This window comes from Cantharellus anzutake (assembly GCF_015039405.1).
Source record: "Cantharellus anzutake strain C23 chromosome Unknown EI90scaffold_9, whole genome shotgun sequence".
Taxonomy (NCBI): Eukaryota; Fungi; Basidiomycota; class Agaricomycetes; order Cantharellales; family Hydnaceae; genus Cantharellus; species Cantharellus anzutake.
In genome coordinates, this window is record NW_024066959.1 from 37353 (window position 1) to 109441 (window position 72089).

General features: G+C 50.9%; 4 protein-coding genes across 4 annotated transcripts in view; 3 read left to right on the forward strand and 1 right to left on the reverse strand.

Moving 5' to 3' along the window:
- Positions 1 to 34555: 34555 nt before the first annotated feature.
- EI90DRAFT_3118740 (uncharacterized protein) lies at positions 34556 to 35138 on the forward strand (the record flags this gene model as incomplete). Its single annotated transcript, XM_039063135.1, has 2 exons — positions 34556 to 35060; positions 35116 to 35138. The coding sequence occupies 2 exons, from the start codon at positions 34556 to 34558 to the stop codon at positions 35136 to 35138; spliced, it is 528 nt and encodes a 175-aa protein (XP_038919787.1).
- A 1292-nt stretch (positions 35139 to 36430) lies between these two features.
- Positions 36431 to 37090, forward strand: EI90DRAFT_3013570 (uncharacterized protein; the record flags this gene model as incomplete). The annotated part of the gene is made up of 1 exon (XM_039056678.1): positions 36431 to 37090. The coding sequence occupies one exon, from the start codon at positions 36431 to 36433 to the stop codon at positions 37088 to 37090; it is 660 nt and encodes a 219-aa protein (XP_038919788.1).
- A 24769-nt stretch (positions 37091 to 61859) lies between these two features.
- Positions 61860 to 62438, reverse strand: EI90DRAFT_3013571 (uncharacterized protein; the record flags this gene model as incomplete). The annotated part of the gene is made up of 3 exons (XM_039056679.1): positions 61860 to 62128; positions 62185 to 62244; positions 62417 to 62438. The coding sequence occupies 3 exons, from the start codon at positions 62436 to 62438 to the stop codon at positions 61860 to 61862; spliced, it is 351 nt and encodes a 116-aa protein (XP_038919789.1).
- Positions 62439 to 71787: 9349 nt separating this feature from the next.
- Positions 71788 to 72089, forward strand: part of EI90DRAFT_3118747 (uncharacterized protein) — a gene marked incomplete at both ends in the record, with an annotated part of 458 nt that continues 156 nt past the window's right edge. The window contains one exon of the mRNA XM_039063136.1: positions 71788 to 72078. Within this exon, the coding sequence (XP_038919790.1) occupies positions 71788 to 72078 (291 nt within the window). The remainder of the gene's footprint in view (positions 72079 to 72089) is intronic.

Genomic DNA, 72089 nt, shown 5'->3' on the forward strand with positions numbered 1-72089 from the left:
ATATAAGCAAGAGGCAAGTATGTACAACTTGCCTGCTGTGGGTCAGAGATGAGAAGGAAGTTAACTTCTCATCTTCCCACAGTGGCCACAATAGATCGAAAACTTCCAGAGATATCCAGAAGTCACATGAGACCTGAGACCCGAGGTCTGGGCCATCTGGCCACATGGAGTGTCCGGCACAGGGTGTGTGCAGGAAGTGCAACAGCTGGGTGCAGGTGTGGGTGCAGGTGCGAGTGCAGGTGTGGATGCAGGTGTGGGCTAGGTCAGGGTGTATGCCCTGACAGTAACCTCCATAAGCTCCACAGCCTCCGAGCTCCACAGATCATACTCGGTACTTTCGCCGATTGTAATGTATCTTTCGCACTTTCCCCTCATCCTTATTTGGACTGCTGCTTCTCTCCATTCTAGCCAGTTAGTCATCATCCCCACTTCACCTCATCTTCCTGCCCCTCTGGGCTTTGCCCTCCCTATCTCCTTCCGGATGTACCACAGGTTCTAACCTATGACCTTTCGGTGCCGCTCTGCTTCTGTCATCTCTTTGTTCCCATTTGGATGCCTTTGTTCTGTTTCAGACCTGTCAGGGCAATAGCCCCGAACCCTGAGCCATATGTAATTAAAGATACATATAGTCATGTGGGTAAGTGGTAACCTCTGGTTAACTGCTTACACACCACCATAAAATACACACCATTGTATCACTTACAGCTCTGTGTGCTGAGCTACCCACTGAGACCTCACACTTTTTTAAGTGTATGAGGTGTGTTTTACAACACAACCCACTAAAACTTATCAATCTTAACATCTTGACTCGGTAGCGCCAATGGTGTCTAAACACGCCCACAAGGGCAAGGTCACATCTGCAGTGATGATAAAAAGAAACAAGTGGTTCATCAAGAAACCGCAATCTCCCATCATGGGAGATTCAAATCAACAGCCATCGTCAGACAATGATGAGGATCAACACGATCCGAAAACAGCAACCACCTCAGGGCTGGCCCCTGAAGGTTTTAGAAACTTACATGGAGTAAGTGCAGGGCCCAATACCCCTAGAACTCCACATCATACTGATCTAAGCCAAGCTGGGGAAGATCCCTCACCTCCTCAGGAGGTGATTGACTTGCATGACAAATGCGTAAGCACTGAACAATCAGCCTGAAAAGCTGATTGGATAGAGTCGCAGGAAACTCCAGGGCCCCACTATCCCCTGGAGTCCTCCCCCATGTCCCCAAGTCAAGCCCCAAAGGCAGACAAAGGGAAACAGAGGGAAGAACCTCTGCATCGGCTATCCGAAAAACTACTGGACTTGTTCCTGGTTCCATCCAAATGGAGGATGGAAAACAAAGACCAGCTTCTTCTCAGGCTGGAAGCCCAAGAAGGCACAAAAAAAACACCCTGAGAGCAGGATCTCCCAGAGTGCAGAAGCTCCAAAAGAACTTCCGCTGTTTACACTACCCCATGCCATGCCAGACAAGGCAAGGTCACCAACCTCGGAGGAGGTCTCTGAGATAATGAAGAGGAGGTGAACTGAAATGAGGGAGTTTGCTGAGGAAGCCTTACGGAAAAGTAAGGAAAAACCAGCAAACAGACCCCTCTATGAAAGGGAAGCACCCTCCACAATGGCCTCGCCTAAACAAAGCGAGCGTGGAGTTTTCACTCCAAGAACCCCTTCTGGAACCCCCAGAAGCAGCAATGTCAACTGGGGAGAGTCACTGCTCGCCCAACCAAACTTCCTCCTGGAAAACCAGGAATCGTGCATAATAAATGCAATAAACTCAATCCAAAAAAAGATCAAGGAAACGAGCCACAATAGAATGGCTCATCTAGAGATAACTCTAGAAAGAATGGCCAATGCAATCAACGTGTTGACCAACAAAATCAGCAAGCAGATGGACTTGCTGAAAGAGATAAACTTCTCACAAAATAGTGAGGAAACAAAAAAATACCCCTGGGCCACAGGCCAGGACAAAACCAGAACTCGTGAAAAATTCACGAAAAGAACCACCAGTGAAAGTACACTGGAGTATCATCAGCAACTTGACAGAGATGCTAAGGAGATCCTTCTCTCAAGGATAGGAGAAGACAATGCTGAAAGAAAGCACCATTCAGAAATTAGGAGGAGAATTGGCACATACCAAAGGTTCGGCCAAACATCCACCTTCAACAAACCTCTCAAACAGAGAGGTAACACAACCACACTCTCTCAAAACAATGAGAGAATCCAAATACAACTTCAGGCAAATTCACCCAAAACCAAAGAAATGCTGTGAGGAAAATTCCCCCCAGCGAAAACCCCCCCAAAGGAGAGATCTCCATTGGATAGTGACCCTGCAAAGGCAGGGGAGCAAGAGGAGTACCTGGAGAAATGGTACGAAAAGGCCATAAGAATGGCCAAAGTGAGAATACTCACTCCCTACCCAGAGGGAGTGAAGCCTGAAGCTCTAAAAAATGGGCTGGCTTTCCCTGACAAGAAATGGTCAGGGGAGAATGACATGGAATCGTTCTGGCAGTGGTTCACAGAACTACTGGGATTCCTCACCTCGCAAGGATGCAAAGGTCCCCAGTTCAACAAAGTCCATCTGAACTGCTTGATTTGCGGATTAGGGGGACCCGTGTTTGACCTCGGAATAAGACTCCAAGACAAAACTCTCCTCAGAGGAGATGAGGGTATGTTCCTTGAAGTTCTCAACATATTGATGAGAACCTTCATTAAAGCCTCTGCTGTGTTGAACGCGACAAAGAAGTACTGCAATTGTTAGAGATGGGCGGAAACGGACGACTCCGGAGTGGAATTGGAGACTTAGCGTGGAGGGACCTTGGCCTCAGCGACTCAAGCGGAGCGCTGTGCCATTGCTGTTTGTCCATTTGGTCCTTAATTTCACAGTAGGTGAGCAGGAAGTCTCTTGGGGCATTTCAGGTCGATTTCGGACTGAAACAGACAAGTATGTACAAGCGCCGATATATAAGGAAGGGGCAAAAGCACAAGGAGAAACAAAGGGTGACCGAATCGGAACGAAGACGTCCGAATGGGAACAAAGGGTTAGAGGGAGCGGAGCGGTACCGAAGGTCATAGGGCAAGACCTGTGATACATCCGAAAGGAGGTAGAGTGGGCGAGGCCCAGAGGGGCAGGAGGATGAGGGGAAGTGGGGGTGATGACTAACTGGCTAGAATAGAAAGAAGCAGTAGTCCAAATAGGGATGAGGGGGAATTGCGAGAAATACATTACAAACGGCGAGAGTGCCGGAGGCGGTCCGCGAAGCTCGGGGGTTGCGGAGCTTACGGAGGTTACGGAGGCGGGGTTGGAAGTCCGAGGAATATTGGCAATGGTGTTCACGTAGTATGAGGTCACCAATGCAATGGACTAAGACCGAGGTGGAGTCAAAGTCCGAGGTATGGACTATGACGGAGGCTCGGAGTAAGGTACGAACGGTGTCCGAGTGTGAAGTACGGAACAGCGGTGGATGGTCGTAACTTGGCGGAAGGGTGGCGGAGGAATGAGAGAGGGGAAGGTAAGGAAGAGTAGTCAGGTCCGAAGGTGGATATCGGAACGGACGGAGATAGCGTAGGGGATGACGGGAGGGTGGAGGTGTGGTGAGGGGGGAGTGGAGTTGTAGGAAGGGTGGCGAGTAGGGAGATGTTCGGTCCGAGATGAGTATCGGAACGGACGGAGAAGGGGTCGGAGAGGTAAGAGGAGGGGTGTGTTGCCGAGACCGAAGGTGAGTATCGGAAAGGCAGCGGTAGGTTATGACTCCGGAGGTGAAGAGGGTGGAGGTCCGGAAGTCGGGTCGGGGTCGGGTATGCACGGATATGACATTTACAAGGTATATAAATAGGCAAGAGGGAATATAGAAAGGCCGGTCAGTCCGGCACGGAGATAAGCGGGGATTGTCAAACTAAATAAGGACAAGAGCCTGGGAACTGGAAACGAGGAACAGATCAATAAACAATAAGTGGCAAGGGTTATTGATGAATAACTGAATGAGATCAATAACCTAGTGCCAATAAAGAGGGGATCAAATGCCGATATTGGCAGGGAAGCAAACAATAAATGGCACTCAGCAAGGAATGAATGATAAGCTGCCAAGTGACAAATGGCCAGAGGAAAAGCGGAGGTCAGCGCGCGGCACTGATACAAGTCCGCAAATCAGGATGCGGGGTCGGTGTGATGCTGACACAAGTCCGCAAAGGGATGCGGGAATCAGCATGGTGCTGATGAGTCCGCAACGAGGGTGGTCTGTCAGTGCTGTCACAAAAGGACAGCATGATGGCCAGCAAGATACGGAGGGGAGTGTTGACCTGACCAGAGGTGTCAAGGACAACCAGGAGTGGCAGAGGTCCAGAGGGTGTGGAGGTGGGCAGAGGTACAGATGCGGGCAGAAGTCCAGATGCGGGTGGAGGTCTGGATGCAGTGCATGGTTGATAGGGCAGGGGGCCAGACATCGGATTGGGGGCTGGTTAGATTGGGTTTCGGGTCGGTGGATTCGCCTATCGGCATTGATTCGCCGCTGACGGAGCCCCAGGATTTGTCGGTCGTGACACTTGTAATGTATTTCTCGCATTTCTCCCTCATCCCTATTTGGACTGCTGCTTCTTCCCATTTTAGCCAGTAGTCATCATCCCCACTTCCCCTCATCCTCCTGCCCCTCTGGGCCTTGCCCTCCTTACCTCCTTTCGGACGTATCACAGGTTCTGCCTTATGACCTTTGGTACCGCTCCGCTTCTGACATCCCTTTGTTCCCGTTTGGACGCCTTCATTCCGATTCGGTTCCCCTTCGCTTCCTTGTGCTTTTGCCCCTCATTATATATATCGGCGCTTGTACATACTCGTATCGGGCTCAGTCCGAAATCGACCTGAAATGCCCCCTAGAGACTTCCTGCTCACCTACTGTGAAATTAAGGACCAAATGGACAAACAGCAATGGCACAGCGCTCCGCTTGAGTTGCTGAGGCCAAGGTCCCTCCACGCTAAGTCTCCGATTCCACTCCGGAGTCGTCTGAATTCGCCCAGTTCTAACAGCTGGCACCTGCCTCCATGCCTGCACCTACACCTGCCCCTGCACCTGCACCCATGCCCAGACCCAAGGGGCCTAAGGTTGCCCCCCCCACCACCTTCTCGGGAGCCAGCGAGGACCTTGACCGTTTCAAGGCCGAATGCGGCATCTATTTCCACGTCTGCATGGCCAAGTTCCCCACCCCCCTCTCTCAGATCCTCTTCGCGTTGTCCTACATGAAGGGGGGGACTGCAGGAGCATGGGTGACCCAGCGCACCATCGCGCTGCTGACAGCAAACTCTCCCACCCTCACCATGGACAAGTTCAACACGGAACTCGATGCCATGTTCCAGGACCCCAACTGGGAAGCCACCACCTGGCAGAAGTTGGCAGGCATCTGACAGGGGAGTGACTCCATGGACAAAGTCATCCAGGAGTTCGAGATACTGGGACCCGCCTCATGGCTAGGCAATGTTGGGCTTGTCGACCGTTTCGAGCAAGCAATCAACACCCAGCTCTGCAAGAGTATATACTGCCTCCGCCCCATGCCTACCACCTGGGCCAAGTGGAAATGTGAAGCCACTCTCCTGGACAACCAGTGGTGACGCTTCCAGGTGTTAGAACAGGCAGATTTGGATGACTCTGGAGTGGAATCGGAGACTTAGTGTGGAAGGACCTCGGCCTCAGCGACTCAGGCGGAGCACTGTGCCATTGCTGGTTGTCCTGGGGGTCCCTAATTTCAGATCTAGCAGAGGGAAAGTCTCTTGGGGGCATTTCAGGTCGATTTCGGACTGAGGTTACAAGTTACTATGTACATTGTATATAAGGAGGGGTCCGGAATCAAAAGGAGCAAGGGTACTCCGAAAGCAGACAAAGGGAGCTGGAAGGAGGAACAACACCAAGGGTCAAGTGTTTGACTCAATGGTGTTTCCCAAAGGAGGAGTGAAGGGCCAAGGCCCAAGGAGGATGGAAGGAGGATGGGAGTGGGGAATGGCCAGCTGACTGAATAGAAAGGAAGCAGCAGCCCAAATAGGAATGAGGGAGAATAGCGGAATTGAATAGAGCAATGCAATAGTTGCAAGGTCCGACATAAGTCTGGAAAGTCCGAACTCGGAAGTTAAACTCCGGAATATTGGCAAACTGGAATGAGCTAACCAATACAATGGGTATAAGCGGAGGTGGGGTCAAAGTCCGAGGTCGGAGCTAAGACCGGAGGTTCCGGAGATGGAGATGCAAATGGGATTCCGGAGCGGAGGTCCGGAGTCGGGAGCATAGGTGTTGTGTGCTTGTCTGGAAGGTGTCGAGGATGAGGTCAGACCCGGAATGTTCTGGAGTCAGACCGAAGGTGGTGTTGGAGCCGAAGGTGGGATAACCTCTTGGAGGTCGGCAAGGAGGAGGTGGCAGAAGGGAAGTAGGACTCTGGAAGTCAGGTTCGGAGTTCCAGGAGCCCGGAGTGGAGGTCGGGATTGTACGGATATGACACCAGGCAACACAACCTCGCGCACCCCCGCCCAGGCCTCCATTTACCCTAACGTGACCTCCACCAACTGGAAACCCCCCTCACGCACGTCCCACACCCGCAGCCCCACGACCTGGACCTGCAGCCCCGCCCCCAACTCCTCCAGCCCGCCCCCCCTACAGGGACGGGCCCACAACCCATGGACCTCGACCACTCGAGGACTGACCAGAGGAGGAATGGACTGTGTTACAACTGTAACGCCCCAGGGCATATCACACGAGACTGCCCACAACCTAAGGTCCACCGGGTCTGACGCCTCCACCCGGAAGACCTTCAAGCACTGATGGAGGGGTTGAAGAGGCAGCTGACTGAGGAACCAGAAGGAGAGGGGGAAAGGCCAGAGGCAGAGCCTCAGGAGGATTTTCAGGACAGTGGCTGGTGAGGGATGTGTCCTGGGCACCCATAGAGGATAACTCGTGTAAATACCGCAGTGCGTGTAAGCCAGCAATGCCAAAGCTTCATCGAGTTATCGCAAAAAAGAGGAGAAAAAGCGCATATCCAGCATGAGAGAGTGAAAGAACCCCAGGGGTAACACCTGAAGTAGCGGTGTCCCCACTGTCAGGGACGCGTCCGGGGTGGAGGGGGCCCGGCTGTAGCGCCCGGCAGAGGGACCCTCTCGGGGGACGAAGCGGGCGCGCGTACTGACGGGCCCGATCTGGGACTATAGTCCCTGGCCACTTAGGCTGAAGTGGAAAACGTGAGTTGTTATTAAAAGGAAGAACTACACTACTTACCTGAAGTGGAAAACGTGAGAAGAAGGTTACTTCTTTAGTTCCCACTTCAGGTACATTTATGTACATGCGGCTTGGGTCACGTGACGGGTGCCACATCATCTGCGGAGAGGGCCGCAGCCATCCGGGTATCCCCGCGGGGGATCCTGAGGGCGTCTGCGCGTGCTGGGCGTAGCGGGAGGTTGCCCGGGGTGTCCGAGCCGGACGGGTCAACAGTACAATGATACAAGGGAAGGTGGTCCGTGTAAATAGAAAGAATAAACAGAAAGGGAGAGTGAAATAAAGGAGGAAGATGTTAGAACTTGCGGATTCGGACGACTCCGGAGTGGAATCGGAGACTTATCATGGAAGGACCTTGGCCTCAGCGACTCAGGCGGAGCGCTGTGCCATTGCTGGTTGTCCTAGGGGTCCCTAATTTCGGATCTAGCAGAGGGAAAGTCTCTTGGGGGGGGAATTCCAGTCGATTTCGGACTGAGGTTACAAGTTACTAGGTACATTGTATATAAGGAGGGGTCCGGAATCAAAAGGAACAAGGGTAAGACGAAAGGAGACAAAGGGAGATGGAAAGAGGAACAACACCGAGGGTCAAGTGTTTGACTCAATGGTGTTTCCCAAAGGAGGAATGAAGGGCCAAGGCCCAAGGAGGAAGGAAGGAGGATGGGAGTCGGGAATGGCTAGCTGACTGAATAGAAAGGAAGCAGCAGCCCAAATAGGAATGAGGGAGAATAGCGGAATTGAAATGGACAATGCAATAGTTGCAAGGTCCGGAGTAAGTCCGGAAAGTCCGAACTCGGAGGTTAAACTCCGGAATATTGGCAAAGGTAATTAAATGGAATGAGCTAACCAATACAATGGGTATAAGCGGAGGTGGGGTCAAAGTCCGAGGTCGGAGCTAAGACCGGAGGTTCCGGAGACGAGACGTGAACGGGATACCGGAGCGGAGGTCCGGAGTCGGGAGCATAGGTTTTGTGTACTCGTCTGGAAGGTGTCGAGGTTGGGGTCGGACCCGGAATGTTCCGGAGTCGGACCGAAGGTGGTGTCCGAGCCGGAGGTGGGATAACCTCTTGGGAGTCGGCAAGGAGAAAGTGATGGAAGGGAAGTAGGGCTCCGGAAGTCGGAGTTCGGAGTTCCAGGAGCCCGGAGCGGAGGTCGGGATTGTATGGATATGACAGAAGAGAAAAGAGGGAAGAGGGAGGAAAGGGGAAGAGGGAGGAAGGATGGGTAGCGGGGAGCGGGTGAGCGGGTGAGCGGGTGAGCGGGTGAGGTGGGCCCAGGTGGGCCCGGGTGGAACCGGGTCAGGCGGGTGTGCCCTGACACCCACCCGCTATCTACATCCTCTCTAAACAGTCCCCCAGGTCGCTCAGCCTCACTGTGAAGCTGACCACCCTGACCTCCCTCACCTCTGTGTCCGTGTCAGCGCTCCTAGACTCAGGAGCCACCAGGAACTTCGTAAGCCCTGAGTTCATCCGGAAGCACAACCTTGAGACCACCCAGCTCCCTCAGCCCATCCCGGTCCACAACGTCGATGGGACCCCCAACAAGAATGGAGCCATAACTGAGGAACTGGAGGCTCTCCTGAGGTTCGGATGACACACAGAGCAGGCCCGGTTCGCGGTTGCAAACCTCGGGCGACAGTCCCTCATCATAGGGCATTCGTGGCTGTTGCACCACAACCCAGAGGTGGATTGGGCACGACAGAAAGTCACCATGTCCCGCTGCCCATCCTCCTGCAAGCTGCTACAGGAACGAGGCGACCCGGACCTCACCCTGGAACCTGGGGATGGGATCTATGCCGCGATCATCCCCCTGGGGTGGGGGCATGACCTGAGAGCGACTACAACACCCTCCCAGTGGATGGCCCAGGAAGCCCATGACCCGGAAGCAGAACCCATCCCGTTTGAAGCGTTGGTGCCAGAGCATTACCAAGACTTCTGGGACGTGTTCTCGAAGGAAGCCTTCGACCAGCTACCCCCCTGGAAGCCCTGGGACCACGCTATAGACTTAGTCCCGGATGCCAAACTACCCAGAGGGAAGACTTTCCCCCTCTCAGGGCCGGAGCAGAAAGAGTTGGATGAGTTCCTGCGTGAGAACTTGCAGAACGGGTGCATACGACCCTCCAAATCCCCGATGGGGGCTCCAGTCTTCTTCATCAAGAAGAAGGACAGGTCGCTACGTCTAGTCCAGGACTACCGGAAACTGAACGAGATCACAGTAAAGAACTCGTACCCACTTCCACTCATCTCAGACGTTCTTGCCTGCCTCTGCAATGCCAAGTACTTCTCAGCTCTGGACTTACGATGGGGGTTTAACAACGTCCGGATTAAGGATGGTGATGAGTGGAAAGCGGCATTCGCGACCAATTGAGGGCTGTTGGAGCCCATGGTAATGTTCTTCGGCCTATGTAACTCGCCTGTGACCTTCCAGACCATGATGAACGACATCCTCCAGGATGTCATTGATCAGGAGGTCGTCATTTGTTACATGGACGACATTCTCATCTTCACAGCCACCCTAGAGGAGCACCGGAGGGTAGTCCGAGAAGTCCAAGAGACGCTACAGAAGAGAAGGCTCTTCCTGAAGCTGGAGAAGTGTAAATTTGAATGGACACAGATTGACTACCTGGGCCTGGTCATCTCAGAGGGCAGCGTCGCGATGGACCCCATGAAGATCTGTGGAGTCCTTGACTGGCCGACCCCAACCAAGGTGAAAGAAGTGCAGTCCTTCTTAGGGTTCGTGAACTTTTACCGTTGCTTCATCAAAGACTTCTCCAAGAAAGCATGCCCCCTCCATGCGCTAACCCGGAAGACCCAAACTGGGGCCCAGATGAGGACTATGCCTTCTGTGCCCTCAAAGAAGCTGTCACCACCGCCCCCGTCCTCTCCTTCCCTACAGACACTGGCCGCTTCAGGCTCGAGTGTGATGCCTCAAACTTTGCGACCAGTGCAGTCCTCTCCCAGCTCCAAGCGGATGGGGAGTTCCACCCAGTAGCATTCATGTCCAAGAGTTTCATGGACATGGAGCGTAACTACGAAATATATGACAAGGAGGTGCTTGCAATCGTCCGAGCCCTGGAAGAGTGGTGACACTTCTTAGAAGGTGCCAGGGAGAAGGTCGAAATCTACACCAACCACTGTAACCTGAGTTACTTCCGGACGGCCCAGAGGCTAAACAGGTGCCAGGCCTGGTGGACCCTCTTCCTTTCCCGCTTCTACTTCACCCTTGTCCACCGCCCGGGGAAACTCATGGGGAAGCCAGACGCACTCTCCCGTCAAGCTGACCACCCAAATGTCAGGGACTCGTCCGGGGTCGAGGGGGTCCGGGTATAGCGTCCGGGACCGAGAGCCTGGTGGGGGGCGGATCGGGCGTGCGTACTGACAGGCCCGATGTGGGACAGCGGTCCCTGGCCACTTAGACTGAAGTGGAAAGTTGTTATTATTATTAAAGGAGAAATATTGTACTACTTACCTGAAGTGGAAAGTTGAGAAGAAGGCTACTTCTTCGGTTCCCACTTCAGGTTCGTTTATATACATGCGGCTTGGATCACATGACGGGTGCCACGTCACCCTCGCACACAGCCGTAACCACCCGGGTGTCTCCGTGGGAGATCCCGAGGGTATCCGGTGCAGGCGCGCGTGCTGGGCACAGCGGGAAGTCGCCCGAGGTGCCCGGGCCGGGTACATGGTGGGCGCGCTGCAGATGGGTCAGTTGTACATTGATACAGAGAAAGTCGTCCGTGTAGAATAAAGAGAGAATAAAGGAGAAGTAAGATAAGGAGAAACTGAGGAGGGGAGGATGAGGGGGAAGAAGGGAAAGGGGGAGGAGGTAAGGAGGGGTGGACCGGCGGGGTACCGGGTCAGGTTGGGCCAGGTGGAGCCGGGTCAGGCGGGTGTGCCCTGACACCGAAAGGGAAGGACGACAACAAAGGGCTGACCCTCCTCCAACCAGCCGGGTTTGAAGCCCGTGTGACGGAGGTGGTCTCAGTAGAAGGGGAGGAAGCAGGCATCCTGGAAAGAATACACAGGGCAAAAGACCACGATGAGAGGGTGGTAAAGGCTATACGAGAGTTGAGGGAAGGGACGCTAAGATCGGATGAGTGGGAAGAGCAGGGAGACCTAGTCCTATACCGGGGGAGAGTGTATGTTCCAAAAGACCCCCAACTCCGTCATGATCTGGTACGGCTACACCACGATGCATGGGCAACAGGGCATCCAGGGCGATGGAAAACCCTGGAAATCGCCTCCCATGACTACTGGTGGCCCTGGATGGCAGAGTATGTCAGGCGATATGTATGCGGGTGTGATACCTGCAACCGTGTTAAGTTGTTTCCTGTCAGGGCACACCCGCCTGACCCGGGTCCACCCGGACCCACCCGGCCACACCACACCCGCTCCCCGCTGTCTATCCCCCTCCTCCCTCCTTCCTCCCTCTTCTTCCCCCTTTCCTTATTTCATTCTTCTCATCTTCCTCTTCCTGTTTATTTCTTTCTATCTACACAGACCACCTTCCTTTGTATCGATGTACTATTGACCCGTCCGGCCCACACACCCCGGACGGCTTCCCGCTGTGCCCAGCACGCGCGCATGCAGCGGACGCTCTCGGGATCCCCCACGGGGACACCCGGATGCCTGCGGCTGCCTCCGAGGATGACGTGGCACCCATCATGTGACTCAAGCCGCATGTACATAAATGTACCTGAAGTGGGAACCGAAGAAGTAACCTTCTTCTCACATTCTCCACTTCAGTCTGAGTGGCCAGGGACCACTGTCCCGGATCGGGCCCGCCAGTACACACGCCCGCTCCACACCCCGCGACGGCCTCAGTGCCGGACATTACCCCTGGGCCCTCTCGACCCCGGACGCGTCCCTGACATTTCCCTCATGAAAGGTTGGGAAGCTCACCCCAAACAAAGTCCCCACCCATCATTGGCAGGTGATCTCAGTGGATATGGTAGGGGAGCTCCCAGAGTCAAAGGGATATAATGCCATCCTTGTAGTGGTGGACCACCTATCCAAACGCATCCATGTGGTCCCCACTGTGACGACCGTGGACTCGGAGGGTATCGCATGGCTCTTCCTAGAGCACGTCTGGAGTGTCAGGGTCGTGTCTGGGGTCGAGAGGGCCCGGGGGTAATGCCCGGCACTGAGGCCGTCGCAGGGTGTGGAGCGGGCGTGCGTACTGGCGGGCCCAATCCGGGACAATGGTCCCTGGCCACTCAGACTGAAGTGGGAACTGTGAGTTGTTATTAAAAGGGGGGGCTATGCTACTTACCTGAAGTGGGAACTGTGAGAAGAAGGTTACTTCTTCGGTTCCCACCCCAGGTACCTTTATGTACATGCGGCTTGGGTCACATGAGGTTTGCCACATCACCCCACATACAGCCACAGTCATCCGGGTGTCCCCATGGGGGATCCCAAGGGCATGTGCAGCACGCGTGCATGCTGGGTTGCACTGCGAGGCCGTCCGGGTCATCCGGGGCTGGGTGTGTCATGCGCGCGTTGCGGGCAGGTCAATAATACATAGGTATGGGGAAAGGTCATCTGTGTAGATAAAGATAGGAGAAAGAACAAAGGAATAAAAGAACAAAAGGATAGAAAGAAGAACAGGAGCTGAGGAACCATGATGAAGGGTGGGGAGTAGAGGTGAGCAGGATACTGGGTCAGGGCGGGTGGAGCCGGGTCAGGTGGGTGTGCCCTGACATGGAGGCACCACAGGCTCCCTGAGGAGATCCTCAGTGACAGATGGAGTGCCTTCGTCTCCTGCTTCTCAAAGGAGCTCGTGGACCTCCTAGATGTCAAGCTCACCCCTCAGCGCCCTACCACCCCCAGACGGATGGACAGATGGAGTGGGTCAATCAAGAGATCGAGGCCTACCTCCGGGTGTTCGTCAACCATTGCCAGGACGACTGGGCAGACTGGCTCCCCTTAGCGGAATTCTCTTATAATAACCGCATCCACTCCTCCACCCACCGAACCCCTTTTGAACTCAACACTGGCCAACACCCCAGGATGGGGACAGAACCCACATGCACGTCCGAGGTGGAAGCCGCTGATGCGTTCTCGTCGAGGATGATGAAAATGCAGGAGGAGGTGAAAGCAGCACTGGAACATGCAGTGGACAAAATGGCCCACTACTACGACCGAGACCACGAGACAGCCCCAAAGTATCAAGAAGGTGACCAAGTCTGGCTTGATGCATGGGACTACACAACCGACCGCCCGACCAAAAAGTTGGACCACATGTGGCTTGGCCCCTTCAAGATCGTCGAAGTCGTCTCCCCAGCTGCTGTCAAACTTCAACTTACCGCATGACAGAAAGGAGTCCACCCGGTCGTATCCGTGACAAACATCAGACCATACCACCCGGATGACATCACAGAACGACCCACTGACCCGTGCCCGGGCCCAGAGCTCGTAGATGGAGATGAAGAATATGAAGTCAAGAAAGTACTAGACTCTAAGTGGCTACACCGGAAACTCTGGTATCTGGTGAAGTTTGCTGGCTGGCCAAACTTGGAGAACCAATGGCTCCAGCAGGACCACTTAGTCCATGCCCCTGACCGGATTGAGGAATTCCACAGGACGCACCCCCAGGCCCCGGGAAGAGAGAGGGAGAACCACCTGGCCGCTTCAAGATGAAGTGGCTTAAGGAGGGGGTGATGTCAGGGCACACCCGCCTGACCCGGCCCCACCCAGCCCCACTTCACCCAGTACCCCGCCACCCAGTCCTCTCCTACCTCCTCCCCCCTTCCTCTTCCTTCCTTTCCCCATTTCACTTCCTCTTCATTTATTTCACTTTCTCTTTATTTTCTCTTTATTCTACACAGACGACCTTTCTCTGTATCAATGTACCATTGACCCACCCACAGTGTGCTCATGACACGCCCAGCCTGGGCACTTCAGGTGAACCCCTGCTATGTCCAGCTCACATGTTCACAGCGGACACCCTCGGGATCTCCCACAGGGACACCTGGGTGACTACGGCTGTATGCGAGGATGACGTGGCACCCGTCATGTGACCCAAGCCTATATAAACATACCTGAAGTGGGAACCGAAGAAGTAGCCTTCTTCTCACCCTTTTCCACTTCAGGTAAGTAGCATAGCATTCCCTTTTAATAATAATAACACCCTTTTCCACTTCAGTCTAAGTGGCCAGGGACTGCCTCCTGAGCCAGGCCCGCCAGTATGCATGCCTGCTCCACACCCCACAAGACTTCTAGTGTCAGGCGTCTCACCCGGGCCTCCTCTACCCTGGATGTGTCCCTGACACCTATGGGCATCGCAGGATGTCAGAATGGTGATTTAAGGGGGAATAAAGGTGCAAAAGTTGGGTACAACTGTCATATCCATCTATGGCCATTGCCCTCCACTACCTCTGATCCTTCCGGACTACCTCCACTCCTTCTTCACTAACCTTGGAGCCCCCATATTCCACAATCACCTCTGACTCCCTCAATGGTCACCACCCCCCTTTTCAATATATTACCTATGCCTCCCTAAGTACGGAACCCTGAAGGCCTCTGGACAGCTCCGACATCTGCTAGCGCACTCCCGCCCCTGCTGGGCAATACACTTGCTTGCCCTGCAAGTCTACCTTCAGGCCTATCCCTCCTTTCCATTTCTGGGTTATAGCCTGCCACTCTGCTAACCTTGTAACCCGACTTGTCGGTAATATTCAATTGGCTAATGTTTAACTCCGTTAGCTCTGCTCTGCTTGGTCCTGCCATTCACGGGCCTGCCCTCGCTGTAACTATATATACTTAACTTGTACATAGGTTACACCCTAGTGATAAAATCGACTAGAGTTGATCCCCCTTTTAGTTCTCACTGCCAGTAAGTAAATTAGGGCATGGACATGTAACTAGGCACAGTGCTCCTGGTCTGAGTTGCTGAGGCTGAAGCCCTCCGTCATGGAGACATCTCCTTCATCTTGCTTCTGGTCTCTAACAGTATTTTATCACTCCCTGACAGTACACATCTTGTATGGCACTGTCAGGGCCCGGCCTCGGACTCGGAGGCTCCCTGACCTCAACCCCCATCTGACCTGTCCTCACACTATGCAGGGCATGAGATGTATAGTAAAAGGGAAGAGAATATATACACTTGCCTATGCGGGGCATGAGATGAGAAGAAGGGTAAAGGTCTCATCTCCCTGCATGGTTGCTATATAAAGGAATGGGTCACATGCCCACAACTATACAGCTCCTAGAGTTGTGTAGTGTGACCTGGAGGGAACATCCAGGTGGCAGTGCCCAGTAAGCGTGGGAACATTCTGGGTGAGCTGCTCGCTCAGAAAGTTCCCACGCTATCCTGTGCATGCGGATACACAACACAGAAAGGCAACAACAAGGCAACAATGAAGGAATGGAAGGAAGGGAGTGGTTGGGGAGTCTGGGGCACCCTAGGGCAGGGTGCTGAACCCTGACAGGCACCCAAAGCCCCTTGCACTTGTTCACAACTACGCACATTGGTTCCTGTCATATCCATACAACTCCGGACCTCCGCTCCTGGTTCTGGACCTCCATCTCCTCCTCCAGAACTCCACATCCTCTACCTCCTCCTCCCCCTGTTGGTTGTTGAGAGCCCACTCTACCTCTGGTCCAACTCCAGTTTACTCCGGGTCCGATCCCAGAGTTTGCAATGCTCCATACCTCCAGCTCCAGACTCCTGTACTGGAACCCCATCACACCTCCACCTCTGGAACTCCGGTCACATCTCCACCTCCGGACTTTGACCTCCTCCTCTGCCTTATCTCCTTGTATTCCTTATTACATTTCATTTATTATGTCTTGCCAATATTCTGGACTTTGACTTCCGACTCCGGACCCTGCAGTCTCTACTGTATGGTGCCATTTAATCCTCTTGTTGCCTCTTCCTTATTTAGACAGCTGCTTCCTTTCCATATTAGTCAGCTGTCATTCCCCACAACCCCCTCCACTCCTTCCCGTCTTGGCCTTGCCCTTTTGGGAAGCACCATAGAGTTCCAACCCTTGACCCTTGGGGTTGTTCCCTCATCCAGTCCCCCTTTGTCCTCCTTCCAGTTCCCCTTGTTCTCTGACTCGACTCCTGCATCATTATATATATACTCTGTACTTAGTTTCCTGTACCCCCAGTCTGAAATCGACAACCATGATGACTGGATTGTCCCCCAAAGAGACTCCCCCTGCTAACCTGAAGTTAAGGACCACCTTAGACAACAAGCAGTGGCACAGCACTCCACTTGAGTCGCTGAGGCCAAGGTCCCTCCACTCCTGAGTCCCTTCTCCGCTTCTGGACAACTCTGCACGTTCATCTAACAGTTCCTAACTCTGCCTCACTGTCCCCCGAACCCTCACAGCCTGGTCCTAGTCGTCTGGTGAGAAACCCAGTTGAGTTTCGCAGCTTCTCTAATTTAGAAACCCCTCTCCCATTGACTCTGATCATGCGTCCCATCAGAAATCAATCACCAGTTGCAGATTCTGACTTCAGAGATGCCACCAAACAGCCCATAGATCCAGTTCACTTCTTTGGACTCGGTTCTGAGGTCCCCAACTTCGTCAACCCTCCTCCTGCTGATCCTCCCATCCCTACTGTCCCAACCGCCAATGATGCCGAACCCATCCCCAACGTAGCTATCACACAGCTAGCCCAGGCCATCGCCAGTTTGGCTTGTCACACCAGACGTCCACCTCCTCCACCATCTTCCACTCTCTGGACCAAGGTCTGTGAGCCTGAACAGTTTGATGGAAAAGATCCCTGTGAACTCCGAGTATTCCTGGTCCAGTGCGAACTGGACTTCCAGGACTGCCCCCTTGCTTTTGCTAGCGACCGCACCAAGGTCATCTTTGTGCAGTCCTACCTCAAAGGGATGGCCCTTGATTGGTTTGAGCTGGACCTGCTGTTCAATCAAAATTCTTTACTTCATCCTCATTGGATGAATAACTACCAGGAGTTCGTCAATGAACTTCAGACCAACTTCGGTCCTCACGATCCTGTGGGCAACACTGAAGTCCAACTTATGACCCTGGATATGAAGGACGGGCACCACATCAACAAGTACATCATCGAGTTCAATCGACATGCTTCTCAACTCCATGATTATGGAGAAGCTGCGCTCCGTCATTTTTTCTATAACAGATTGCCGGAACGTATCAAGGATGACATTGCCAGGGTAGGGAACCTTCTACCCTTTCAGAACTTCACACCTTATCACAGACTTTCGATGTGCACTATTGGGAGCATAAATCTGAAGTAACTTGTCATGCGAAACCCTCCTCCTCCAATGTCTTTGACAAGACCACTACCACTTCTCACTCCGACCCCATCCCTTCCTCCTCCTCATTCAACTCCGCTTCCGGTAGCAAGCCTCCAAAAGACAACAAGAAGTCCAAGGCTGGCTCCGCTAAGCCAGATCTTTCATCAAAACTGTCAGAGACCAGGTTCGAGATGAAGGAAAGTCTCCGTGGCGGAGGGCTTCAGCCTCAGCGACTTATGCCAAGAGCGCTGTGCCTAGTAACACGTCCGTGCCCTAACTTACTAACTGACAACCAGAACTGAAGGGGGGTAACTCTAGTCGATTTTATTACTGAAGTGTAACCTATGTACAAGTTGGATATATATATGGTTACAGTGAAGATGGGTCCGCAAATAGCGGAGCCAAATGGAGCGGAGCTAACGGGGTTAAACATTAGCTGACTGAATATTACCGACGAGTCGGGTCGCAGGGTTAACGGAAAGGTGGGCGATAACCCAGAAACGGAAAGGAGGGATAGGCCCGAAGGTGGGCTCTGCAGGGCAGGCAAGTGTATTGCCCAGTGGAGGCAGGAGTGCGCTAGCGGACGTCGGAGCTGTCCGGAAGTCTTCGGGGCTCTGTACTTAGGGAGGCATAGGTAATAAATTGAAACGAGGGGGTGGTGACCATTGAGGGGTACAGAGGATTGCGGAATACGGGAGCTCCGAGGTTAGTAAAGAAGGAGCGGAGGTAGACTGGAGGGATCGGAGGGGCCAGAAGTTGATGGCCAGGAATGGATATGACAAAAACTCGGAGACAACAGCAAGCTCACACCACAAGAGTGTTAGAACGGGCAGATTCAGACGACTCCGGAGTGGAATCGGAGACTTGGCGTGGAGGGACCTTGGCCTCAGCAACTCAAGCGGAGCGCTGTGCCATTGCTGTTTGTCCATTTGGTCCTTAATTTCACAGTAGGCAAGCAGGAAGTCTCTAGGGGGCATTTCAGGTCGATTTCGGACTGAGGCCAAAACAAGTATGTACAAGTGCCGATATATATAATGGAGGGGGCAAAAGCACAAGGAAACAAAGGGGATCCGAATCGGAATGAAGACGTCCAAACAGGAACAAAGGGTAGACAGAAGCGGAGTGGTACCGAAGGTCATAAGACAGAACCTGTGATATGTCTGAAAGGAGGTAGGGAGGGCGAGGCCCAGAGGGGCAGGAGGATGGTGAGAAGTGGGGATGATGACTAACTGGCTAGAATGGGAAGAAGCAGCAGTCCAAATAGTGAGGGGAAAATGCGAGAGATACATTACAAGCGGTGAAAGTGCCAAAGGTGATCCGCGAAGCTTGGAGGTTGCGGAGCTTACGGAGCTTACAGAGGCAGGGTTGAAAGTCCGAGGAATATTGGCAATGGTGTTTACATAGTATGAGGTCACCAATGCAATGGACTAAGACCGAGGTGGAGTCAAAGTCCGAGGTAGGGACTATGACGGAGGCTCGGAGCAAAGGTATGATCGGTGCCCGAGTACGAAGTACGGGACAGCGGTGGAAGGTTGTAACTTGGTGGGAGGTCGGCGGGAGAGTACCAGAGGGGAGAGAGAGGAGAAAGGGAAGAGGGAAGGAGTGGCAGAAAGGGGAGATTGTCACGGCCGTGTATTCCGGCCCGTTAGCCGCCCGTCCCGATGCCGCCCGAGCCCGTTACCGCTATGTGAGCGTGAGCGCGAGCCCCGACCTCAGCCCTATCCTCCCTGAGGACCCCCTGCTCACTTCCCCGCTTGCCCCTAGGCTCCCCTGCACCTGGCCGACTCCCCCACAGCCACACCAACCTCCCTGCCCGAGTCCGCCTCTGGTACCGACCTAGCGTGACTCCGCGACATCGCCTACTCCGCTATGATACCATCGCTGCTATCGTGGCCCTACACCCCTTCGTTTATTTATCTGTTATTGTTTGTTTTGACCCTCGGTCATTGCCGGCCGCGGTGCGGCCAACCCCGCTCTTTGTTCCTATTTGCTTCCGGACCCTTCGGCCTTCGGCCCGGGTCCGCTTCTATTCATTCTATCTTCATATATATATCCTGTATACTACATTATAGTACCTCAGCTCTAATATCGACTTGACCACGACCCCAAGCCCTGACCCCAACAAGGCAGCCCCAGTAAGTTCGAAATGAGGGCCAAGAGACAACTAGGGGCACAGCACTCCCTTTAGAGTTGCTGAGGCCAAATGCCCTACCCCCGGGCCTTGTTCGCGGCATCACGGCCATCGCGGCCTATAGCGGCCCGCATCGGCGACCTTCGGTGCCCGACCCCGGATCAGTATCTAACAGAGATGTCAGGTCCGAAGGTGAGTATCAGAGTGGATGGGAGGAGCGTAGGAGGATGATGGAAGGGTGGAGGTTTTGTGGGGGCGGAGCGGAGGAGTAGGAGGAGGGTGGCGAGAGGGGCGGTGTTCAGTCCGAGGTGAGTATTGGAGCAGACGGAGATAGGGGAGGAGAGGGAAGGAGGAGTGGGGGTGGCATCGGAGGTAAGAGGAGGTGTGTTGCCAGGACCGAAGGTGAGTATCGGAACGGGCGGCGGTAGGGTAGGACTCTGGAGGTGGAGAAGGAGGAGGTCCGGAAGTCGGGTTGGGGTCGGGTATGCACGGATATGACAAAGAGTGTAAGTGTCATCTCGATGAGAAACTTTGCATGTTCTGCAGTCAGTCTGGCCATATGGTCAAGGACTGCCCTAAGTCTTCTTCTTGCGCACCTAAGGCCTGCATGGCTGACACTGAGGAGCAAGGATCTGCTTCCACAGAGGCAAAAAATTAGTCTGCACCCCTGTGGACTCTGCATGGACCGGGGGTTGCGATTCTTCCCTCCATGCGCTCAAAGAAGTGTGCCTAAATGCATTTTCCATTTCCGACTTGTCCTCCCTCCACATGCCCGTTTCTTTTTCTCTTTCTGATGGTCTATTTTCTCCTCTTAACGTTGACCCTTCGGTTGAGGTTCTACCTGTTGTGGGTAGTGTTGCTGATGTATCACTTTCTCCTCCTCCACCTCCAACTACTTCCATAGATCGTTCCACCTCTCTTCTCTTCTCTTCTCTTTTCTTCTCTCTCTTCTCCTGTCCCTATTTCCCTGTCTGATGATAGGACAAAAAATAAACTCTTCCACACCTATGAGAACATTCCTGCACTCATAGACTCTGGATCTTCAGACTGCTTCATCGATGATACATTCATGAAGAAGCTGGCCCTGAAAACATATCAGATAAAACCTCTACAACTACGCCTTTTTGATGGTAGTACCAACTCAATCATAACCCGTGCCATTGATATACCCCTCCACTTTGCTTCCAGAAACATCACCCCCACGACTTTCTTTGTCACATCGCTGGATGGATCTTGTTCTCTAGTCCTAGGACACAACTGGCTTACCCGCTACAATCCGTTGATTGACTGGGTCTCAAGCAGTATTACATTCTGAACTTCCAAACCAACCAAGACAGTTACTCCAAGCTCTCCCCCATCGTCTCTGGCACCACCACTGTTGTCCGACATCCAACCATCTTAGCGCCTCAGTCCCAGGCTCCCATTCCTCCATTACCATCTATGGAGTTTGTCAGCCATTCTGCATTCGTGAAGGCTTGTCGACTTGAAGGATCAGTATCCTTCAGCCTAACCATCCCTTCCAAGGACAGCCACTTGAAGGCTGCCTCCTCCCACACCAATTCCATTGACCTTTCAGCCGTTCTGAAGGAGTACCACAAGTTTGCAGATGTGTTCAGCAAGAGCAAAGCCTCGACGCTAGCACTGCACCATGAGCATGACCTGAAAATCGACCTTGAGGAAGGCACTTCACCACCCTTGGGAACTATGTATTCCCTCTCTACTTCGGAACTCGAGGCTCTCCGGGTGTTCTTAGATGAACACCTAGCCTCTGGGTTCATTTGTCCTGCTACTTTCACTCACATGGCACCGGTCCTCTTCATCCACAAAAAAGATGGATCCCTCCATCTTTGCATTGACTTCCGAGGGCTGAATAAGATCACCAAGAAAGATCGCTACCCACTTCCCCACATCTCAGACTTCCTTGATGCCCCTAGCCATGCCACTGTCTATACCAGACTCGACCTCCAGCATGCTTACCACTTGGTTCACATTGCAGCAGGCGATGAGTGGAAGACTTCCTTCCGCATGCGCTATGGTTCCTACAAGTGGCTCGTCATGCCATTCGGTCTTACAAATGCACCTGTGGCCTTCCAGCGATTCGTCAACATGATCTTTGCCAACCTCTTGGACGTTTCTGTGGTAGTCTACCTAGACAACATCCTTACCTACTCGGAAGACATGGCTTCACACCAGGAGCATGTCCAAGAAGTTCTTAGGAGACTCTGCAAACATGGCCTATACACCAATCTGAAGAAATGCGAATTTCATATGGACACTACGGAATATCTCGGATACTGCCTTTCTCCCTCTGGACTCACCATGTCCATCGAGAAGGTCAAAGCCATCCAAGATTGGCCTGAGCCCTGTAAAGTCAAGGATGTCCAGTCCTTCCTTGGCTTCGCTAACTTCTATCAGCATTGCATCCACCAATACTCTGACATTGTGGTCCCCTAGACGCATCTCACATGTAAAGGAGCCCCCTGGTTATTCTCTGACGACTGTCGTTCTGCTTTCAACACCCTGAAAGAAGCCTTCACATCCACTCCCATCCTGATGCATTGGGTACCCAATGCCCCTCTCATTGTAGAAACCGATGCCTCCGATTACGTGATCTCCAGAATCCTGTCCATCCGTTGCGATGATGGAGAGATTCGCCCTGTCGCTTTCTGCTCTAGGACACTCTCGGTGCCGGAGCTCAATTACAACACCCATGATAAGGAACTGCTTGCCATTCATGATGCATTCCGATCGTGGTGTCACTACCTTGAAGGTTCAGGAACCCCAATTGACATCGTCACCGACCACAAGAACCTCGAGTATTTCTCTACCACCAAACTCTTGACCTGGTGGCAAGCCCGCTGGTCAGAGTTCCTCTCCCAGTTCCACATGACTGTCCGATTCTGTCCCGGAAGACTCGGAGTAAAACCAGATGCATTGACTAGATGCTGGGATGTCTATCCCAAAGAAGGGGATATGGACTACACTCGCATCAATCTGCAGAACTTCCGACTGGTAGCAGCTCAGTGCGTCCTTACAAGCCACGTTCCTAGCTGCCACAGTAATCCGGGCAGCCGTACTCATCAACACAGAGGCTCTCCATCAAGACATTCTATCCTCCCTCTCCTCTAATACCACAATCTCTTCTCATCTCGGCCTCCCCCATTCCCGCTGGTCTGTTGATGCTGAAGGCCTGTTAAGGCTGGACAACTGCATTTATGTTCCGGACTCCAATGATCTTCGTCTCTGCGTTTTGCGAGACAAACATGACCACCAGCTCTCCAGACACTTTGGTCAAAACCAGACTCTGGACCTAGTCTGTCATGATTATACCTGGCTGGGCATCTGTACCTTCATCAAGAACTATGTGTCCTCCTGTACTTCTTGTGCCCATGCCAAAGTCCCTTGCCACAAGCCTTATGGCTTGCTCAAACAACTCCCCATCCCCGAACGTCCTTGGAACTCCATCTCCATGGATTTCATCGAACAACTTCCCTCCTCTTTGTCAGGGCACACCCGCCTGACCCGGCCCCACCTAACCCGGTGCCCCACCATCCGCTCCTCCCGACCTCCCCCTCTTTTCCCTTCCCTTTCTTCTTCCCCTTCTTTTCTATTCTCTCTCCTCTTTATTCCTTTCTTATCACACGGACGACTTCCTTTGTATCAATGTACCATTGACCCGGCTGCAGTGTAACGTGCCCAAACCCGGACACACCGGACAACCCCCCGCATACCGGATGCTCCTAGGACCTCTTACGGAGGTACCCGGACAGAGGTGGCTGTGTGCTTGGATGACGTGGCGCTTCCCACATGGCCTTCAACCACATGTATATAAACACAGCCTAAGTGGGAACTGAGAAGCAACCTTCTTCTCACATTTCCCACTTTAAGCAAGTAGCTTACACTTCCCCTGATAATAACAATAACACATTTCCCACTTTAGTCTCAGTGGCCAGGGACCCTTGTCTGCTTCGGGCCCGTTGTTACGCAGGCCCGCGTCATACCTACCGGACCCTCAGCCTCGGGCGATACACCCGGGCGCTCTCGACCCCGGGTCGGTCCCTGACACTCTTCCGGATTCACCTCCATCTTGGTCGTCATGGACCACCTGTCCAAGCAGTGCATCTTCATCCCTACCCACAACACCATCACCTCTCCAGAACTGGCAAAGTTATTCCTTCTCCACATGTTTTCCAAACACGGAGTTCCTTCCCATGTCACCTCCAACAGGGGTCCGGAGTTCATTTCTCACTTTTTCCGTTCTCTTGGTAAAGCCCTCGACATCCACCTCCACTTCACCTCCGGTTATCATCTGGAAGGAGATGGACAGACCGAATGGATGAACCAGACGCTCGAGCAGTACCTGCGCATCTATAGTAACTACCAGCAGGATAATCAGTCCGAACTCCTACCTCTCATGGAGTTCGCATACAACAACACTCCGAATGCCACCACAGGCGTCTCTCCGTTCTTGGCCAATAAGGGCTACCATCCGAACATCACCGTTCACCCGGAGTGAGACCTAACATCAGTATGTGCCCAAGAGTACTCAGTAGATCTCGACTCCCTCCATCACTTCCTTTGCGAGGAAATGCACCTTGCTCAGATCTGTTACCAGGGCCTGGCAGATTCCTGTCGGAGTCCTGCCCCAGCTTTTGAGGTAGGAACCTTGGTCTATGTAAAGGCCAAGTATTTCCGTTCCACCTGACCTTCCAAGAAGCTCTCCAAGAAAAACCTCGGCCCTTTCGAGATCATTGCCTGCATTGGAACCCACTCCCTCACTCTCTGCCTGCCGGAAAACATGTGAGCCATTCACCTGGTATTCCATGTCTCGCAGATCGAACCCTCTGTCCTGAACGTCATTCCGAATCGCCACCAGCCACCTCTGCCTCCAATAGAAGTCGAAGGCGAAATGGAGTTCAGATCCTCGACTCCAAGATTGACTGATGTAGATGCGATGAGTTGCTCTACCTGGTCAAGTGGCTTGGCTATGAAGGGACTGACAAGGAGACACAATGGCTCCTTGCTGGCGAACTCGATCACACCTCCAACCTCGTCAAAGCTTTCCACTCTCGGTACCCAGACAAGCCTGGTCCCAAAGCTCCTTAGGAACCTCGACTCCTCTCCCATCTCTCCTTCTCATTCCCATTTCCATTTTTTTTCTGTAAGTACAGTTCCCCTCACCTTACTAATTCTGGGCCTTCAAGGGTTCAGGCCTAAGAAGGGGATACTGTCATATCCATCTACGGCCATCGTCCTCCCCTACCTCTGATCCTTCCGGACTACCTCTGCTCCTTCTTCACTAACCTCGGAGCCCCCATATTCTGCAATCACCTCCAACTCCCTCAATGGTCACCACCCCCTCTTTTCAATATATTACCCTATGGAACCCCAAAGGCCTCTGGACAGCTCCAACATCATCTGCTAGCGCACTCCTGCCCCCGCTGGGCAATACACTTGCTTGCCCTGCAAGTCTACCTTCGGGCCTATCCCTCCTTTCCATTTCTGGGTTATAGCCCACCACTCCGCTAACCCCATAACCCAACTCATCAGTAATATTCAATCGGCTAATGTTTAACTCCGTTAGCTCCGCTCTGCTTGGTCCTGCCATTCATGGGCCCACCCTCGCTGTAACTATATATACTTAACTTGTACATATGTAGGTTACACCCTAGTGATAAAATCGACTAGAGTTGATCCCCCTTTTAGTTCTTGCTGCCAGTAAGTAAATTAGGGCATGGACATGTAACTAGGCACAGCACTCCTGGTCTGAGTCGCTGAGGCCAAAGCCCTCCATCACAGAGACATCTCCTTCATCTCGCTTCTGGTCTCTCACAACAATGCACTGCAAATCACCAAACTGACTGAAACTTGCCCATCTGTCCATCACAAATCATCCCAATCGACATCCAGGGCTTGCACGAAGCAGCCCATCACCTCAGAGAACTTTCCCCATCGATTGAATCACTCAAACTCCAGTAAATCGTCCATTATCTCGGATGTTGGTCCTAAAATGGAATTGGGTGAAAATAGTCCAGAGGACCATTCGGATTCACCACAAGAGGCTTGCATGATGTGGCCTATGACCACTGGTTTTATCCCGAGTTGTCCTAATCGCCACAACCCAAGAAAATTGTCCAGTGGGTCAGACACAGACACCAGAGTGGATGCAAGCCCAAAGTATGCAAGATGTCATATCCGTACATACCCGATCCCGATCCGACTCCTGGACCCCCATCTTCACCACCTCTGGAGTCCTACCCTACCACCGTCCGTTCCGATATTCGCCTTTGGACCTGACACCACTCCTCCTCTTACCCCTCACGTCACCTCCACCCTTCCATCCTTCTCCTACCTTATCTCTGTCCACTCCGATACTCACCTTGGACTGAACACCACTCCTCTTGCCACCCTCCTCCTCTTACTCCTCCTCTTACTCCTCATGACACCTCCACCCTTCTGTCACTCTCCTACCCTACTCCTGTCCACTCCAATACTTGTCTTCGGACCTGACACCTTTCCTCTCCTCCACTCCTCTCCCCACTCCTCTCTTCTCTCTCCTCCCTCTGACCCTCTTCTGCCAAACCTCCGGCAAGTTATGACCTTCTGCCACTGTCCTGTACCCTGTACTTGGACACTGCTCATACCTTCGCTCCAAGATTCTGTCATAGTTCCGACCTCAGACTTTGACTCCACCTCAGCTTAAGTCCATTGCATTGGTGACCTCTGTCATATCCGTACAATCCCAACCTCCGCTCCGGGCTTCCGGAACTCCGAACCTGACTTCCAGAGTCCTACTTCCCTTCTGCCACCTCCTCCTTGCCGACTTCCAAGAGGTTATCCCACCTCCGGCTCCAACACCACCTTCGGTCCGACTCCAGAACATTCCGGGTCCGACCTCATCCTCGACACCTTCCAGACGAGCACGCAACACCTCTGCTCCCGACTCCGGACCTCTGCTCCGGAATCCCATTTGCATCTCTGTCTCCAGAACCTCCGGTCTTAGCTCCAACCTCGGACTTTGACCCCACCTCCGCTTATACCCATTGTATTGGTTAGCTCATTCCATTTAATTATGTTTGCCAATATTCCGGAGTTTAACTTCCGAGTTCGGACTTTCCGGACTTACCCCGGACCTTGCAACTATTGCATTGTCCATTTCAATTCCGCTATTCTCCCCCATTCCTATTTGGGCTGCTGCTTCCTTCTATTCAGTCAGCTAGCCATTTCCGACTCCCATCCTCCTTCCTTCCTCCTTGGGCCTTGGCCCTTCATTCCTCCTTTGAGAAACACCATTGAGTCAAACCCTTGACCCTCAGTGTTGTTCCTCTTTCCATCTCCCTTTGTCTCCTTTCGTCCTACCCTTGTCCCTTTTGATTCCGGACCCCTCCTTATATACAATGTACCTAGTAACTTGTAACCTCAGTCCGAAATCGACCTGAAATGCCCCCAAGAGACTTTCCCTCTGCTAGATCCGAAATTAGGGACCCCCAGGACAACCAGCAATGGCACAGTGCTCCACCTGAGTCGCTGAGGCCAAGGTCCTTCCACGCTAAGTCTCCGATTCCACTCCGGAGTCGTCCGAATCCGCCCGTTCTAACAACCTCATACTATGTAAACACCATTGCCAATATTCCTTGGACTTTCAACCCTGCCTCCATAAGCTCCGTAAGCTCCATAAGCTCCATAAGCTCTGAGCTCCACAGATCATACTCGGCACTTTCGCTGTTTGTAATGTATCTTTCGTGTTTTCCCCTCATCCTTATTTGGACTGCTGCTTCTCTCCATTCTAGCCAGTTAGTCATCATCCCCACTTCACCTCACCCTCCTGCCCCTCTGGGCTTCGCCCTCCCTATCTCCTTTCGGATGTACCACAGGTTCTGACCTATGACCTTTGGTACCGCTCTGCTTCCACCACCCCTTTGTTCCCATTCGGATGCCTTCATTCCGATGTGGACCCCCTTTGTTTTCCTTGTGCTATTGTCTCCCTATTATATACAGGTGCCTGTACATACTTGTTTTGGACCTTCAGTCTAAAATTGTCAGGGCACACCCGCCTGACCCGGGTCCACCCGGGTCCACCCGGACCCACCCGGCCACACCACACCCGCTCCCTGCTGTCTATCCCCCTCCCCCCTCCTTCCTCCCTCTTCTTTCCCCTCTCTTGATTTCATTCTTCTCATCTTCCTCTTCCTGTTTATTTCTTTCTATCTACACGGACCACCTTCCTTTGTATCGATGTACTATTGACCCGTCCGGCCCACACACCCCGGACGGCTTCCCGCTGTGCCCAGCACATGCGCATGCAGCGGACGCTCTCGGGATCCCCCACGGGGACACCTGGATGCCTGCGGCTGCCTCCAAGGATGATGTGGCACCCGTCATGTGACTCAAGCCGCATGTACATAAATGTACCTGAAGTGGGAACCGAAGAAGTAACCTTCTTCTCACATTCTCCACTTCAGTCTGAGTGGCCAGGGACCACTGTCCCGGATCGGGCCCGCCAGTACGCACGCCCGCTCCACACCCCGCGACGGCCTCAGTGCCAGACATTACCCCCGGGCCCTCTCGACCCCGGACGCGTCCCTGACAGCAGAAGAAGGTTTTAACCTTATCTCCCCCGCCTCCCCCGCCTCCCCAGCCATGGTGTCAGAAGAACAGTATGACGACCTGCTGGCCCGCTTCCAGGAGCTCCAAGCCATTGTGGAGAGCCAAACCCGCAACCACCCCCCACCCGCACCTGCACCCGCACCCACCCCTGCACCCGCGCCCGTACCCACACTCGCGCCCAGACCCAAACCACCGAAGGTCGCTGCCCCCACTCCCGTCTCGGGAGCCAGTGAAGACCTTGATCGTTTCAAAGCCGAGTGCGGGATCTACTTCCATGTCCACGCAGCTGAGTTCCCTACCGAACTGTCCCAGATCCTCTTTGTCCTCTCCTACATGAAGGGAGGACCCGCAGGGGCGTGGGCAACACAACGGACGATCACCCTGTTGACAGCCAGCTCCCCCACCATAACCATGGATGAGTTCAACACGGAACTCGACGCCATGTTTCAAGACCCGAACCGGGAGGCCACAGCTCGGCAGAAGTTGGCAGTCATCTGCCAAGGGACTGACTCTGTGGATAAGGTCATCCAGGAGTTCGAGATATTGGGACCCGCCTTGAGGCTAGGCGATGTCGGGCTGGTCGACCGGTTTGAGCAAGCGATTAACTCGCGGCTCAGGGAGAGTATATACCGCCTCTGCCCCATGCCCACCACTTGGACTGAGTGGAAGCGCGAAGCCACGCTTCTGGACAACCAGTGGCGACGTTTCCAAGCCACCCAACCACGCGCACCCCCACCTAGACCCCCATTCCCGCCAGCTCGACCTCCGCTGACCGCGACCCCATCCCAGACCCGACCCGCACAGACCCCCCCACGACCTGCTCCCGCACCTCCGCCCCCCACCCCAGCAGCCCGTCCTACACCAGGGACGGGCCCCCAGCCGATGGATCTCGACAGGTCGAGGACTGACCAGAGACGGTGCTACAATTGTAACACCCCGGGTCATCTTGCGCGAGAATGCCCACACCCCAGGGTCAGCCGAGTACGACGTCTCCACCCGGAAGACCTGAGAACGCTGATGGAAGGGCTGAAGAGGCAGTTGACCGAAGGGACAGAGACGGTGGAGGGGGAACCAGAGGAAGAACCTCAGAGGGATTTTCAGGCAGGCGACCGGTAAGGGATGCGTCCCGGCCGCCCGTAGAAGATAGCTCGTGTAAATACCGCAGCGCACGTAAGCCAACACCAATGCCAAAGTTGCACCGAGTCATCGCGAAGAAAAAGAGGAGAAACGCATCCTCCACCCGTGAGAACGAGAAGACCTCAAGGGCAGCAACGCCCGAGGTAGCAGTCTCCCCCCCAGCCATTTACGTCCTTTCCAAGCAGTCCCCCAGATCCCTTAACCTCACAGTGAAACTGACCGCCCTAACCTCCCTCGCGTTGGTATCTGTATCAGCCCTCCTGGACTCAGGAGCCACCGGGAACTTCGTAAGCCCCGAGTTCGTCCGAAAGCACAACCTAGAGACAACCCCCTTCCCCAGCCCATTCCCGTCCATAATGTCGATGGAACCCCGAACGAAAATGGAGCTATAACAGAAGAGCTAGAAGCCCTCCTGACCTTCGGGCAACACACAGAGCGGGCACGCTTCGCGGTTGCAAATCTCGGGCGCCAGTCCCTCATCATAGGACACTCGTGGTTGCTGCACCACAACCCAGAAGTGGACTGGGTACGACAGAGAGTCGTCATGTCCCGCTGCCCATCCTCCTGCAGACAACCGCGAATACAAGATGATCAGGACCCGGTACTGGAGCCTGGGGATGGGATCTACGCTGCCATCATTCCCCCAAGCTGGGGCCATGACCTGAGAGCCACCACGACCCCCTCGCAGTGGATGGCCCAAGAGGCCTGCGACCCGGAGGCTGAGCCTGCGTCGTTTGAGACGCTAGTACCAGAGCACTACCAGGACTTCCGGGATGTGTTCTCCAAAGAAGCCTTTGACCAACTGCCCCCCCGGAAGCCCTGGGACCACGCTATAGACCTGGTACCGGATGCCAAACTGCCCAGGGGGAAGACCTTCCCACTCTCGCGTCCGGAACAGAAAGAGCTGGACGAGTTCCTACGCGAGAACCTACAGAACGGGCGCATACGGCCGTCCAAATCCCCCATGGGAGCACCAGTCTTCTTCGTCAAGAAGAAGGACGGGTCCCTACGCCTGGTCCAGGACTACAGGAAGCTGAATGAGATCACGGTGAAGAACTCGTACCCGCTCCCCCTCATCTCAGACGTCCTCGCCCGCCTCCGCAATGCCAAATACTTCTCAGCCTTGGACCTACGCTGGGGGTTTAACAACGTCCAGATCAAGGACGGAGACGAGTGGAAGGCGGCATTCGCGACCAACTGGGGGCTGTTCGAGCCCATGGTGATGTTCTTCGGCCTGTGTAACTTCCCGGCAACCTTCCAGACCATGATGAATGACATCCTGAGGGATTTCATCGACCGGGAGGTTGTCATCTGTTACATGGACGACATCCTGATCTTCACGGCCACCCTGGAGGAACATCGAAGGGTTGTCCGAGAAGTCCTAGAGACGCTAAGGAGAAGGAGGCTCTTCCTGAAACCAGAGAAGTGTAAGTTTGAGCGAACCCGGATCGAGTACCTGGGCCTCGTTATCTTGGAGGGTAACGTCGCGATGGACCCGGTGAAGATCCAGGGTGTCCTCGACTGGCCCCCCCCCAACCAAGGTGAAAGAAGTACAATCCTTCCTAGGATTCGTAAACTTCTATCGCCGGTTCATCAGAGACTTCTCTGAGAAAGCCCGCCCCCTTCACAGGCTGACCCGGAAGACCCAAACCTGGAACTGGGGCCCGGATGAAGACAATGCCTTCCGTGCCCTCAAGGAAGCCGTCACCACAGCCCCCGTCCTCTCTTTCCCTACCAACCACGGCCGCTTCAGGCTCGAGTGCGATGCATCCAACTTTGCAACTGGCGCGGTCCTCTCCCAACTCCAACCGGATGGAGAGTTCCACCCGGTAGCATTCATGTCCAAAAGTTTCACGGATGTAGAGCGCAACTACGAAGTGTACAATAAAGAGATGCTTGCAATCATCCGAGCCCTTGAGGAATGGCGACACTTCGTGGAAGGTGCTGAGGAGAAAGTCGAGATCTACACCGACCACCGTAACCTGGGCTACTTCCGGACAGCCCAGAGGTTAAATCGACGCCAGGCCAGATGGTCCCTTTTCCTCTCCCACTTCCATTTCACCCTCGTCCACTGCCCAGGTGTCAGGGACGCGTCCGGGGTCGAGAGGGCCCGGGGGTAATGCCCGGCACTGAGGCCGTCGCGGGGTGTGGAGCGGGCGTGCGTACTGGCGGGCCCGATCCGGGACAGTGGTCCCTGGCCACTCAGACTGAAGTGGAGAATGTGTTATTATTATTAAAGAGGAAAACTATACTACTTACCTGAAGTGGAGAATGTGAGAAGAAGGTTACTTCTTCGGTTCCCACTTCAGGTACATTTATGTACATGCGGCTTGAGTCACATGACAGGTGCCACGTCATCCTCGGAGGCAGCCGCAGGCATCCGGGTGTCCCCGTGGGGGATCCCGAGAGCGTCCGCTACATGCGCGCGTGCTGGGCACAGCGGGAAGCCGTCCGGGGTGTGTGGGCCGGACGGGTCAATAGTACATCGATACAAGGGAAGGTGGTCCGTGTAGATAGAAAGAAATAAACAGGAAGAGGAAGATGAGAAGAATGAAATAAAGAAAGGGGAAAGAAAAGGGAAAAAAGAGGGGGAGGAGAGGGAGGAAGGAGGGGGAGGGGGATAGACAGCGGGGAGCGGGTGTGGTGTGGCCGGGTGGGCCCGGGTCAGGCGGGTGTGCCCTGACACCAGGGAAGCTCATGGGGAAACCAGACGCACTCTCTCGCCGTGCTGACCACCCGAAGGGAAGGGACAACAACGAGGGGCTGACCCTCCTCCAACCGGCCTGGTTCGAGGCCCGTGCGACGGAAGCAGTCTCAGTGGAAGGTGAGGAGGCAGATATCTTAGAGAGGGTACGAGGAGCGAGAGATCACAACGAGCAGGTGGTAAAGGCCATGAGGGAACTGGGAGAAGGAACGTTAAGGTCGGATGAGTGGGAGAGACAGGGAGAGCTGGTCCTCTACCGAGGCAGGGTGTACGTTCCAAAAGACCCACAACTCCGCCACGATCTGGTACGGCTACACCACGACGCGTGGGCGACGGGACATCCAGGGCGATGGAAAACCCTAGAGCTCGTCTCCCGCGACTACTGGTGGCCTCGGATGGCAGAATATGTCGGGCGATACGTACGTGGATGCGACACCTGTAACCGCGTCAAACCCTTCCCCGCACGGAAGGTTGGGAAGCTCACCCCAAATAAAGTCCCCACCCACCGTTGGCAGGTAATCTCGGTAGACATGGTGGGAGAGCTCCCAGAATCGAAAGGTTATAACGCCATCCTAGTTGTAGTGGACCGTCTGTCCAAACGCATCCACGCGATCCCCACCGTGACATCCGTGGACTCGGCTGGTATCGTCCGGCTCTTCCTAGAGCACGTCTGGAAGCACCACAGGCTCCCGGAAGAGATCCTTAGCGACAGAGGGAGCGCCTTCGTCTCGCGCTTCTCGAAAGAACTTGCAGATCTCCTGGGGGTCAAGCTAACCCCCTCAACGCTCTACCACCCCCAGACTGACGGACAGACAGAGCGGGTTAACCAGGAAATCGAAGCCTATCTTCGGGTGTTCGTCAACCACCGCCAGGACGACTGGGCGGACTGGCTCCCACTGGCAGAATTTGCCTACAACAACCGCGTCCACTCATCCACCCGTCAAACCCCTTCGAGCTTGACACCGGGCAGCATCCCAGGATGGGGACGGAGCCCACATGTACGTCTGAGGTAGAAGCCGCCGACGCCTTCTCATCCAGGATGATGAAGATGCAGGAAGAGGCGAAGGCGGCCCTGGAGCACGCAGCGGACAAGATGGCCCGCTACTACGACCGAGGTCGAGAGACAGCCCCCAAGTACCAGGAGGGTGACCGAGTCTGGCTCAGCGCCCAAAACTATACGACTGACCGCCCGACCAAGAAGCTAGACCATAAGTGGCTAGGCCCCTTCAAAGTTGTCAAGGTCGTCTCCCCGGCTGCTGTCAAGCTCCAGCTCACTGCACAGCAAAAGGGAATTCACCCAGTCGTATCTGTGACGAACGTAAGACCCTACCACCCGGACGAGATCGCAGAACGACCCCCCGACCCCTGCCCGGGCCCAGAACTCGTAGATGGAGAGGAGGAATATGAAGTGGAAAAAATACTGGACTCTAAGTGGTTACGCCGGAAGCTCTGGTATTTAGTAAAGTTCGCGGGTTGGCCGAACTCAGAGAATGAATGGCTCCCCCGAGACCAACTAATCCATGCCCCTGACCGGATCGAGGAGTTCCACCAAACACACCCCCACGCCCCAGGAAGGGAGAGAACGAACCCCCTGGCCGCTTCGAGGCGAAGTGGCTTAAGGAGGGGGTGATGTCAGGGCACACCCGCCTGACCCGGGTCCACCCAGACCCACCCGGCCACACCACACCCGCTCCCTGCTGTCTATCCCCCTCCCCCCTCCTTCCTCCCTCTTCTTTCCCCTCTCTTTATTTCATTCTTCTCATCTTCCTCTTCCTGTTTATTTCTTTCTATCTACACGGACCACCTTCCTTTGTATCGATGTACTATTGACCCGTCCGGCCCACACACCCCGGACGGCTTCCCGCTGTGCCCAGCACGCGCGCATGCAGCGGACGCTCTTGGGATCCCCCACGGGGACACCTGGATGCCTGCGGCTGCCTCCGAGGATGACGTGGCACCCGTCATGTGACTCAAGCTGCATGTACATAAATGTACCTGAAGTGGGAACCAAAGAAGTAACCTTCTTCTCACATTCTCCACTTCAGGTAAGTAGTATAGTTTTCCCCTTTAATAATAATAACACATTCTCCACTTCAGTCTGAGTGGCCAGGGACCACTGTCCCGGATTGGGCCCGCCAGTACGCACGCCCGCTCCACACCCCGTGACGGCCTCAGTGCCGGACATTACCCCGGGCCCTCTCGACCCCGGACGCGTCCCTGACAAAAATCGACCTGAAATGCCCCCTAGAGACTTCCTGCTCGCTGCCTCTGAAATTAAGGACCAAATGGACAAACAGCAATGGCACAGCGCTCCACATGAGTTGCTGAGGCCAAGGTGCCTCCTTGCTAAGTCTCTAGTTCCCCTCCAGAATCATCCGCCCTCACCCAGTTCTAACACAAGACATTTCCCCAAAACATCTTTAACAGCATCTTCAGTGGGCAAAATTGAGATGAATCCTCCCATGGGCGATATGGATAAGGATGACAAGCCGTTATTGTCACCCCAATGGCAAAGAACAGTGATGATGATTTGCCATCTGCTGTAGACCTGTGGTCTGATCATATTGAGCAAATGGAAGAGAATGTGAATGAGTGGAAGAGAGGGATATGGATATGGGAAGGAGTAGAGAGAGAATCTCAGAGCATTAGAAGACGTCAGAATGGCGATTTAGAGGGGGAGAAAGGTGCTGAGATTCACAGGAGTGAAACAAGCACACCGAAAATCATCAAATCGACTAAAACTTGCCCATCTATCCTCCAAATTCCATCAAAATTGATGCCAAGCGCTCGTGCGAAGCAGCGCATCACTACAACATCCAGTTCGCATCGACAAAACCGCTCAGACGTGGGTAAATCATCCACTAGCTTGGATGTTGGTTCCAGAATGAAATCGGGCGAAAATGGCCCAGAGGACCACTTTGTCAAAGACCTGATCGAGATGAAGGAGTGTCTCCGTGGCGGAGGGCTTCGGCCTCAGCAACTTGTGCCAGGAGCGCTGTGCCAAGTAACACGTCCGTGCCCTAACTTACTAAACTGGCAACCAGAACTGAAGAGGGTAAACTCTAGTCGATTTTATTACTGAAGTGTAACCTATGTACAAGTTGAGTATATATATAGTTACAGCGAGGGCAGGTCCGCAAATGGTGGAGCGGAGCTAACGGGGTTAGACATTAGCCGATTGAATATTACCGATGAGTCAGGTTACTGTTAGATACTGATCCGGGGTCGGGCACCGAAGGTCGCCGATGCGGACCGCTAAGGGCCGCGATGGCCGCGATGCCTCAGACAAGGCCCGAGGGTAGGGCATTTGGCCTCAGCAACTCTAAAGGGAGTGCTGTGCCCCCTAGTTGTCTCTTGGCCCTCATTTCGAACTTACTGGGGCTGCCTTGTTGGGGTCAGGGCTTGGGGTCGTGGTCAAGTTGATATTAGAGCTAAGGTACTATAATGTAGTATACAGGATATATATATGAAGGTGAAATGAATAGAAGCGGACCCGGGCCGAAGGCCGAAGGGTCCGGAAGCAAATAGGAACAAAGAGCGGGGTTGGCCGCACCGCGGCCGGCAATGACCGAGGGTCAAAACAAACAATAACAGATAAATAAACGAAGGGGTGTAGGGCCGCGATAGCGGCGATGGTATCATAGCGGAGTAGGCGATGTCGCGGAGTCACGCTAGGTCGGTACCAGAGGCGGACTCGGGGCAGGGAGGTCGGTGTGGCTGTGGGGGAGTCGGCCAGGTGCAGGGGAGCCTAGGGGCGAGCGGGGAAGTGAGCAGGGGGTCCTCAGGGAGGATAGGGCTGAGGTTGGGGCTCGCGCTCACACTCGCATAGCGGTAACGGGCTCGGGTGGCATCGGGACGGGCGGCTAACGGGCCGGAATGCACGGCCATGACAGTTACAGGGTTAACAGAAAGGCAGGCGATAACCCAGAAATGGAAAGGAGGGATAGGCCCAAAGGTGGGTGTTGCAGGGCAAGCAAGTGTATTGTCCAGCGGAGGCAGGAGTGCGCTAGCGGACGTCGGAGCTGTCCGGAATCCTTCGGGGCTCCATACTTAGGGAGGCGTAGGTAATAAATTGAAAGGAGGGGGTGGTGACCATCGAGGGGTACCAAGAGAATTGTGGAATACGGGAGCTCCAAGGTTAGTGAGGAAGGAGCGGAAGTAGACCGGAGGGATCGGAGGGATCGGAAGTCGATGGCCAGGGATGGATATGACACACTTAAACACACCAGATTCAAGTGTGGGCCTATCGGACTCATCTGAAGTGCCGAAACCAAGGCTAAGAGCGTGCACAAAACAGCCCATTGCCATAGATCTCAGACACCATCGATTCTATCGCCAGGAACCCAAGGAGTCCTCGAGTGGGTGTGGTGAAAACTCGAAAATGGACTCAAGTGCCAAGTGCCAAAGTCATTTCCCAACGGAAATTGAAACGGAAACTTCAGTGGGCACTAAAGGCGATGATGGCAAGCTATTTGGCGCATCCTTGACAGCAAAAGACAGCGATGATGTCTTTCCATTGGCTGTAGAACTGCTGCATGACCACAGCGAGAAAATGAGGCAATTTGCTGCCTCAGATTGGTTTGACAAAATTCTTGAAGGATATGGAATTGGAAAGGAAAGAGAGGGAGATGACGGCGAAGGTGGAGCGATAATGAGCCCTAAGGATAAGGGTTATGGTCAGAATGATGACGCTTCAAGGGGGAAATTAGAGGTTAATGATGGCAAGGTCGCACCTGTGCCAACCTCATCAAATCGCCATATTCCTCCCACAACAAACACTCTGATCCCTGATCAGGATCAATCTTCCACATTCACTCCATTACCCAAACCATTCCAAACATCCAGATCAACAGCGGTGATGCCGAATCCGCAAACATTGGCTTGCCAGATCAATGGCAGCCTGCCCATCTGCCCTTATCCAATCCTTAAAGAGAAATCGACATCGTACTTGAAGGGGAGGGCCATGAAGGCCAAGGATCTATCAGAGGATGATCCTTCAGTGGGCGAAGAAACCATGGATGGAGCAAAATTGACACACTGATTGACAAGAGACAACACACCTGCACCACATACAACCGGAGACCCTCAGAGTCATCAAGGGGAGACAAGATTGAGGGAAACCTCAAACCAGGGAACAAAGATTGTTGAGATCAATGCGGAATGTTGATCGAAAACATTGATCAGTGCACGAATGTGCATGGGCCAAGTTAGATTAGCTGAAAAGCAGAATCAGAATCAGTAGGCCAATCCATGGGGATGACAGCTTAAGGCTGTCTGAGGGTGAATGAAAATGCTCACCAACTTCAAACCCTGTTTTATCTTTTATCTTTCACCTTGCTTTTTGTTGTTTCTTTGACAACGTCTCACATTGGACTTGTGCAATCCGGGTGTCCATTTTCTGGATAGTAGGATTCCAACTTATTGCTAACGATGACTCCAGAGGAGCCATTGGAGGCTGGGGAAACTCACCTGGACTAGCTCCAGTGGGTGCACACATAGTGGGCATGTTGGAGTGTTATAAAAATGGGGCCTAATTGGCCCATTTCTATAGCGTTCAGGTGCAGGAGAGGGCTGTGACATTGAGAAGATGTTACAGTTAATGTAACAGGTGTTGTAACAGTTGAGTTTTACAGTAACATGAACATGGGGTTTTTGGGTAGTAATGGTTAGGTTGTTAATATATACATGTCATGTGATAATATACTGTACAGAGGCCATAAGAGGCTAGAAATGGGAATTTCCCATTTCCATAACATGGAGGAACCGTGTGCCATGGGAGGCTGGATGAGTTTTTGTACAGCCACATTCCCACATCCAAGTGAGGAACTTGCCCAGACAGCCACATTCCCATGCTAGCATGATTACTTAGTCACAACACCTCTTTTATATTATTTCGGACTAACCCATGCCAGGCCACAGATATATTCATTCATTTGAATTCATTTCCTTTTCCCTCAGTTCTTCATGCATATTAGCTGAGACTGAGGTTAGTTATAACATTCCTTTATTACTATTTCCTTTACTATTGTAACTTACAACCTTCAGCTTCCTGCTTATAGGTAATATATTAGTTCTTCATGCATATTAGCTGAGACTGAGCTTCCCGCTTATAGTCCAGCTCTGAGATCAAGTGTTGCTCATCAACACTAGCTTCCGATGGGATGAGGTTGGGGGTCCTGGCTCAGCTTCAGTCGCCTTGTTGTCAGAATTGTGGCTTCCAGAATCATTGCTGTCTTCTGGGGAACTCTTGGGGGAATACTTGCTGGTGGAGTCTGAGTCCTCGGCAGATTTGTCTACGTGGTATAGGTCATGCTGCAAGAGCTCCTTAGCCGTAGTTGTTAGAATGGGCGGAAACGGACGACTCCGGAGTGGAATCGGAGACTTAGCGTGGAGGGACCTTGGCCTCAGCGACTCAAGCGGAGTGCTGTGCCATTGCTGTTTGTCCATTTGGTCCTTAATTTCACAGTAGGTGAGCAGGAAGTCTCTTGGGGGCATTTCAGGTCGATTTCGGACTAAACCGAAACGAGTATGTACAAGCGCCGATATATATAATGGAAGGGGCAAAAGCACAAAGAGAACAAAGGGTGACCGAATCGGAACGAAGATGTCCGAACGGGAACAAAGGGTAGAGGGAGCGGAGCGGTACCAAAGGTCATAGGGCAAGACCTGTGATACGTCCGAAAGGAGGTAGAGAGGGCGAGGCCCAGAGGGGCAGGAGGATGAGGGGAAGTGGGGATGATGACTAACTGGCTAGAATAGAAAGAAGCAGTAGTCCAAATAGGGATGAAGGGAAAATGCGAGAAATACATTACAGGCGGCGAGAGCACCGAAGGCGGTCCGTGAAGCTCGGGGGTTGCGGAGCTTACGGAGGTTACGGAGGCGGGGTTGGAAGTCCGAGGAATATTGGCAATGGTGTTTACGTAGTATGAGGTCACCAATGCAATGGACTAAGGCCAAGGTGGAGTCAAAGTCCGAGGTGGGGACTATGACGGAGGCTCGGAGTAAGGTACGAGCGGTGTCCGAGTGCGAAGTACGGAACAGCGGTGGAAGGTCGTAACTTGGCGGAAGGGTGGCGGAGGAGTAACGGAGGGAGGAGAGAGGGGACAGGTAAGGGGAGAAGGAGTGGCGGAAAGGAGAGTAGTCAGGTCCGAAGGTGAGTATCGGAGCGGACAGGGGAAGCGTAGGAGGATAACGGGAGGGTGGAGGTGTTGTGAAGGGGGAGCGGAGTAGTAGGAGGGTGGTGAGAGGTAAGGAGGAGGTGTGTTGCCAGGACCGAAGGTGAGTATCGGAACGGCAGCGGTAGGTTATGACTCCGGAGGTGAAGAGGGTGGAGGTCCGGAAGTCGGGTTGGGGTCGGGTATGCACGGATATGACAGTAGTGATGACATGGTCCATAGGAGGAGTGTGGGTTAGGTCGGTCCAATGGTTGTGGGCCTTCAATTCTTGCTTGACCCTTTTGCAGAACACAGGGGACTTGATTCCTCGATAGAAATAGTCATCCTTGTCACTGGCATTAAGTGCATGCCTCTGCTCGAGTGATTTGGCGATAACCTGGAACTGTCTACAGTAGTCATCGAAGTCCTTATGATGCTTAAGCTTGTGCTTCTTTTCTACAAGTTTCCTGAGATCCTTGGGGCGGTAAATGCAGTCTTCCTGTTCATGTTAGAATGCGGGGATTCGGACGACTCCGGAATGGAATCGGAGACTTAGCATGGAAGGACCTTGGCCTCAGCGACTCAGGCGGAGCGCTGTGCCATTGCTGGTTGTCCTAGGGGTCCCTAATTTCGGATCTAGCAGAGGGAAAGTCTCTTGGGGGGGAATTCCAGTCGATTTCGGACTGAGGTTACAAGTTACTAGGTACATTGTATATAAGGAGGGGTCCGGAATCAAAAGGGACAAGGGTAGGACAAAAGGAGACAAAGGGAGATGGAAAGAGGAGCAACACCGAGGGTCAAGTGTTTGACTCAATGGTGTTTCCCAAAGGAGGAATGAAGGGCCAAGGCCCAAGAAGGAAGGAAGGAGGATGGGAGTCGGGAATGGCTAGCTGACTGAATAGAAAGGAAGCAGCAGCCCAAATAGGAATGAGGGAGAATAGCGGAATTGAAATGGACAATGCAATAGTTGCAAGGTCCGGAGTAAGTCCGGAAAGTCCGAACTCTGGAATATTGGCAAAGGTAATTAAATGGAATGAGCTAACCAATACAATGGGTATAAGCGGAGGTGGGGTCAAAGTCCGAGGTCGGAGCTAAGACCGGAGGTTCCGGAGACGGAGACGGTTTTGCATACTCGTCTGGAAGGTGTCGAGATTGGGGTCGGACCCGGAACGTTCCGGAGTCGGACCGAAGGTGGTGTCCGAGCCGGAGGTGGGATAACCTCTTGGGAGTCGGCAAGGAGGAGGTGACGGAAGGGAAGTAGGACTCCGGAAGTCGGAGTTCGGAGTTCCGGGAGCCCGGAGCGGAGGTCGGGATTGTATGGATATGACAGTTCAGCAGGGTAAAAGTTGAGGAGGTCTTGCTTCAAAACATCCCAATCTTTGTTCTCAAAGCTGTCAAGGGTGCAAATAAACTTGGCCTCCTTCTCTGTGCGGTAGGAGACGATGTAGTCGCATTTTTGGTGGTTGGTAAGATTTGCAGAGCTAGCTTGAAGTTCAAAATCATGGAAGAACTTCTTCAGCTTGGTTCCCTTGAATCTGGGGGCTTCCCTGGAGCGGGTGCCAGGCATATGGCTGACTGTAGTAGTGTGAATTGTGGGGATGGGGTTGCCAGCGGGGCCAGCGGTGGGAATGGCATGAGAGGTGTGAGACATCTTGTACTGTAGTAACTTGGGTTATAATCGAAATAAAAGTTGTCCTGAGTGCATATACGAGTGCTAGGTCCGTCTATGCGAGGTTTTGGAGTGTGTATGGAAGTTTGGGAAATGGAGCGGCACAAACACTGTTGAAATCCCTCCCCTGTAAGGACCACCAGTTTTGTAACGGGTCTATTGCCTAGACTCGAGACAGAGAGAAGGGGGAGGGTTGTAGTGTGTGTGGGTGTGGTTTGTGGGGCCAGGTTTTGGTCCATGGGGGCTACTGAGTCTGCAAAAACCTCAAACAAACACTCACCTACATCTCTCTTGGATGTCAAGGCTGAGGATTATGATGAGAGGGGTCTTAGACGTAAGCAACAAGCTCAAGGGGGGCGTTAGGGTCGTGGATGGCGTCTTTGCCACTTGGATGTAACTCTTTCTTAGTCCTTCACGGGTCTATTCAGTACTGACTTGTTATGTACAAGCTATTATCTATTTTATATGAGTTGGAAATGAAATAAATGGAATGGGGGAATATAAACGGGCCGTTAGGCAACCGTAAATAATGAATATCCAATTGGGAACAAAGAAACAATAAAAGAAATATGAATGAATGGGGAATATATGATAACGGATCCGAAATGGGAATTGTGAAAGTTAACTCCGCAACACTTCGCCACAGCACCCGCCTATCCTCCCATCAGCAACCTCCTCATCTCCAGCTTTCCAACGAACCCTTATTCATCCCAATTGGTGCAGTACTTCCTGAGATATGGCCATTGACAGGTGCTGTCAAGACCATGTGAACCATGCTGAACCATCCGAGTATGGGGTTTCCATTCTGGGAAATGCTCCATGGGTAAAGGAGGAAGGTATAGAATCACTAACAGGTAGAAAAACGGCTGGGTTGTATGTGTGGTTATGGAGATCTAGAGAGGGGGTGAAATTGGCAGCATGGTTGGGTGTGGGAATTTTGCTTTGGGTCATCAGGAATGATGGGGAAAATATGGAAAAATAAGGAGTGAGTGTATGGAGTGTTGGATAGTGATATAATGAGCATCGGGAGCATCAGTGGATATGCAGTGCATGTTGGTGGGCAAATTCTGCAGAATTGGATTTTTTACTGTGCATGGACTTGTCCCCACAACAGTGTCCCTGACATCCTCCCCCTGTAAGGACCACCAATACTGCAAGTGGGCTAGGAATCTAACCCCCTAATTGCAAGCAATTTGTGGGGAGGAAGTCTACTGTGTCCTAAGACTGTCCTGGGTGTGGTCCAGGTGCTAGCAAAATAACCACAAAAACTCTTTAAGAATCACATACCCCTGGTCCATCTTGGACAATTGTCAGGGGTTCCTTGTAATACTTGAGGAGTCAAGCTCAGGAATCTTCTCTTAGTTGGATCTCTCAGCACTACAGTTTCTTTGTAGTCAAAAGGGGGTTCTGTCAAAGGAATGTTCCTGGGGATGGATCCAGTTGCTACCCAGGCAGCACTGTCTGGTGGAGCTTGGTATTCCAGGTTGTCTGACAGACAGACCGGAGGTGGGGCGGAGCTCTGAGGGTGACAGGGTGTTGAAGGGACTCGGCTTCAGTGACTTGGAATGGAGCACTGTGCCCATTATGTTCTCATTGTCCCCAATTTGTCAGGGGAGCTGGTGACAGAGGAACTGAGGCTGCCAGCAGAGGGGGCCAGAAGCCCCCCCCCTCACTACTTAATGATGGAGGTGTTAGCAAGGGTCAGTTCTGGGCGAGCTGCTCACTCAGAAAGTTCCCATGCTATCCCATGTGCATGTGTACACAACACACAAAGGCAACAACAAGGCAACAATCAAAGAATAAAGGGAGTAAAGTAGGTGGGGAGTCCAGGGCACCCTAAGGCAGGGTGCTGAACCCTGACACCTGGACCTGGACCTGTGTCTGGACCCACTACACTTCCCATGCTGCATGATCCAGCCCTGGATCCTGCCCTCATGTGACTTCCAGGTATCCCCAGAAGTTTTCCTGATATTGTGGCCACTGTGGGAAGATGAGAAGTTAGCTTCCTTCTCATCTCCTTACTCACAGTAGATTGTGCCCTGGATAGGGCTGGTTACACCAGAGGCTGTGGACCATAGGGGAGGGTCATGCAGACCTGGGAGTCATGCCCTGACAGGACACCTTTGTTCCAATTTGGACCCCCTTTGATTTCCTTGTGTTTTTGTCTCCCCATTATATACAGGTGCTTGTACATACTTGATTAGACCCTCAGTCTAAAATCGACTAGAAATGCCCCCTAGAGACTTCCTGCTCACCACTTCTGAAATTAAGGACCAAATGGACAAACAGCAATGGCACAGTGCTCCCCATGAGTCGCTGAGGCCAAGGTCCCTCCTTGCTAAGCCTCTGGTTCCTCTCCAGAATCATCCACCCTTGCCCAGTTCCAACAATTAGGGCAAACAAAAGATTTCCCTAAACATCACACAATAAGCAACGAGAAACCAAGGCACATAGCTGCCATGGAAGTCGCCCATCTATCAGAAGAAGAGTTGGAGGACTCATCAGAAGATAAAGCAGAGAATAACTCTGGTGACTCTGAGCATCAAGTTCAAAGTTGAGGACCCATATGAGGGACCTCAATACTCACCCAATTCAGAGGGTGAGGAAGTTAATGTTGGGACCATAAGAATGGGCCCAATGTCAGTTGTTGACCATGACGATGCAAGTGGGGTAGCAAAGCACAAGGGGGATTGGGGACCGGATAGGGAATGGATGCATGGCACAGCGACACACCAACCTACTACCACCACCACCACCACCACCTCAACTACTTCACACCACACCTACTCCCACCCAGCAGGATGAGAAATGAAAAAGGGGGCCAGCAAGCGGCTTCCTTGGACAGAATCAAGACTAAACTCAAAACTCAACTGGGACTCGGTGTCCTATAACTTGGTGTGGATCTCCCTGAGGACACTGTGAGGCTTCCTTGCCTCCCTCAAGACTACTGCACTTGACCACGCCTCCAGCACACTTCACTTGGCAACCAGATCTAAACATAGTGGAGGGGAAATCTCTGTATCAAAATGTAACTAGCCAATATTATATACAAACGACCCTGCAAACATGCCTGTGAGCTCCCAGCATGTTCCATATGACTCATCTGGTCATGTTGCAAGAGAAAATAGAATAGGAAACACAATATCACAAGCAACAAAAATCCTGTTCAGAACAAACATGGGGTATGTGGGAGGGATGAGCCAGTAGTACCCAAACACCACCATATAACGGTCTACAGATGCTACCTGGGACCCAACACACAATCCCCCAGCCCATTGCACTTCCCCCATCATCTCTGTATTTTTTGATATTTTTCCGGACCAGGTTATGGCCACTTAGTTTCCATATTGGGCCACTTCTATAATATTTTCACCATATCTCCCCCAGTTCTTCTCCGATCCAGACGCATTTTATATCGTTAGAAAGCTACCGTCAAGACGAGTCGAACAAGTCCAGCATCGGGTGATTTGGTGCAGCCGTTGTGGAGATCGTCGAATTCTATCGATTGTGTGGCTGCACCCATATATTTATCATGTTTTCTGTTGTTTTCTTTGTTCTATGTTGTTCTGTCCGTTTCTGTCCGTCCCTAACACCGTCGGATTGCTCGGACATTAGCTTTGGTTATATACAAACATGTATTTAGTATGATAAGAGATCTTCTCCTCCTTCCCTGCTTTAGTGCCAGTCCGACAGTACCACATCTGGGAGCATGTGAACGAGTTCAGTTAGGTTTAGGGCAATGTTGAGAAGGCAGGATGCCTTGCTCGGCCCTAGGGAAGGTCCACCAAAGTTTGAGTTTTCGGACCTAGTAGTAGGAAGGTCTGCCAGTGAGTCTGTCAATGCTGTGGTTTCACTCCTCCCCCCTTTGTTACCTGTGTGTGTGAGTGAGGGTGGTCTGCTCAGGTTCAGAGGTCTGTGTGCCCCTGCAGCCTCTTCAGCCAATTCTCCCCGCTTGCAGCGTCAAGATCAATGACCATGTTGAGAAACATTACTTCAATGTCATCCACATTGACAGATATGACACCATATTTGGTGCCCCCTGGTTGAATAAAAACCAGGTAAACTTAGACTTCTGATCTCACAAAGTGGGAACGGCATCCAAGGGCAACATAGACACCCTTGGAGTTGGAGAAGACCATGTGATGAGATCACACAGGTGGAAAACTTGAGCAAGGACTCAAGAACTGCCAAGAAAAAAAGCCTCCTCTCCTTGGAGGTGAGAAAGAAACACACCTAAGGGTAATCCAAAAGAGATACCCTGAAGGTTGGCCCAATCCTAGTCCAGAAGGACTAGAACTTCCAGACATACCACATCTGGAAGGACTCTCCATGATTAACCCCCAAGTTTGAAATACTCAGGAAATGGTGGAGAGAAAAGTTTGAAACTGTAATGGCACCAGCACCATTAGAGATGCCTCCCCTGAGGGAGGTTAACCATTGGATCCCATTAAAGGATCTGAACAAGAAATTCCAGGAGAATGCCCCCAGATGCCCAGCAGCACTGCAGGAAGCACTAGCGACTAAAATAGATTGCTATGTAAAAGCAGGATGGTGGTATCCTGCAAGCAGTGAGTGAGCATGCCTGCCACTGTGCATCACAAAGCAGATGGATCTTTGTGCACAGTAATTGACACAAGAAATTGAAACTCAAACATGATCCTTGACATCACTCCAATGCCAGACATGTGACTGATCCAAGAATCAGTCGTCAGAGCAACATACTGATCCAAGATTGATATGTTGGATGCATATGAACAGATATGCATGGATCCAGATGACATTCTCTTCGCCCCACAGGACATACAACTCCAAAACGATGCAGCAAGGAAATGGCAATGCTCCCTGTACTTTCCCATGCATTGACCTGGGAACTATGAGGAGAAATAGGCAGACATCTACACATCTGGTTTGATGATATCTTCACCAGCACAAGCTTGGTGAAGAACCACAATAAAGCACTATTGTGGTTATTCACTCAGCTCAAGGGGGTGAAGTTCTACATAAGCTGGAAGAAATTCCAGCCATTTGCTCCAATCCTAAACATTCTAAGAAGCTGCATGGATAAACAAGGCATCTATGCCCAAGTGGATAGAATGGAAAAAATCTGCAACTGGCAAGAGCCAGTAGACCACACAGGAGTCTTAAGATTCCTGGGAATCATAGAATATCTATCGATATTCATGCTGAATGTCAGTGGCTACACAGGGCCACTGCAAACAATCTGCTTGAATAAGCAGATATTCAGGTGGACCCACTCCACCAGAAATGCTTTGACAAGATAAAATGCCTCACATGCAGGGCTCCAATTCTGAAGCCCATCCAGTGGAATCCACCAGGAAACCTCTCGATAGAAGAGAGGGACAAACTCCATGTCTGGGTTATGACAGATGCATGCCCAGCAGGCATGGGTGCACTAATTGGACAAGGCAAAAAGTGGCAAACTTGCCACCCTGCCGCATTTATGTCCAAAAAGTTCACAAACACTCAGCATAGGTATTTTGCCTACAAACTTGAGGCACTCATGAGACGGCAAGACAATCTCATGGGAGGTGTCAGAGACCAGATTCGAGACGAAGGAATGTCTCTGTAGCGGAGGGCTTCAGCCTCAGCGACTTCTGCCAAGAGCGCTGTGCCTAGTGACACGTCCGTGCCCTAACTTACTGACTGGCAATTAGAACCTAGGGGGGTAACTCTAGTTGATTTTACTACTGGGGTGTAACCTATGTACAAGTGGGATATATATATGGTTACAGCAGAGACGGGTCCGCAATTGGCGGAGCCGAACGGAGTGGAGCTAACAGGGTTTAACATTAGCCGACTGAATATTACCGATGAGTCGGTTCGCGGGGTTAGCGGAAAGGCAGGTGATAACCCAGAAACGGAAAGGAGGGATAGGCCCGAAGGTGGGCTCTGCAGGGCAGGCGAGTGTATTGCCCAGCGGAGGTGGGGGTGCGCTAGCGGACGTCGGAGCTGTCCGGAAATCTTCGGGGCTCCATACTTAGGGAGGCGTAGGTAATAAATTGAAATGAGGGGGTGGTGACCATCGAGGGGTGCCAAGAGGATTGCGGAATACGGGGGCTCCAAGGTTAGTGAGGGAGGAGCGGAGTTGGAATGGAGGGATCAGAGGGACCGGAAGTTGATGGCCGGGGATGGATATGACAGGAGGCTGTGAATTCGCAGTAATCACAGATCATAAAGCTTTGGAAGGTATGACTAGTCAGGAGGATATGCCAATTTTGGGACCATGGCGACATGTGGTTGAAAAGCTAGGGAAAATGTGCCGGATATTCCCCACCTCAATGCTATCTCACTCAATTCTCCATCAAATTGGATGTGGTTTGTTGTGTTGGATAGCTGTAGTTTAGGCGAGTTGGTTTACATGAAGGGAGCGCAGTTGTGTAGAGTGGTTTGGGCTGGAGATGCAGGTTAGGTTTTCTGTGGCCACTTTCTATTGTTTTATATTTTGTTGCTTGTGATATTGTGTTTCCTATTCTATTTTCTCTTGCGATGTGACCAGATGAGTCATATGGAACATGCTGGAAGCTTGCAGACATGTTTTCAGGGTCGTTTGTATATAATATTGGCTAGTTACATGTTGTAAAAGAGATTTCCCCTCTGCTACGTTTAGATCTGGTCACCAAGTGAAGTGTGCTGGAGGCGTGGTTGAGTGCAGTAGTCTTGAGGGAGGCAAGGTAGCCACACAGTGTCCTCAGGGAGATCCACACTGAGTTATAGGACACTGAGTCCCAGTTGAGTTTTGGGTTCAGTCTTGATTCTGTCCCAGGAAGCTGCTTGCTGGCCCCCCTTTTCATTTCTCATCCTGCTGGGTGGGAGTAGGTGCAGTGTGAAGTAGTAGAGGTTCAGGTGGTGGTGATAGGCTGGTGCACCACTGTGCCATGCATCCTTTCCTATCCAGTCCCCATTACCCCTTGTGCTCTGCTACCCTGCTTGCAACAACAAAGTTGAGCAAGTTCCTGTTCTGGTACTCACCCAGTTAGCACAAGCGATCACCTATCTTGCTTGCTCCACCACTTGTCCCACTCTGATCCCTGTTCCAGTTCTTGCTCCTGTACAACCTCCCACTCCATCCACCTCCCTTCAAACCAAGGTTCAAGAACCCAACCAGTTTGACAGCATCGATCCCTGCAAACTCTGCACCTTCTTGGTCCAGTGTGAACTGAACTTTCAGGACCACCCCCTGGCCTTCGTGAGTGACCACTCAAAAATTATTTACATGCAGTCATTCTTGACAGGGATGGCCCTTGATCATTTCGAACCAGACCTTCTGGAAGGGCTGCCTGAGGGCGCTTGACCTTTGTGGATGATAACTTTCAGGAGTTTATCTTAGAGCTGTCAGGGCATACCCACCGGACCCGGGTCCACCCAGGTCCACCTCACCCAGTACCTCCTCTTCTCTCATCCTGTGTCCTTCCTTCCTGCTCTTCCCCCTTCCTACCTCCCTTCTATGTCTGTTTCTATTTCTGTTTCTATCTCTATTCCTATTTCTATCTTACATGGACGACTTTCCTTTATATCTATGTATTATCGACCCACCCATGACATGCACATGACATGCCCAGCCCCAGATGCCCCAGATGGCTCTAGGGTGCAACCTAGTATGCACACATGCAGCATACGCCCTCAGGATCCCCCATGGGGACACCTGGGTGACTGTGGCTGTATGCAGGGTGACATGGCAGACCTCATGTGACTCGAGCCGCATGTATATAAACACACCTGGGGTGGGAACCGAAGAAGTAACCTTCTTCTCAACATTCCCACTTCAGTCTAAGTGGCCAGGGACTGCTGTCCTGCATCGGGCCTGCCAGTACACATGCCCGATCTACCCCCTGTGAGGTCCTCAGCGCTGGATGCTATGGCCGGACTGCCTCGACCCCGGACACGTCCCTGACAAGAGCTCAAGGAGAACTTCAGCCCCCATGATCCAATGGGTGATGCTGAAGACAAGATCCTCCAGTTGAGTATGAAAGATGGACATCACATAAACAAGTACATTGTCAAGTTCAATCAATATGCTATGCAGTTGCATGGTTATGGCGAGCCTGCACTTCGTCAGTTCTTTTACGATGGACTGCCAGAGTGTCTCAAAGATCATTTCTCGCATGTCACCAAACCTATTTCACTTTCTGCCCTCCAAAAACTCACACAGACATTTGATGCACGATATTGGAAGCATAAGGCTGAAGCTGGACGACATGTTAGACCTCCACCCTCATCTGCCACTACCTTTGACAAGTCTGCTGTGTCTCAATCAGCAAGTACTTCCTTCCATCCTTCCTCTACTCCCTCCGCCTCCACTTCCACTGTGGTTGCGAAGCCTCCTAAAGACCATAAGAAGTCTGAAGATGCCCCATGGCCAAACTGTACCTCTCTTCAAAACTTGGTGAGAATGGCAAACTAACGCCATGTTAGAGACTGGATGAAGGATATGTCTCTGTGGCGGAGGGCTTCAGCCTCAGCAACTCAGACCAGGAGTGCTGTGCCAAGTTACACGTCTGTGCCCTAATTTACTTACTGACAGTGGGAACTAAAAGGGGGATTAACTCTAGTCGATTTTATCACTAGGGGGTAACCTATCTACAAGTTATGTATATATAGTTACAGTGAAGGCAGGCCCATGAATGATGGGACCGAGTGGAGTGGAGCTAATGGAGTTAAACGTTAGCCGACTGAATATTACCGATGAGTCGGGTTATGGGGTTAGCAGGATGGTGGGCTATAACCCAGAAACGGAAAGGAGGGATAGGCCTGAAGGTAGACTTGCAGGGCAGGCAAGTGAATTGCCCAGCAGGGGCAGGAGTGCACTAGCGGACATTGGAGCTGTCCGGAGGGCTTCAGGGGTCCTGTACTTAGGGAGGCATAGGTAATATATTGAATTGAGGGGGTGGTGACCATTGAGGGAGTCGGAGGTGATTGCAGAATACAGAGGCTCTGAGGTTAGTGGCTCAGGAGTGGAGGTAGTCCAGAAGGATTGGAGGTAGTGGAGGACAATGGCTGTAGTTGGATATGACATGCCAGAAGAGCACTGAAGGAGCAGAGCTGGATCACCTTATGTAACCAGTTTCCTACGTCCAATAACGATATTAGAGTTTGTGCTGATTTGCATACTGACCGTGTTTTGGTTGCCAAATATATAATTGTTCACTGTCTAAACAACAATAAACACCCCCCAACGATCTCACCTGACGTATAGATCGTCTACGGATAAAATTCTATATTGACTTTACTATGATTTCTAGTCAATATTACACCTAGATATACCACTTTTCAGTAGGACGTGATTTTCCTGATAATTTACTGAAGGAAAACTACTAATAAAATAATTCTGCAATAAATGTTACTCAATACAGGAGTGACCAAACTGCTCTTTCTATCGCTTAGAGTGCGTGCTAGTTATCTAGCAGGTTCAGGATCGCTCACTTTTCTCCTGTGGTGTGATAACCAAGTATTGCTGAGAGATTATTCAATTAAGAAGTCCCTCTACCAAATTCTCACTAATTCTCACTATGACACTTTTGTTCAGCTGTGTCTAACTGACCCTAACTCACGCTTAGAGTGACGTGTTAGTTTTATATTAGCTAACAACTAATATTTGCTTTTATCTTTTGGAGCAAACGAACCAACTGTCATATCCATGCATACCCGACCCCGACCCGACTTCCGGACCTCCACCCTCTTCACCTCCGGAGTCATAACCTACCGCTGCCGTTCCGATACTCACCTTCGGTCCTGGCAACACACCTCCTCCTTACCTCTCACCACCCTCCTACTACTCCGCTCCCCCTTCACAACACCTCCACCCTCCCGTTATCCTCCTACACTTCCCCCGTCCACTCCGATACTCACCTTCGGACCTGACTACTCTCCTTTCCGCTACTCCTTCTCCCCTTACCTGTCCCCTCTCTCCTCCCTCCGTTACTCCTCCACCACCCTTCCGCCAAGTTACGACCTTCCACCGCTGTTCCGTACTTCGCACTCGGACACCGCTCATACCTTACTCCGAGCCTCCGTCATAGTCCCTACCTCGGACTTTGACTCCACCTCGGCCTTAGTCCATTGCATTGGTGACCTCATACTACGTAAACACCATTGCCAATATTCCTCGGACTTCCAACCCCGCCTCCGTAACCTCCGTAAGCTCCGCAACCCCTGAGCTTTGCGGACCGCCTTCGGCGCTCTCGCCGCCTGTAATGTATTTCTCGCATTTTCCCTTCATCCCTATTTGGACTACTGCTTCTTTCTATTCTAGCCAGTTAGTCATCATCCCCACTTCCCCTCATCCTCCTGCCCCTCTGGGCCTCGCCCTCCCTACCTCCTTTCGGATGTATCACAGGTCTTGCCCTATGACCTTCGGTACCGCTCCGCTCCCTCTACCCTTTGTTCCCGTTCGGACGTCTTCGTTCCGATTCGGTCACCCTTTGTTCTCTTTGTGCTTTTGCCCCTTCCATTATATATATCAGCGCTTGTACATACTCGTCTTGGTTTCAGTCCGAAATCGACCTGAAATGCCCCCAAGAGACTTCCTGCTCACCTACTGTGAAATTAAGGACCAAATGGACAAACAGCAATGGCACAGCGCTCCGCTTGAGTCGCTGAGGCCAAGGTCCCTCCACGCTAAGTCTCCGATTCCACTCCGGAGTCGTCCGTTTCCGCCCATTCTAACACCAACCACTGGTGAGGAGAATTAAACTTTTATTTCTACCTGAGGTTTGAGAGGGGGCAGAAGCGGCGGCCTTTTATGCTTTTCAGAGGCCTCTCTACTCCCACGCCTCGCACTAGTTACATGTGCTACATTTGTATTATAGATAGTTCTAGAATGATATAGGGGCTTGGGCTGTGTAAGCTTAATAATGGACTTAGGACATGACTCAGCAATAAGTAATTCATTTCTTTGTCTTTTTGGCCGATCTTAGCGGGATCTTGTAGCGCTGAAGCTATGCTCTACACCGCCTTAATTACGAACGGTTATCTTTAGAAATGACTCAGCCATAAAGGAACTTTCTAGACTGTTCTCTAATTGACTGTCAGGGGACGGACCCCAGGTCCCCATGACCCCTCCCTACAGTCCACAGTCTAGCCTGTAAACACAGCCCATCTCAGGGCATAACTACTGTGGGTAAGAAAGTGTATAGATAAATGAAGAGTAGGCTACACTTGCCTACTGTGGGTAAGAAAGTGAGAAGAAGGTTAACTTCTCACTTTCCCACAGTGGCCCCAATATGGCGAAAACTTCCGGGGATACCCGGAAGTCACATGAGGTTGGATCCGGGGTCGGATCATGCGGCGCGCGGAGCGTGCGGTGCAGGAAGTGCGCGGGAAGTGGAGCGGGTCCGGACGCGGGTCCGGGTCCGGGCTAAGTCAGGGTATGTGCCCTGACATTGACCCCTTTTTGTGAAGCCACATCATTACTAATGTTCTAGAGCCTTCCCAGTTAATTAACTGATCCGCGGACTTCTGAATCACTTTATGCTTATGATCCGAGATCCAGATCATCAATCATTCCTTTGTTCCGATTTATTTGAGCTTAAAATCAAAAAGTTTTGATGAATCATGGGAAAATATACAAGATCCGGTTTTTTAGCATTTTCTCCTCTTCTGATGCGATCAAAAACTGTCCGCCCGCGCCGGGGAATACTATATCATATGGTATTTGGTCCGCCAGACTTCCGGGCGCCAATATATTTCCCTTGAGTCACATTACTTTTTGTAAGAATTAGCAAATAAATATATATGACTTATAAGGTGTTTCGCCGTTTGAGCAATATCTCCGTCAGTTTTGAAGCTTTTAGAATAAAACAGAACCGTGGATAAAGTTAATAAACAGTCCTTTCAGATGGTAAAAAGATTACAGTCAAAAGTTTACTGGTTCCCGAGATATGTACATTTCTTTCCCAATGTTCCTTCTTATTCTGCTGTCTATGTGCTATTTTCTTGTTGTAGGGATATATTCTTTGAATATTACACCTATGCCAGGTTCTAGGCATGCTTGTAGTAGATTAAATCTCATGCTACATGGGTGTAGATAATTTATAATGATCTTCTAATGTCTGTCCAGTCTCATAAAGATCATGAGATCTGTTAAACGTCTGAACTTGTCACTTGTTCGTTGACTATTCTGATAGATCATTGTTTTATTCTTTGAATATTATTTCGCCTACAGTGCAAGCACTGTTCCAATGGAAATATTTGTATGTTTTGTGGTTTGTCTGGCCACATGGTCAAGGACTGCACAAAATCATCTTCTTGTGCTTCTAAGGCACAAATTGCCCAAACTGTGCCCTCTACGGCTCCTCCTGTAGAGCCAAAAAATTAGTTTGTGACTCTGTGGACTCAGCATGAACCCAGGGTTGCATTACTCCCTTGCATGCTATCAAAGAGGTTTGCTTAAGTGCTGCCTCAATATCCGAAACATCCTCCCTCATCATTCCCATCTCTTTCGTCCCTTTTTCTTCTTCTCTTCTTTCTGAAAATGGTCTACACTCTCCTCCTCTGTCTCTCCCTTCTGTTGTTGATCCAGGAAAACTGTTTTCTCTCCTTCATCATTTGTTGCTCCAAGTCCTTTGTCCTCACTTCCTCTTTCTCCTTTGTCTGTTACTTCTGTCCCTCCTATTAAGAGCAATACCAAGCTCTCATTGATTCAGGATCGTTGGATTGTTTTATTGACAAAAAGTTCATGATTAAAAACAACCTGTCAACCTATCCAGTTTCACCTTTGTCTCTCTGCTTGTTTGACGGGACTGAAAATTCCATCATCACTAAAGCAGTGGACATAAAACTCCGTTTTGCTTCCGGTAACATCACCCAGACAAATTTCTATGTCACCTTGTTGGATGGTACTTGTTCTATGGTTGTGGGACACAACTGGCTCACCCACCACAATCCATTGATTGACTGGGTAAAGAGCAGTATCTTGTTCTGAACCTCCAAACATACCAGTGCTGCCTCCACACACACCCCTCTGTCGCATCTGGAACCTATTCTGCCTGTTCCCAATTACACTGATTGCATCTGACTGCCAGGCTCTCTCCATCAAGTTCGTTAGCCACTCTGCATTTGCGAAGTTGTGCAAACTCGAAGGTTCTACTCCATATAGCCTGAGCACACTCCCGTTAGAAGCTAAGCTCCACACTGCTTTTTCATCCTCCAAAACTGTTGACCGTTTGGCCATTCCAGAGCAGTACCATGAATTTTCAGATGTGTTTAGCAGGAGCAAAGCCTCTATACTAGCACCGCATCATGAATACGACTTAAAGATCGACCTTGAGGAAGGCACATCACCACCCCTAGGAACCCTTTACTCCCTCTCTCCCCTGGAACTTGAAGCTCTTTGCATGTTCTTGGAGGAACACTTAGCTTCCAGTTTCATCTGCCCTGCTACTGTCAGGGCATACACCTGACCCCATGCTGCTCTGCCCTACTCCGCTCTGTGTACCACTTGGTCTGTATTGCTGTGGGCTATGAGTGGAAGACTTCTTTTCACACCCACTATGGATCCTACAATGAAAGAAATATGTGGAAATCCGAATGATCCGACAGGTTTAGGATGGAAACAGATCCACAAGGAACACTTATGTTCCTTAAGAAAAAAAGCAATATCAAAGCAATATTGATGTTGTTAAGGAAATAAAGAACCATGGCGATCCTCTCAACCGGTGAACCAAATGCGTCACTCGTGGCATCGTTCGACTCGTGTTAACAAGGGCTCTCCAACAATACCAAATTCGTCCAGATCGGTGGAGAATTGATGGAGATATGGAGGAAGCAGCGGAATATGCGGGTGACAGTTGCCCAATTTGGAAACTGATGGTTGTCCGTGGTCAGAATGGCTTGAAAAAATCGGAAAGAATATGGGAAACATGGAAGGGGTATCTGGAACAATGGTAGATGTGTTTTGGGAGTGGGGTGCTTGATGTGGGTGGTAGAATCGTGATAATCAGCTAGTTTGCATGGTACCAGCTGTACTGTCAGACACGTATCTGGGTGACCCGCAAGGCACGTGAAGTCATCCAGGCTCGTAAGGCCAGAAGGGTGGGACTTTAGCTTCAGTGACTCGGGTGGAGCGCTGTGCTTTGTTCTTACGTTGGTGTCCCAATTTCAGACAGGAGCCTTACGATGAGGAGAAGAGACTAGAGGGGGAATCCAAGTCGATATACGAACTGAGGTACATCCGGTGTAACCTACATGCATTATAAACACAAGTAACTAAATAAGACCGGCCCGGAAGGAGTGGCAGATCAAGTGCGATATTAATGAATGAAGAAAGAAACAAATAGTTAATATCGGCAAACTTGGTCAACAAAAGGCAAGCAAGGAACAAAAGGAGGGACAATAGTCCACAAGTGGACAAAAGAGAAAAGGCCATCTGGCCGTCTAACAAGCCGTCTGGCTGGCGGGCGGACAACAACGAAGCGGGCAACCTAGGTTGGAAGGTACATGCGCGGGGGAGGAAGTGCAGATGAGGGTGACGGGTGGACGGATGGATGGACGGATGATGATGATAGCGGGCAGGACGGGACAAGTGGCACTAGGACGCATTGACAGAAGTGACAGATATGTCGGGTCGTGACACCTACAGTGTCATGTAAGGGGTTGGTGTAGGTGCCAACTGTCAGAGACTGGATTAATTGTCAGAGTCAGGCAGACTGTCAGAGTTGGGCAGACTGTCAGAGTTGGGCAGACTGTCAGAGTCGGAACACTGTCAGGAGGCAGATAGAAGATGGATTGGGTTCTGTCTGAGTTGAGGTCGGAGGTGATGCAGAGGTCTGTTGGAGCGCGCGCACGGATATGTGGGTGGAAATATGCGGCGCGTCCGGAAGTGCTGTTCAAGGTTAGCAGAGTGGGATCACGGCCTCAGCGACTCAGGTGGAGCGCTGTGCCCTGAGCTTGACGTTTGGGGGAGATCCCGTATTTACAGACTGACACTCACAGCGGACTTCAAACAAGACTTGCAGGCAGAGCAGACCTGTAGGAGGAGTGCGGACTCCGTGAGCACAGACTCAGAGGGGGGGAAGCCCCCTTTGCAGAAGGAGAGACTCAGACCAGACAGGGGGGGGTACTCTAGTTGATTTCAGACTGAGGTCCCTGAAAGTATTTACAAGGTATAAGTAGGTAAGAGAAATCAAAAGAGGGACCAGTCGGTCTGGGCGGAAATAAGCGGAAATGAGCGGGGACTTGTCAAACTAAACCAAGGACAAGAACCTGGGAAATGGGAGGCAAGGAATGAATAAGGTCAAAGCGGATCAAGTACCAATATTGACAGATTAAATGAATGAATAGGAAAGTGCAATAGCACACAGATCAAATGCCAATATTGAGGTGAACATAATAAGCACTCGGCAAGGAATGAATGTTATGTTGCCGAGTGACAAAAATGGCCAGAGGACAAAAGCGGAGGTCAGCGCACGGCGCCGATACAAGTCTGCAAATAAGCAGGGTCGGTGCAGTGCCAACACAAGTCTGCGAACAGAGGTTGATCTGCCAGCACTGTCACACAAGGACAGCATGAAGGCCAACAGAGGTACAGAGGGGAGTGGGAGTGTTGACCTGACCAGAGGTGTCAAGGGCAACCAGAAGTGGGCAGAGGGTGCAGAGATGGGCAGAGGGTGTGGAGTGGGCAGAGGGTGCGGAATGCACGGAAGCGGGGCATGGCTGTGACCACAGAGTGGGAAGCAATGAGTGTGGTTCAGATGGAGACAAGGCAGGCATAGGAACTGGAGGGACTGAATGCTGGGAGCGCCAAGGGCTCAGGAACTGGAGGTAAGGTCAGAATACCGGCAGGGTCTAGGTTCTGATTATTGGCCAAGTCTCACACAATAAGGCAGGGGGCCAGACATGGGGTTGGGGGCTGGTTTGGATGGGTTTTGGGTTGGCGGATTCGCCTATCGGCATTGGTTCACTGCTGACGGAGCCCCAGGATTTGTTGGTCATGACACCAACCCTGGTTAGCCTAGTTCCTCAGGCTGCCAACAAAAGTAACTTGTATGAAGTTATTATTTGCAACAGTATGGGAGGAAAGGCTAAGTTGCTCTTTCCACTTTCCCACACTATTGTATGTACTTTGTATATACATGTTTATTACAAGACAATTATACAATTATGTAATGGGAAATAAGGGGTGGAGTTACCATTCCTTACATGTCATGATCCAGAGATCCAATCAACATTGTCACCAATCACAAGAACCTCAAATACTTCTCCACTACGAAGCTCCTGATGCAGCATTGAAGGAGGGAAAAGCTGGTAGTGACCCAACACTGCTATATCATGGCCCACAGACGTTACCTAGCGCCTGACACACAGTCTCCCAGTCCCCCAAAGCTCGTTGAACCTCCCCTATCATCGTTGTATTTTTTGATAATTTTTCAGACCAGGTTATGGCCCACCTGGACATGTTACCAGGCCGCTTTCACAGTATTCTCACCATAACTCCCCCAGTTCTTCTCCGATCTGGATGCACTTTGTATCGTTGGAAGGCTACCATCAAGACGAGTAGAACGAATCTAAGATCGAAAGATTTGGTGCAGCCGTTGTGGAGATCGTCGGAGTTTATCGATTGTGTGGCCGTTCCTATATATTTTTATGTTTTCTGTTGTTTCCTTTGTTCTATGTTGTTCTGTCCATTTCTATCCGTCCCTAACACCGTCGGATTGCTCAGACATTAGCTCAGTATAACTTGGGTTTATATACAAGATGTATCTAGAATGATACAGAGATTCTCCCCTCTGCTCCACTAAGTACTAGGTCCATGTGCCTGGGGTGGTGTCTGAGTGTTTGTCATCTTGGGGACAGTGCTTCACAGACAGTACTGCTAGCTTGTCTTCCAGGGAGGTCCACCTAGTGTTGAGATTTTTAGGCTGAGTGAGTCGGGACCGGGGTCACAGTGAGTCTGAAACTGTCAGGGCACACACCCTGACTAGCCTGGACCCGGACCTGTGTCCGGACCTACTACACTTCCTGCATGCATTCCTGTGCCGCACACTCTGTGCGCTGAAGGAGAGAACGAAGGAAGGTCAGTTGGGAGGTTCAAATGAGACCACCACCAAGCTGTTCCCTGGTTCTTTAGTTAGGATGGGGAAGTGTACTAGTATTATTTGTTGTAAATATAGTACCAATCCAAGTGTTTTGGCTAATTCTATTTTTGTGGGTTAGTCTAAAGTTTCTGGGAATTGACTTACAGATAAACCAAGCCCTGCGGAGCTGTTCCTTTATTGAAATTTCTTAATTTGTCTAGGTGTAATTCTGTGTAGCGTTGTTTAATTTGGAATTTAACTTGAATTAAATCTTCTACTTGGTGAAGTTTCAAAGATTCTACTCAGTTAATGGATTTGGATTGTGTCTGGAGTGTCCCTTGAGTTTGTTTTATTTTTGTCTTATTTTATTGCTTGTTTTAACAGTAGCAAAATAACTGTTTTGTGTTTACACTTTGAAATCTGGAGTGTTAACCAGCTCTCCTGTTGAAATATCTACTTAATATTCCTCTCCTTAATTGCCACCTTTTACAACAGTGGCAATCTTAACTGTATATCACTTTTTCGCACTGGAGTGACAACCAGAAATGCTTGAGAAAAATAATACTCTATTTTCTTACTTCTCTGAGGGGGGCAAAAAGTTGCAGAAAGGGTCTCCCTTTTATACTCCATGGGTCGCCTTCCTCTACCTCCTATTTACAGGATTTATTTACAGGTATTTTTCTCAAACTGAATAAAAAATGAAATTTTCACGCTATAGTTCTACTGCACTTTGCTGCACTGAACTGCGGCTCTACTGCAGTCAGACTGCGCCTAGAATCCTTATTGTCCTTCCTCGCCTAAGCTATTTTAATGGTTAATTAGAACTTGACAGGTGGGATAGGCTACAGTTCCTGATAGGGAACTTCTGGTTGGATGGGAGTGACCGCTCAACCACCCGGTGGACTGGTGGGAGCGGGCAGCAGGAGGTTGGGCATGGGAATGCCCTCCTCGCTGCGGTTTTGTCATGGAGAGGATGAATAGGGAGGTGGACATGGTTCCAAGGTTACAGGTTGAGCTTACAGTGGTGGCACAATGGTGAGGATGTTACAATTGCGGTACAAGGTTTGTGGGTTATGTATTTGATAATGAGAAAACATCTCGGCAATTGCCATACATATCATATGACTTGTATCTATCTAATACAAATGTTATAATGGCCAAAGGAAGTCCTTTGGAAATCAACAAATCCCCCAGCCAGCACCAAAACCCAGTGGGAAAGCTTGGCATGGGGTTTGGCAGAGAATGAAGTGAGAAGAAGTAAGAAATATCTTACCTGTGTGCCTGGTCTATAGGAGTCTAGGCCCATTTCCATAGCAAAGGGCCTCAAGGTCTGGTTGCCTGTCACGGACCATAAGATTCTCCATTTCCATAACACCTGTAACCGTGTCAAATCCTTCCCCACACAGAAAGTTGGAAAACTTACCCCAAACAAAGTCCCCACCCATCGCTGGCAGGTGATCTCAGTGGTGTCAGGGCACACACCCTGACTAGCCCGGACCCGGACCCGCGTCCGGACCCGCTTCCACCCGCTGCGCTTCCCGCATGCGTGCACGCTCCGCGCACCGCATGCTCCGGGCCCGGTTCCTACTCCTTCCGGGTATCCCCGGAAGTTTTCCTGATATGGTGGCCACTGTGGGAAGATGAGAAGTTAGCTTCCTTCTCATCTTCTTACCCACAGTAGGCAAGTTGTATCTTACTTGCCTTTATCTATTACATCTTCTTACCCACAGTAGAGTTGTGCCCTGGACAGGGCTGGTTACACCACAGACTGTGGACCATAGGGGAGGGTCATGGGGACCTGGGAGTCGTCCCCTGACAAGTGGACATGGTGGGAGAGCTCCCAGACTTGAAAGGCTACAACGCCATCCTGGTCGTAGTGGACCGCCTGTCAAAACATATCCATGCAGTCCCCACTGTGACGTCCGTAGACTCGGCTGGGATCGCCCAGCTCTTCCTGGAGCACGTCTGGAGACACCACGGGCTCCCTGAAGAGATCCTCAGTGACAGGGGAAGCGCCTTCGTCTCGCGCTTCTCGAAAGAACTCGCAGATCTCCTGGGAGTCAAGCTAACCCCTTCCACACCCTACCACCCCCAGACGGATGGACAAACAGAGCAGGTCAACCAAGAGATCGAAGCCTATCTCCGGGTATTCGTCAACCACCGCCAAGACGACTGGGCGGATTGGCTCCCGCTAGCAGAGTTCGCTTACAACAACCGAGTCCACTCCTCCACCCACTGGACTCCCTTCGAACTCGACACTGGACAGCACCCCAGGATGGGGACAGAGCCCACACGCACGTCCGAGGTAGAAGCTGCTGACGCCTTCTCATCTAGGATGATGAAGATGCAAGAGGAGGCAAAAGCAGCACTGGAACATGCAGCGGACGAGATGGCCCGCTACTACAACCGAGGTCACGAAGCAGCCCCTAAGTACCAAGAAGGCGACTGGGTCTGGCTCAGCCGACAGACCGCCCGACCAAAAAGCTGGACCATAAATGGCTAGGCCCCTTCAAAATCGTCAAAGTCGTCTCCCCAGCTGCCGTCAAGCTCCAGCTCACCGCCTGACAGAAGGGGATACACCCAGTCGTGTCTGTGACAAACGTAAGGCCCCACCGCCCGGACGAAATTTCAGAACGACCCCCTGGCCCCACCTGGGCCCAGAACTTGTAGATGGAGAGGAGGAATATGAGGTGGAGAAAATATTAAACTCTAAGTGGTTATGCTGGAAACTCTGGTATTTGGTAAAGTTCTCTGGCTGGCCAAACTCCGAAAACGAGTGGCTCCCCTGAGACTGGCTGACACATGCTCCCGACCGAATCGAAGAGTTCCACCAGGCACACCCCCAAGCCCCAGGGAGAGAGAGGGAAAACCCCCTGGCCGCTTCGAGGCAAAGCAGCTTAAGGAGGGGGTGATGTCAGGGCACACCCGCTTGACCCGCCTCCACCCGGACCCACCTCACCCGGTACCCCTTCTCCCACCCTGCACCCTTCCTTCATATCCCTTCCCCCTCTATCCCTCTCCCACTTCTATTTCTATTCCTATTTCTATTTCTATTTCACACGGACGACCTTTCCCTTATATCTATGTATTATTGACCCGCCCATGACGCGCACACGACATGCCTAGCCCTGGACGACCCCGGACGGCTCTAGGGTGCGACCCAGTGCGTGTGCGTGCAGCATACCCCCTCAGGATCCCCCATGGGGACACATGGGTGACCGCAGCTGTATGCGGGGTGACATGGCGGACCTCATGTGACCCAAGCCGCATGTATATAAACACACCTGGGGTGGGAACCGAAGAAGTAACCTTCTTCTCACTTCAGGTAAGTAGCATAGTCCCCCTTTTTAATAATAACTCAACATTCCCACTTCAGTCTAAGTGGCCAGGGATCGCTGTCCCGCATTGGGCCTGCCAGTACGCACGCCCGATCTACCCCCCGTGAGGTCCTCAGCACCGGACGCTATGCCCGGACCGCCTCGACCCCAGACGCGTCCCTGACAGGGTGGGAACCGGGGCCCAGAGCATGTGGGGTGGAGTGCACATGTGGGAAGTGCAGCAGGCAGATGCAGGTCCGGATGCAGGCTACTCAGGGTGTGTGCCCTGACAGACTGTTACAAAGCTGATGATCTACAAAGATTTTGGCACAACCTGCACATTTCACCCCACAGGATTAATTTAATGCTTCACTTAATCAAGGACCATCCTCCCTGCTGTAATTATAGTTACATTGGAGACAAACAGATGAATGCAGGATGGAATTGAGACTGTTCAAACCCAGTTGTGAAAACAGATAGTTGTGGTTTTCACAGTCTTGTGGCACACTTTTTGAAACACACCAGAGTTTTGAGTTACTGCTAATTTAAATATTTGGCACAGTTTTGCCTGAGTTGTGGGACATCCCTATTGTACAGCTAGCCCCCTGACCAAGACTCCCCCTGAAGGGGCCATGGCATACTAGCTCTGCACATGGCCCTTACACAAGGGTGAGGAGCAATAGACCACATCTAAGTATGTCCAGCTACCACCCCCACAGCCACCCACATCATTTGGATCATCTCCAAGTCGGGTACACTCTCCACTAGCATTGGTGTTGGTCAGGCTTGTCCACCCCATAAGGTCATTGGAAACCTCAACAAAATCACCACAAATGGGAGCTATCAGTTTTCTCCCAATGGGTGCATGAGGGGCAGACTGTGCCACATCCAGTATCTTGGAGCAATTGTCTGTTTGGTAAACATTAGTTAAACAGGTTCAAATTTAATTTCTCGCTTCAGTTCACCATATGGTGATGGGACTAGAAGCCACCATGTTTGAGATGGCTGATGGGTTTTCATATGCCCTGGACGAACATATTGTCCAACATGAAAATCAGCAACAATGATGGGAAGTAGTAGACCAATTGGGATCAAAGAAATCTGGAGTTGCATCAAGACTTTGATGAACTGCTACTATTATGCTGGCAGGTAGTGTAAATGGCATGAGCAGCTATTTATGAATGAAGGAGTTCTTACCTTGGTCTGGAGCAGAATACATAGAAAATGGAGGGACAACCGGTGGCCTCTTCAGTGGTTATATAGGCGGTATCTTCTACCTTCATCATTAATATATGATGCATATATATAGCACACAGGTTGATTAATATTGCAGCTGGATGAGATGCCAAATGTACATTATTCATTATATTGAGGAAAAACTTATTACTACTATCAGTAGCTCAGCTGTTACCCATGTGCATCAACAATGCTAATATTCACATGGGCAATTTGTTTTATGTTAACTTCCATGTGTGAGGGATGGGCATGGCATGAGACTTAGCATGACTGGCTCTTTTACATTGGCGAACACTCCAGAGGGCAATTTTGTGCTAGGTTCCAGCAGTGGGTGAGATACTGATTGGTGTTCTCAACTATCAGACACCCCATTGCCACAGTAGGAAATATCAGACCTGATCTCCCTTTTTGACCAATTAGAAACGATTCTCCTGCTGCAGTTGGCAGAATGGATTGACAATATTCCCACCATGATGTTCAACATTTTTTATCCTGATCACACCCACATTGTTACAAAAATGGGGCCAGAGGCACCTATTTTTGTCCATCCTGGTGCAGGAATAGGGAAGGGAATTCATATGGTTGTACAGGTGGTTTCACAGATGTTTAGACATGATAGTGTGGCAGGGGTTTTTATGGTTGTAATTGATTGGTGCAACTCTATTACTATACAAATAATGTGATACAGAACCCATAAGAGTCTAAAATGGGAAATTCCCATTTCCATAACACACATGACAGTCAATATCTACCAAATGAGAATAGGTTTTTCTTCAATATGTGCATTTAGTGCCCTAACCCAACGGTGATATCAACCATGGCTGTGTGCCATATATATAAATGATATCAGTGATATTAATGACACACTCTGGGATTTCCACTATGCAAGAAAAATATTCCATTTATCCCTCAAAGATTGACTTATATAACCACTGAAAGAGGCCACCAACCATTTTTCCAAGCATTCTGCTGCAGATTGAGGTTAGAACTCCTTGATTCATGTGGTGTAAATAGCTGCTCATGCCACATACACTACCTGCCTGCATAATAGTAGCAGCTCATCAAAGTCTTGATGCGATTCTGGAACACTTTAGTCCCAATTGGTCTACTTCCTATCATTGCTGCTGATTTCCACATTTTACAATGGATCCAGCTGCCAGATGTGGGACCCACAGGGTGGACTCAATCATGGTGGTTTCTAGCACCATATGGTGAATCAAAGCTAAAAATAAAATTTGCTCCCATTTAACTAATGTTTTACCCAGCAGGTGATTGTAGTGGCAATGGGTTGAATGTGCTGAAGCAGCACTCCTCTTCCCCCATACCCTTTGGGAGACCACTGGAGGGTCAAATTTGTGGTCATCTCATCAAAGTTTCTTATGACCTTACACGGTGGACAATCCTGAACAACACCAATGTTAGTGGAGGGTGTACCCGAATTGGTGACAATCAAGTGTGGGATGTGGATATATGCCTCTGGGGAGGTAACATTCTGGTTGTAGATTTTGGCTCTTGCTCCACAGCTGTGTGTACATAAGGGCCACTGGCATGGTATGCAGTTGTTAAAAGAGCATGGAGTTGTCCGGAAGTGGAGAAGGGACTCAGGAGTGGAGGGACCTTGGCCTCAGTGACTCAAGTGGAGCGCTGTGCCACTGCTTGTTGTGTAAGGTGGTCCTTAACTTCAGGTTAGCAGGGGGAGTCTCTTTGGGGGACAATCCAGTCATCATTGTCGTCATTGTCATTTTCAGACTGGGGGTACAGGAAACTATGTACAGAGTGTATATATAATAATACAGGAGTGGAGTCAGAGAACAAAGGGAACTGGATGAGGGAACAACCCCAAGGATCAAGGGTTGGAACTCTATGGTGCTTCCCAAATGGGTGTCAGGGGATGACTCCCGGGTCCCCATGACCCTCCCCTATGGCCCACAGCCTCAAGTCTGGCCAGCCCTATCCAGGGCACAATCCTACTGTGGGTCAGAGATGAGAAGGAAGTTAACTTCTCATCTTCCCACAGTGGCCCAAAAACTTCCAGAGATATCCAGAAGTCACATGAGACCTGAGACCCAAGGTCCGGGCCATCCAGCTGCACTGAGCATCCGGCACAGGGTACACATGGGAAGTGCAACAGCCGGGTGCGGGTGCGGTGTAGGTGTCAGAAACTGTATTCAAGGAATTCACGGGAAGCGGAGCGGAGTACGGCAGCGTGAGTGACACTTAGCTAAAGAGCTACTGCGTCGTGGTGGTTGGGACTTCGGCTTCAACGACTTGGCTGGAGCGTTGCGCCACGTGTTCTAGGCTGTCCCGTATTTCAAGTTAGCGGGAGTTACCTTGTGGCGACGTTGACTTAAGCGGAGATGGAATTGAGAGGCGAACTTAGAATGAGAGTACTGGGGGGGGGATTCTAGTCGATATTCGAACTAAGGTACATCGACAGTAAACTACAAGTATAAATACAAAAGGAGAACAGAGAGGGGCCAGTCGGTCCGGTGCGGGACGGGAGTGGGATGGTAAGTACGACAGAACTAAAAGAGCGATGAGGACCAGGGAAATGGAACCGAAGAAATGAATGGAACAGAGGACGGCAAAGTTGGGAGGCAGAATGAATAGGCCGACAATCTAGGTGCCAATATGGTGGCGGATCAGAATGTCAATATACGAATAAATCAAATGTCAATAAAGGAATAACCAAGTGTCAATAAAGGAATAAACCAAATGTCAATAAGGAGCGGATCAGCGGCAACCATAACAACTGCTAGTTAGTTAAGCGAATCAATAAGAATAAAACGGTATCGGCTGAATGGCTGAGGAACTTAAGTGGTGGCGGGAAAACGAAGGAGGCGCTGCTACGGGGCCGTAGAACAGGAACCACTATCGGTGCCGCTAAGTGATGGGCAATGGCGCGATTAATGGGTGTGAGTAACGGGCGCAAGAATGGGGGTGCAGAAAGTGGTAGAAGGGCGGGGACTTTGCGGGGCCATGACAGTAGGAGAAATAACGGTCACACTATGGAAACCCATTATGGAAATATGCCAGATAAATCTCAAAACCCCATACAACAAGTAGATATGAGAAAATAGAAGGACCTGAATTTTAATGAATTTTTACGAATTTTTACGAATTATTATGACTATATGCAATAAATTGAAAGAAAGAAAATTAGCAAAAATACTTCAAGCTTAGCATCAACAAGACGGAATTCTCGGGGGAATTTATACCAAATATTAAAGGAAGAATTAGGACAATCGACCAAGATTTGACTATAGAAACAATCAGAGAACCTCCACGGAAACTACTTTCCTGTCATATCTGTACAATCCCGACCTCCGCTCCGGGCTCCTGGAACTCCGAAACCGACTCCAGAGCCCTACTTCCCTTCCGTCACCTTCTCCTTGCCGACTCCCAAGAGGTTATCCCACCTCTGGCTCCAACACCACCTTCGGTCCGACTCCAGAACATTCCGGGTCCGACCCCAACCTCGACACCTTCCAGACAAGTACACAACACCTATGCTCCCGACTCCGGACCTCCGCTCCGGAATCCTGTTTGCATCTCCGTCTCCGGAACCTCCGGTCTTAGCTCCGACCTCGGACTTTGACCCCACCTCCGCTTATACCCATTGTATTGGTTAGCTCGTTCCATTTAATTACCTTTGCCAATATTCCGGAGTTTAACCTCCGAGTTCGGACTTTCCGGACTTACTCCGGACCTTGCAACTATTGCATTGTCCATTTCAATTCCGCTATTCTCCCTCATTCCTATTTGGGCTGCTGCTTCCTTCTATTCAGTCAGCTAGCCATTCCCGACTCCCATCCTCCTTCCTTCCTCCTTGGGCCTTGGCCCTTCATTCCTCCTTTGGGAAACACCATTGAGTCAAACACTTGACCCTCGGTGTTGTTCCTCTTTCCATCTCCCTTTGTCTTCTTTCGTCCTACCCTTGTTCCTTTTGATTCCGGACCCCTCCTTATATACAATGTACCTAGTAACTTGTAACCTCAGTCCGAAATCGACATGAATTCCCCCAAGAGACTTTCCCTCTGCTAGATCCGAAATTAGGGACCCCTAGGACAACCAGCAATGGCACAGCGCTCCGCCTGAGTCGCTGAGGCCGAGGTCCTTCCACGCTAAGTCTCCGATTCCACTCCGGAGTCGTCTGAATCCGCAAGTTCTAACATTTCCCATGTCTGCACATGTAGCCAAGGATGGAAGTACCACGGAACAAGGATTCCTCAGGAACTAATGCAAAATTGAAAGTCGTGTTTATAATAGGCAATGTAGATGTCCCCCAAACGGACCCAATGAAAGTAATTACAGGGAAAACTACCCATAAACGACGGAGATATGACTAAAACTCCTGCAAAACAAGGACAACGTTTAAAAAGCAAGTGCGAAGACTAACCAGTGATGACCGAGACGAGCTTGATAGCCCATTAGAAAGGAAGGGATCTAATCTTAATCCACCCAAATTTTCATAATAAAAGGATCATGCATTAATGAGATATCCAATAACGGGAATAGCAACATCAAAAGTCCGAGCTCAGGGAAAAGCCAATGTTTACGAAGTATCCATAATTAAAACATACAACGAAATTTACACGGAAATTATGAAAAATAGGGAACTATAGTTATGCAAATTTTCAGCCCAAACGGTCCAGCCGTTGTGAAGTTATACCCATGACAGGAATATAGAAATCCGCATCATGTTTAATGACATGTGAGGGTGGCAATGCAAAGGGAACCAGCCATCGGAACCGAGATCCACACTTCGGCAGATCGCGAAGACCAATTTCCATCCAAATAAGGAAGAGCCTGGTCAAAACAAAGCACGGAAAGTGCAAAACAACCTTAGAACATGAGGGAAAAATCTGAAAAAAAATCACAGAAGCCCATATGAAGGATATAAACACCTGCGCATACCATAAATCCCGAACAATTAAACAGAAACAGCACCCGCATACAAACAACTATGGGAACGATGCACGTGATTACCGAATGCACACATGAACTTTTGCGAACTCGACGAATACCAGGAAATAGAACACAACTTTAGTACCATTGGAAAGGTGGGAATAAATGAAAATTTATGATACCAAGAACGTGAGAAACTATCCAGAAATGAATGAGATACAAGGACATGAAGTTAGAAACCTGAAAACGCGCGGGAAAACAGCTTCAAGAGGTCCAGAGCCCTAAATAAAATACATAAAAATATGATATCTTCGAGGACGACCTACTATAACAACGAACAACACATATGGAGGATTAGGATGTGATAATACAAAGGGGAATCAAGGAAGATGAACGAAATCCACAAAAACCACTAAACTATGACAGACCATGGCAGGAACTTTAGGGAATGATATTCTAATGAAGTGGAGAGCTATAATACATTTGTTTGAGTAATTCTTGACTACTAGCAACTTTTTCTTCTGGTTTTAAACCTGAATAATTCACTCATTTACCATTTCAAGTCTCATTTTAACTAAATGTCACTGAATAAAAATGGAATAAATCAGCTGAAGGTCTCAGCACAGCCGTACGCATAGTAATGCGAAGTTTGAATTCAGAATCACCGAGTCATAGCGAATTTAATGGTAAATATGAGGAATTTGAAATAGGAAACTGTGACAAATGCAGCGCAGTCAAGTTCTAATTAACCATTAAAATAGCTTAGGCGAGGAAGGACAATAAGGATTCTAGGCGCAGTCTGACTGCAGTAGAGCCGCAGTTCAGCGCAGCAAAGCACAGTAGAACTATAGCGTGAAAATTTCATTTTTTATTCAGTTTGAGAAAAATACACTGTAAATAAATCCTGTAAATAGGAGGTAGAGCGTGAAAAAGGAAGGCGACCCAAGGAGTATCAAAGGGAGACCCTTTCTGCGACTTTTCACCCCCCTCAGAGAAGTAAGAAAATAGAGTATTATTTTTCTCAAGCATTTCTGGTTGTCACTCCAGTGCGAAAAAGTGATATACAGTTAAGATTGCCACTGTAGTAAAAGGCAGCAATTAAGGAGAGAAATATTAAGTAGATATTTCAACAGGAGAGCTGGTTAACACTCCAGATTTCAAAGTGTAAACACAAAACAGTTATTTTGCTACTGTTAAAACAAGCAATAAAATAAGACAAAAATAAAACAAACTCAAGGGACACTCCAGACACAATCCAAATCCATTAACTGAGTAGAATCTTTGAAACTTCACCAAGTAGAAGATTTAATTCAAGTTAAATTCCAAATTAAACAACGCTACACAGAATTACACCTAGACAAATTAAGAAATTTCAATAAAGGAACAGCTCCGCAGGGCTTGGTTTATCTGTAAGTCAATTCCCAGAAACTTTAGACTAACCCATAAAAATAGAATTAGCCAAAACACTTGGATTGGTACTATATTTACAACAAATAATACTAGTACACTTCCCCATCCTAACTAAAGAACCAGGGAACAGCTTGGTGGTGGTCACGTTTGAACCTCCCAACTGACCTTCCTTCGTTCTCTCCTTCAGCAGGTGCGAGTGCGGGTGTGGATGTGGGTATGGGCTAGGTCAGGGTGTATGCCCTGACAATGGGCAAGGCCAAGAGGGGAAGGAGTGGAGGGGGTTTTTGTCATATCCGTGCATACCTGACCCCGATCTGACTTCCGGACCTCCACCCTCTTCACCTCCGGAGTCATAACCTACCGCTGCCGTTCCGATACTCATCTCGGACCGAACATCGCCCCACTCGCCACCCTTCCTACAACTCCGCTCCCCCCTCACAACACCTCCACCCTCCCGTCATCCCCCTACGCTTCCCCCGTCCGTTCCAATACTCACCTTCGGACCTGACTACTCTCCTTTCCGCCACTCCCTCTCCTTACCTGTCCCCTCTCTCCTCCTTCCGTTACCCTTCCGCCAAGTTACGACCGTCCACCGCTGCTCCGTACTTCACACTCGGACACTGTTCATACCTTACTCCGAGCCTCCGTCATAGTCCCTACCTCGGACTTTGACTCCACCTCGGTCTTAGTCCATTGCATTGGTGACCTCATACTACGTAAACACCATTGCCAATATTCCTCGGACTTCCAACCCCACCTCCGTAACCTCCGTAAGCTCCACAACCCCCGAGCTTCGCGGACTGCCTTCGGCACTCTCGCCGCCTGTAATGTATTTCTCGCATTTTCCCTTCATCCCTATTTGGACTACTGCTTCTTTCTATTCTAGCCAGTTAGTCATCATCCCCACTTCCCCTCATCCTCCTGCCCCTCTGGGCCTCGCCCTCTCTACCTCCTTTCGGACGTATCACAGGTCTTGCCCTATGACCTTCGGTACCGCTCCGCCCCCTCTACCCTTTGTTCCCGTTCGGACGTCTTCGTTCCGATTTGGTCACCCTTTGTTCTCTTTGTGCTTTTGCCCCTTCCATTATATATATCGGCGCTTGTACATACTCGTTTTGGTTTTAGTCCGAAATCGACCTGAAATGCCCCCAAGAGACTTCCTGCTCACCTACTGTGAAATTAAGGACCAAATGGACAAACAGCAATGGCACAGCACTCCGCTTGAGTCGCTGAGGCCAAGGTCCCTCCACGCTAAGTCTCCGATTCCACTCCGGAGTCGTCCGTTTCCACCCGTTCTAACAGTTTTGGGGAATGACAGCTGACTAATATGGAAAGGAAGCAGCTGTCTAAATAAGGAAGAGGCAACAAGAGGATTAAATGACACCATATGGTAGAGACTGCAGGGTCTGGAGTAAGTTCTGGAGGTCCGGAGTTGGAAGTCTAAGTCCGGAATATTGGCAAGATGTAATAAATGAAATGCAATAAGGAATACAAGGAGATAAGATGGAGGAGGAGGTCAAAGTCCAGAGGCGGAGATGTGACCAGAGTTCTGGAGGTGGAGGCACGATGGGGTTCTGGTACAGGAGTCTGGAGCCAGAGGTATGGAGCATTGCAAACTCTGGTCTGGAAGGTACGAGGTTGGGATTGGACCTGGAGTAAACCAGAGTTGGACCAGAGGGGGTGTTGGGCATTGTGTTGGAGCCAGAGGTAGAGTGGGCTCTCAACCACCAACAGGGGGAGGAGGTGGTGGAGGATCTAGAGTTCTAGAGGAGGAGATGGAGGTCCAGAACAGGAGCAGAGGTCCGGAGTTGTATTGATATGACAGCAGTCACCAATGTATTGTAATAAAGACTATGTTGTGTTTAGACTCTATAAGATAAAATCTAGAAATATCATTCTCACCTCAGACCCTGACAAGAGATCTGAGGGAGGAAAAAGTCTAAAATTCCTCCCTTAGTACTTCCACCACATCCACCTCTCTTCTGTCGGGGCATGGCCATGCTGCTCCCCTCTCCTTCTTCTTTCTTTCTTTCTCTCCTTCCTCTCCTTCCTCTCTATCCTATGGATGACCCCCCATCTGTAGCACAGACATGTCTGATGCCAAGCATCCTGCATGGGTACCACAATGCTGGACACTGCAATCGGGCTAGGAATCTGACCCCCTAAATGCAAGCAAATTTGTGGGGAGGAAGTCTACTGTGTCCTAAGACGGTCCTGGGTGTGGTCCAGGTGCTAACAAAAACAAAATAATCACAAAAACTCTTTAAGAATCACATACCCCTGGTCCATCTTGGACAATCATCAGGGGTTCCTTGTAATACTTGAGGAGTCAAGCCCAGGAATCTGTCATATCCATCCATGGCCATCACCCTCCACTCCCTCCATTCCTTCCAGATCACCTCTGCTCCTTCGTCACTAACCTTGGAGCCTCCGGATTCCGCAACCACCTCTGACTCCCCCAATGGTCACCACCCCCTCAATACCTAAGCCTCCCTAAGTACGGAGCCCTAAAGGCCTCTGGACAGCTCCAACGTCCGCTAGCACACTCCCACCTCTGCTGGGCAGTTTAGTTGCTTGCTGTAAGGAAGGGAGGCTGCATATGCGCCCCCTCCTAACTCTTTTACTTTGCCTTACTCTTGTTATCACTTGTAACATAGTATATCATAATCAGTTTGTAACTTCACGCAACAGCACTACATTATTGTACATACTTGGAGACCCTGCAAGCTGCATAGGCTGCATGTGCTCTTCCCCCGTGTATATAAACCTTGCATGCAGGTGAGTTAAGGCTGGACAGCCTTTACTCCCCCATTGATTATACAGCCTATTATAGTGTATCTCTGACAGACTGGGAGTGTGAGGCGATACTCACAACTATTATTATCTTATCATCTTACACTTTTTTACACTTGGTGGGTTGAATATCAACAACCCCAGCATTAACCAAAGCTTCCATTTGATTGACATCACGAAGCGTGCCAATCAGCTCATCAGAACCAGCTTTTGGAGTCCTCATGGCACTCAAGAGAGCTCCAGGTTCTCCCTCTGCAAAGAGGATGAGATCAAATGCGCATAATGTTGTGCAGACAGTGGATAGTGCCAAGGGCACTAGAAGCAGTCCCCCAAATGTCCCTCCCGATCCTGGTGTGACTCCAGGGCCCCAAGAAGGCCTGGATACACTGGGTCCAGATCAACCTAGCACTTCAAATGTGCTAGGTATAGAAGCACCTTCTCTTCCTGAGAAGGACCCTCCTGACACACTGCTAGAGCCAAATAGGCCTCCCAATGCTCAAATCCCCGACCCTGTTCCCGATCC